The sequence below is a fragment of the Rattus norvegicus genome, chromosome 5, assembly GCF_021556685.1.
Source record: "Rattus norvegicus strain SHRSP/BbbUtx chromosome 5, alternate assembly SHRSP_T2T, whole genome shotgun sequence".
NCBI classification, from domain to species: domain Eukaryota; kingdom Metazoa; phylum Chordata; class Mammalia; order Rodentia; family Muridae; genus Rattus; species Rattus norvegicus.
This window is the reverse complement of record NC_141538.1, coordinates 11307250-11378533: the sequence shown is the minus strand read 5'-3', so window position 1 is coordinate 11378533 and position 71284 is coordinate 11307250. Positions and strand designations below refer to the sequence as shown.

Here is a 71284-nt window from a genome sequence, read left to right as displayed (position 1 = left end):
TTGCGCTTCCTAGGCAAGCGCTCTACCACTGAGCTAAATCCCCAACCCCACACTTGGTCTATTTTCTTAAGATTTATTCATTTATTATATATGAGTACACTGTAGCTGTCTTCAGACACACATCAGATCTCACTACAGATGGTTGTGAGCCACCATGTAGTTGTGGGATTTGAACTCAGGACCTCTGGAAGAGCAGTCAGTGCTCTTAACCACTGAATTCATCTCTCCAGCCCTTGTTCTATTTTTCTGATGGGGCTGGTTTTTTGTTTTTGTTTGAGACAGGGCCTCTCTGTCCTGGAAGTCAATATACAGACCAGGCTGGGTTCAAACTCACTGAGACGCATCTGCCCCAGCTTTCAAGGTATATGCTATCACATTCAGCCTTTCCTTTCATGTTTTTTTTAAAGATTTATTCATTTATTATATATAAGTCCACTGTAACTGTCTTCAGATACACACGAGGTACAGACGAGGGCATCAGATCTCTTTACAGATGGTTGTGAGCCACCATGTGGTTGCTGGGAATTGAACTCAGGACCTCTGGAAGAGCAGACGGTGCTCTTAACCACTGAGCCATCTCTCCAGCCCCCTTTCATGTTTTTTTGAGATAGGATCTCACTAGGAAGGCTCTTGGGGATTTCAGGGGCTGTGAGACTGAGACGGGAGCTCTGTTATCCTGGCTAGCCTGGAACTTGCTATGTAGACCATCATGACTTCCAGCTCAGAGATTCTCCTGCTTCTGCCTCCCAAGTGCTGGCATTAAACCACCACTGCGCCTGCAGGATTTGCCTCAGCCTGCAAAGGAAAGATGGGACGAAAGGACACAAAACTAGAGACAAAGCAAACAACTAGAGGTGACAGCCACGCTGTGAAACTGAGAGTAGAATAGGAAAAAAAATTGACATTGTGAGAGCTATTCAGAGAGACAGAAAAATTTATGAGGGACAGACAGACCTTGGAGATTGGCTTAGAAATGAGGTGGGTGACAAGTCACAGGATCCCAGACTGCACTTTACACAGTGAAGAGAGGATGGTGGTGCTCACTGATAGGGCTGGAAGATATGAGCATTAAGTAGAAGTTGGGCCTGGCGGTGCAGGCCTGTGAGCCCATCCATTCCTGGTGCCAGAGAAGTGAGGCTAACAAGTCAGAAGCAAGCCTAGGACGCAAAGCACAAAGCGAGTTCAAGACAGGCAGGAGCAACTTAAGGAGGCCCCAGCTCTGAGACCAGCTCTAGCTTTCAGTCAAGCCCCAGTAGGGCAATAACAATAAAAAGGGGGAAGGTGACTGAATGTTAACCCCTTCAGTAGCACGCAGTAGCTACATGGAATGTTTCCAAGGCTCAGGAAAGAGATTTGATTTGAGGTTATCAATGATAATCATTAATAAAGTGGATGCTGAGAACTGAACCTGTATCCTCTGGCCACTGTCTATCTGCTGAGCTTCCTGGTCACTGGTCTCCCCTTCCACAGGTCTTGGGTAGCACAGGCTTAGGCTCAGAGCAGCTGGTTAGTGGGGAGAGATTTGAACTCCTGATCCTCCTGTCTCCACCACCCAAGAACTGGCTTTAAGGGCGTGTGGTACTGCCCCTGGCTTACTATAGTTTTGCAAGACATTTTATTGTTTCTTTGGGCTAAGAACCTTTACACACTTTATCTACTTATATTTGGAGTTTTTACAGCTATCCTGGAATATTTAGTTACATTGACTAAATTCTTAAATTGACAGATAATTCTCATTCACATTTTAATAAGATTTTGTAACACCCCCTGCACCCACCCTAGGGTTTCTCTGTTTAGCTCTGGCTGTCCTAGAACTCAGTCTTTAGCCCCTGTTGTAACCAGGAATCCACCTCTCTCTGCCTCCCAAGTGCTTGGATTAAAGGCATGCGCCACCATGTCTCAAAATATTTGGTAAATTCTAGAGGTACTCAGGCAATCAAAGAGTTATTGGAACAGAAAAAAATAGGAATTCTAATGCTTTACTCCTTGCACCAGTTCACACAGATGCTGTGCTGGAAGAGAAGAGCAGAAGACCTAAAAGAAAGGGGAGAAGAAAGAGAAGAGGAGAGTAGAAAGAAAAGATTCCTACGCAGACGCGGACGTGGACGCAGATGCAGACGCGCGCGCGCGTACACACACACACCCTGGATTCTGCACTAGAATGCTCATAACAAGGATCTGTGTTTGCCTGGTTCCTAGAACCAATGGACTGTTTTTTAGGGTCCTTTGGGCAGCCCCCATCACAGCACACTGCTTTGCTGATTGATGGCCTGTGTCATTGTAAGATCAGAACCCTTTCAATGGCAGCGGCCCTAGTCCATCTCCCCGCCCCAGGTATCTAATTCACAGATAACACAATAACCTGCCTGTACTCCAGGCTTCTGCTCTTTTACTTTGTCCCCATCACAGTCCCGAGAAGTACCTTAAGAAGTAGTATGTGGGGACGGATACCACGTAGCTTGACAGATCGGAATAAATACCCATTGTTTGTAAAGTCTCGGGGTAGTGTGAGTCTGGAAGCAGGATACTGAGCGTTCACTGAATGACCAACTACTGAATTATTTATTGCACGCATGTCAAAATCGCTGTAACCCTTAACGACAGCTGCAGGTTATCCTAAGGAACTCATTTCTGCAGAGCCTGGCAAGGACTGTATTTGTTATCCTCAAGTACAGCTTCATTGACGTTTAGTCTAGGGCAAGTAAATGAGCCAGCGAAGTGATTTATAAATTCATTCGGCCGACTTCCCTGATAGGAAGCTGAGCGATGCTTTGTGGTCATTGGGGCTGATTTATACCAGAAAAGTGCAGGAAGGAAAATGGAGGTTCCCTATGCTGCTCGGACCTCTCCGGGGCTCCTGATACTATATAACAGGCATCCTTTTCTTTTAATTACTTCTTCATGGCCTGAGAGCTTTGATGACTTGATTAAGCCTTGCAGTGCAGTTCCAGTCCCTACCCATCTGATTAATTAGCCCAAACCTTATTAACTTCCTAATTCTGATCAATAAGGTACTGGTGCTAAACTGTGCAAGGACAAACTAAGGAGGCAATTTTATTTCAAGACAGAGTCCCTCTGGTGTTTGTCTTTTCTTTATCTTACTTCTAAACATTGGCATATTCGGTCTAGTGAGGCCAAGGTCATTTGGTGAGGGTAGCACACTCTATGACAGCTGCTTCTCCTGCCACAACTGCTCTACTTCCTAATACGAACTGGGGTAAATTTGCTCTTATCCAAACATAGATGCTGGTGAGAAAGAGGAGAAGGGCTGTCTATGCTAAGCAAAACCTATAACAGCAAGCATTTAAGGGCCAGCTGTGACCTTGCTTAAAGCAAATAAATAAATAAATTCTAAAAGTCACATTTGTGTTTTTCTTGAGACATCCATGTAGGATGAAGTTCTGTCTTTAAAATAAAACAAGGGGCTGGAGAGATGGCTCAGTGGTTAAGAGCACTGACTGCTCTTCTAGAGGACCTGAGTTCAAATCCCAGCAACCACATGGTGGCTCACAACCATCTGTAATGAGATCTGATGCCCTCTTCTGGTGTGTCTGAAGACAGCGACAGTGTACTCATTATATATAATAACTAAATCTTTTTTAAAAAGTAAATAAACTCTAAATTGTTTGTTTCTTGAGATAGGGTCTTGTGTAGGTCAGATTGGCTTTGAACCTTCATCTTGCGATTTTCCTGTCTCTACCTCCTACATTATGAGATTACAAATGAGTACCACCATGCTGACAAGTGTCACTTTCCTTTTAGTTCTAGTTATCTGTGTGAGTACTTGCTTTTGTGTCTGTATGTGCACTGTGTGTGCGCAGTGCCTATGGTGGCCAGAAGACAGTGTTGGACCCCCTGAAATTAGAATTGCAGTCAGTTGAGAGCCACCATACGGGTGCTGGGAACTGAAGCTGCGTGTCCTGTGACAGCAGTGTTTGCTCTGAACCATTGAGTCTGTCTCTCCAGTGCCTATAGTTACATTCTAACAGTTAGAGCTTGAGGGGCGAGGGATGGGTATAACTAAGCTGCAGAACTCTTGCATGGGCCTGGGTTGAGTCCACAATCCCGTGGTAGTGATGGTGATGATGGTGGTGGTGGTGGTGGTGATGGTGGTGGTGGTGGTGGTGGTGGTGGTGGTGGTGGTGGTGGTGATGGTGGTGGTGGTGGTGGTGGTGGTGGTGGTGGTGGTGGTGATGGTGGTGATGGTGGTGATAGTGGCAGCGGTGGTGGTGTGATGATTTCTTATTATTATTATCAAGAGAAATTAACTTGAACGGAATACTCTATATAATCATAACCGATCAAATTATTGTTATTGTAGTACACAACCTGAATTAAATTATTAATAAACATACGTCAGTGTGCTTCCTTTTCCCACACTAAACCTTTGAAATTGTGACTAGCCACATTCCGGGAACTTGATGGCTGCATCTGTTACTGACTAGCATACTAGCCAGACAGCTCCTGCCCAGGGCCTTGAACCATCTTGAGTTTCTATCTGATTCCCCGGGCCTAGTGCCCAGGGCCTCTCATACAAGCTAAGGTTATGAAGAGAACTGGCCTTTCTTCGTCTACAAACTGCCTCTGGGCTCTGCCTGGAGAGCCGAGCCTGCCCTGCAGTCCACCCACCCTCTCCAGCTCACAGCTTGAGCTAGTGTACGGCCTCCATCCGCTTAGGCTGAGAACCTGACCTTAGTTTTATCTCTGCCACTTTGAAGTGGTGTCAGCTCTGGTCATCTAACCTGCCCCCAGATTATTTTTTTCTGTGGCTTCATCAGATGAATAAAAACATACATGTGATGGTATATGAAAAACCTGGAATACTCTTCCTGGGGAGGGGTCGTTACGAAGTTTGGCTGGGAACAGAAATTAGCTTCATTTTCCAGTTCATCACAGTCGGTTTCTGTGTCCACAAATGGATTCCTGTGCCCAGAGACCAGTAAAGCCCTGTCTCCCCTGGGGAGTCTCGGCAGCATTTGTTTTAGGACATTAATGGATGTTCTAAGCAGCCCATGTTTTCTAAAGCAATGACGTTTCAAGGTCATTCTCCAAAGATGAGCCGGGTTCGATACGGTGACTGCAGAAAGCTGTACGTGCGGCACACAGACATCTCTGATTGCCTATCATTCAAATCACTTCTTCCCCAATACAAAATGTAATGGGAATTCTTATCCTAAGAGGCATTTTGAAGAGCAACCAATCAATTTCTGGTGAGAAGCCTTTTGTGGGAGTGAGCACAAGTATTCAGGCAGCACCCAGGGTTTGTTCAGAAAGCTGGGAAACTGTCTTTGTTTACTTTGTTAAAACAAAAGTTAGCTAGGCAGTGGTCGTGTACACCTTAACACCCAGCACTTGGGAGGCAAAGGCAGGCACATCTTTGTGAGTTCAAGGCCAGTCTGGTTTACAGAGTGAGTTCCTGGACAGCCAGAGCTACGTAGAGAAACTCTTTCTTGAAAAACAATTTAAAAAAAAAAAGGTTAAAGTGGTATGTCTTCTCAAAAATAAGGTTCCAAATCAAAATTTAAAAATTATCATGTGTTTCCTACCATCAAATGTGAAATCTGAGACATGGTGACCCACAACTTTAACCAAGCACTCTAGAAGTTGACAAGGATTCCAAAGTCGGAGGCCAGGCAGTCTGGGTTACACAGTAAGTTAGTTCTAGGCCAGCTGGGACTGTAAAGACTGAAATTCTGTCTCCAAGGAAGGAAAGAAGGGAGTGGGAGAGGGAGGAGAAGGGAGGGAGGAGGAGGGAGGGGGAGGGAGGGAGGAGAAGGGGAAAGTAGGGAAGGAGGGGAGGGGGAAGGGAGGAAGGGGGAGGAGGGGGAAGGAGAGGGAGGGAGGAGAAGGGGGAGGGGAGGGGAAGAAACAAAAGAAAGAAAAAAGAAAAAAAATCAACAAAGCAACCAAATTTCCAAACAAAATTTATTTTGTTTGTCGTTTACACAAATTATTTTTATGTTTGGCCTAGGGAAATGAATTGATCAATAAGGCTGAAGGATGCATGTATTTTACCATGGAGGTTGTGATTTTTTTTTCTAGAATAAAAGGGAAAATAAGTGAGAAAGATAAAATGTGGGATTTAAATATATAAAGCCAGGCATAGTGGAAGCACCATTTATCCCAACAATGGGGATTCAGAGGCAGGCAGGTCTCTTTTGAGTTTGAAGCCAGCCTGGCCTACTATATAGTCCCAGGACAGCCAGAGGCATGTAGAGAGACCCTGTCTGAAAACACCAAGTAACTAAACATGGACCGGAGTGCACAGTAAATCACAGACAGCATCTCCCAGATGCTATAGAAAGTCTCCAGCCCCATTGCACTGTAGGAGCACGACGAGACTGACAGAAATAAATGTAGAGCAGGGGTGGGGGGGTCGGGTGGGGGGTGTGTGTGTGACTCAGTTCCTGGGTTTGATCCCCTGGGTGTGGTAGCTTGTGCCTGTAATCCCAGCACTCACTCAGGGGGCAGAGGCTGCACTCCTCTCATAGAGAGAATTTGAGACCAGCCTGAGACACATGAGACCCTACACTCAAATAACAGCAATAATAAGATAGAAATAAATCTCATGCGACTTGGAAATGTGGAGCTGGCCTTATTCCTCTTTATAGCTTGAACTGATAAGTATGGACAGATTTGGGGGTGGTTTTTGTAACATTTATTTTTAATTTTGCTGTATGAGTGTCGACGTGCACACAAGCATGTGTACCACAGGCATGGCCAGTGCCCAAGGAGGTCTGGAGAGTCCACTGGGCCCCTGGAACTATAGCTACACAGCATTACGAGCTTACGTGGCTGCTGGAGCCAAATCCCAGTCCTGTGCAGGGAACACCTGAAAGCACACCAAGCCATCTCTCCAGCCTGAATTTTGGGTTACTTAAATTTTGAGGGTGAGTGGGGATCGATCACAGTGTTTCACACATGTGAGGCAACCCTTCTACCACTGAGTTATATTCCCAGAATAACAGTATCTTTTAAGCCTGATTTCAAATAAGCTGCTGGGAAGAAGGGAGAGAGACATGGCTCAGCTGTTAACACCAGCATGCTCAGGGTCCCGGTTTGATCACCAGTACCATACACACATGTGCACATACACACACATACACACACACATACACACACATACATACACACATACACACACACATACACACACATGCACACACACATACACACACATACACATACACACACATACACACACATACACACACACATACACACACATGCACACACACATACACACATACACACATACACACACATACACACACACATACACACACATACATACACACACATACACACACATGCACACACACATACACACATACACACACACATACACACACATACATACACACATACACACACATGCACATGCACGTAAGGCTCGGAATAGACTGCTCACGGGCGTAATTATAAATGTATGCATGTCACTCACTGTCAAGACACTGTCACTCTAAGCTATGTCTGCAGCCACTATGCCTGGCTTTGCGTGTCTTACAGCTAGGTAAACTTTTACCATTGGAGGAATGAGAACATGAGCACTTGATAAAATATTTTTGAAACTTTTTGATGTGTGTGTGTGTGTGTGTGTGTGTGTGTGTGTGTGTGTACACGCGCACACGAGCACGCCTGTGCAGGTGAGTACATGTGTCCTAAGAGGCAGTTCCCCTAGAACTGGGGTTATAGGTGGGTGTGATCTACTCATGGGTTCTGGGGACAAACTTTGGGTCCCGTGCAAGAACTGTGCGCACGAACTCTTTAATGGCTAAGCCACGTCTCCAAAACCATGTTGTATATTTTATATCTAAAACAATAGCCATGTGCACCACGGCAGGGACACAACATCAAGAGGTAGCTCCCAGTGTAAAGGATATCTACTAGGGGATTGGCTTAGGGAGGGTGGTAATAGTAACCGTCACCAAGCCGGGGTGGTGGCCCATGTCTATAACTTGGAGACTGAGGCAAGGGGGCTACAGCTAGTTGGCCGCCAGCCTGAGGTAGTGATACTACCTCACGAGGAAAAGGTAACGTGGAGAAGGAAAAGTAAAAGCCCATAGCGAAATGTTGCATTTGGTACATCAACGTACTCTAGTAACTCAGATGCGTGGGGTAATCCTGCCAAATTCGCTCCGGGAACTTCTGCCTGAAGTCTATCCTTGTTCCTGGGAAAAAACTCCACCCAGACATTCCAGTTCACGCTTAGAGACCGGCCCTCCAGAGCGGGCTCTACCTGCGCTCGCTCTTGGCACTTCCAGAGCCTAGATAGGGCTGGCCCGCCTTCCGGGGTGGCATGGTGGCTGTGTGGACTGTGTTTCCAAGCAAATCTGGGTGTTTCAGGACACGCGCTGTGTAGGGAGCCGCGCTGAACAGAGAGGGAAGGTGTCAGGGAGCTGCTGGTGTGGCAAGGTCTGCACAGCTAAACCAGAAGTGAAAAAAAGGGAGCTAGAGGGAGCTTTGGAAGAGAGCCACACGCCTTCACTGCAGGGGCACACCCTAGGCGCAGTGGTCTGGCCCTGGTTATCCCTGGGAACTGTGACTGTGCAACTCCGTGAATCCGGCCGACAGTTTTCTGCCTGCCTTGTCTCACCAGCTCTTAGGGCTAGCGTTCCCTACTGCAGAAAACTCTCAAAAGGCAGCTTGTTTTCAGGAATTAGTACCCGCTCGACTCAGGAGGCTGAGGGGAGTGAGAGAGAAGCCAGGTTGGTAAATCCGGAACAGCCACCTTGACTGCCCTTGAGCTGAGCGCTGTGCTTCGTCTACACACCGACCGGCTTCCGTCTTTTAACCTCACCTGCGCTGCGGGCATTTTTGATCTGGGACTGACTGTATTGGAATGAAAAGCCATCCGGGTGTAGGCAAATGTTCTCCTGGATGTTTAGAAGAGCTTTTTGTGATACTGAAAACTGGAGCTACCGAAGAACGAACAGGCAGGGGTTTTAATCGCTTTAATGCTTACGTGAAATGTATTTGACACATTCGAAGGGATTTTCTGGGGAGAATACTAAGAACCACCGACCTGTCATTGTCTCTAATCCTCTCTACTTGATAGGCTGAGGCGTGGGGAGGCGTTGAGTTTACAAGTTCCAGGCCAGTCTGGGCAACATGAGCAGCGGAGGGGGAAGAAACCAGAGGGAAAAGTCAAAGAAAATGGTCACAATGTATCAAACATAGAGGGCGTTTACAATTTTTTGTTTTTAAAGAATGTAAATAAAGGGCTGGAGAGATGGCTCAGTGGTTAAGAGCTCTGACTGCTCTTCCAGAGGTCCTGAGTTCAAGTCCCAGCAACCACATGATGGCTCACAACCATCTGTAATGGGATCTGTGTGTGTAATTGTATACAAAAAATAAATAAATCTTTAAAAAAAAGAATGTAAATAAAAATGTTTAAGTAAAATAAAAAGAATTAGAGCCGGATATGGAAGCACACACCTTTAATCCCAAAGCCCAGGAAACAGGTGATTGGGAAAAAATTCTAAGCCAGCCTGGACTACATACTTCCAGACCCACCTCAGAAACACAACGCTGCCTCTCAAAAGCAAAGGGGAAGGCGTGGCTCCCGTGGTAGAATCTTGTAGTAAGCGTGGTACAAAGCCCCACATGCCATCATGCCCTGTAATCTCAGCATGCTACCGAATAGGCTTCTGGAGGACTGTCCCAAAGCACCCAGGGAGGAGGGGAAAAAACAAGACAAAAAAAACCTCAAGTAGACTTTAAGAACCGGAAGGTCCTGTAAGATAAACCATCGGGTTCTGCAGCCTCCCAGCTCTCTGGCTAACTGGAGGTAGAACTCCGGAGCAGCGGGAAGAAAGCTGTTTCTCCCAAGGAGCGCAGCTGGCAGGTCCTGGTATATCCCTATCTCTATGCTGCCCTTCTCCAGGTTGCCCGAGGCTTCTCCAGGCTGTGCGTACTCTAAAGTGCGTTGAATTTGGGAATCGATCAGAAAGGCCAATTAAATGTCCTCAGACTTAGAGCTCTGGTGAGGCCTGAAAGGTTCCAAATGGTCCCTTCGTCCCTAGAGGGCTTCTCCATGGTGACCTTTCTTGTCCCCTATCCAGAACCGTCTATAGTTTGGGAGAGGGCAACACAGCTGCCTCTTACCTGGGGACCTGAGGCTTGTGGTGAGGGACATTTTGGAGCCCACACACTAGATGATTTCCAGTGGAAATCAGAAAACTAAAGAGAGGTGAGCCCACGGACTGCTGGCTCCCAGAACACGGCTCTGAGAGGGTGTTCTGACCAAATGCCCTCAGGGAGTCACGGTGTATTTACCTGCACCCCTGAACCCAGACACTCTAATTCTGACTCAACTGCTTGTTTGGAGACTGCTAAAGACTAGGAAGAAAATCAAACAGACAAAACCACCCACTGTTCTTGAGTTTCTCATTCAAATGCACCTCAGCTTCCTGCTGCTTTCTATGAAGCCAAAGGGCACTGCACTGCGGATACCTTTAATTACTCATTTACTTACTTGCTTTGGAGGAGGGGGACAGGGTCTCACCTGGACTCACTGTGTTGATCCTGCTAGCTTGGAACTCACAGAGATCTACCCACCTCTGCCTTTCGAGGGCTGCGATTAAAGGCATTCACCACTAAACCCATCTTTTAAAAGATTTGACTTTTATTTTTAATTAAATGTGTGTTTGTGTATTTGTACACCTGAAAAGGGTATCACATCTTCCCTCCCAACGGAACAGAATGGCAATTCAAGTTCAGAACTGGAATCTCAGAAAACCCAGCGGTACATCAACTCAGTTCTCCCAATCACCTTGGGAATTACTAGTCCCACAGGAATCCTAAATCTTCCCTGGCAAACCTAATCCTGCCAATCACCATGGTCCAATAGAGGGAGGATGAGGAGAATCGGGGAAATCTTTCCTGTAAGGAACCCACAGTTTGGTGAAGGATCTGCCTTCAGATTTAGCCAGGGCTGGAGAGATGGCTCAGCGGTTAAGAGCACTGACTGCTCTCCCAGAGGTCCTGAGTTCAATTCCCAGCAACCACATGGGAACCATCTGTAATGGGATCTGATGCCCTCTTCTGGTGTGTCTGAAGAGAGCTACAGTGTACTCACATACAGGGAATAAATAAATAAATAAATAAATAAATAAATAAATAAATAAATCTAAGAAAGGAAGAAAGAAAGAAAGAAAGAAAGAAAGAAAGAAAGAAAGGCAGAAAGGAAGGAAGAAATTTAGCCAGGCAGGGAATGGTAGCACATATCTTTAATCCCAGAACTCAGGAGGCTGAGGAAGGAGGATCACAATGAGCTTAAGTTCCAGGTCTGCCAGACCAGAGACCCTGTCTCAAAACAATAAAAGAGAAACTAGCCAGTTGTAGCAGAACACATTCACAGTCCCCAGCATTTGAGGGACTGGGACAGGAGGATCAGAGTGAGTTCTGGCGTGAGTCTTCTGAAGTGGGGGAGGGAAAGAGGGAATGAAAGAAATGATATGATGCTTATTTCCTAAGAAGCAGTTGGTAAATATAAAGTGCTTTACAGGGCACGGATGATTTGAATCTGTCAGGAATAAGAAAGAATTCAACTCACTCTGTATTATAGCAGGTAAGCCCATTTCTGTCCATCAGCTTTTTAGCCACTTATCAGACAATCATTAATTGAATTAGCACTAAACTCAGAGAATGCTGGTGACAGCATTAGGCACAAATTCACTAATATGTACAGTAGCCAAACTCAGACTTTCCTCGGGTGTTCTAAAGAGCGCAGCTTTTCAGTAAAGGAATCACTACAGAACACAGAGGCAGACTGGGCACAGCACTGGTGATGAGTCCTGAATCCAGTCTGTGGGTGAGAGACTGAAACCCATTTGCTTTGGCAAAGATTGTTATTGAATGAAACCTTTTATGGGGGTGTTTATGATCCCATGCCGTTAAAAGCCCAGAGCTACCTTAGAACAACCCCCTCACCCCCTACCCCCTACCCCCACCTGGGCTCTTAGGGAATCGATCACAGGTACGATGTCATCAGTGGTTATCAGCTCTCCAAGAAGAAAGGTGCAGCAGAAATGAAAACTGACAGCTAGCCACTTAGAGAGGGGCTAGGATAAACACTCTGAAATATGAGGCTCCTCTCCGGGCAGTGCCCAGTCGCCCAGCGTGTAGGGCAGTAGGAAAAGGAAGGCACTAGGAATTCCAGCTATGCACTCTCTTTAGGACCCCACAGCTCAGTGGCTTGGTCCACTTCTGCCATCTACTCGTCACGTTAAATAAATATTCAGAAATATTCTTAAGGTTCCTATTATGGCTAGACAGTTGTGCTTGCAGAGGACCAGAATTTTATTCCCAGCATCTACAGCAAACTGCCTGTAACTCCGTCTCCAGGGGACACAAGGCCCTCTTCTGAGTTCTTCTTTTTGTAAATGATTTATTTATGTATGTGAGTTCAATGCAGCTGTCTTCAGACACACCAAAAGAGGGCATCAGATCTCATTACAGATGGTTATGAGTCACCATGTGGTCTCTGGGAATTGAACTCAGGACCTCTAGAAGAGCAGTCAGAGCTCTTTTTTTTTCTTTTTTTTTTTCTTTTTTTCGGAGCTGGGGACTGAACCCAGGGCCTTGCGCTTGCTAGGCAAGCGCTCTACCACTGAGCTAAATCCCCAACCCCGCAGTCAGTGCTCTTAACCACTGAGCCATCTCTCCAGCTCCCTCTTCTGAGTTCTTGGGCACATCACCTGCATACACATACTCCTTCACACATACACATAAGTTAAAATGACGAAAGTAAACTTTACAAGCATCAGATAAGGAAGTAGAGGCCAGAGGTTAAGGAGTTCAAGGCTATCCTTAGCTCTGCAGTGATTTGATGACTGGCCACTTGACATCCCATCGCGATAAACTAAAATCAAAACAGAGGCCTGTGAGAGCTGCTCGGCAGGTAAAGATATTTGCTGTCACCTGAATCAACTCCTGGGGCACAATAGGTAGAGGGACAGGACTGACCCATGTGCTGTAGTCTGATTTCCACGCTGGGCTGTGGTACACATGTATCTGAACACATGCGTACCTAAGTAAATAAATAAAATTGTTAAAAGCTACCAAAGCCAAAACTTTTTAAAAATGGGCAGAGTGGCCGGGCGCGGTGGCGCACGCCTGTAGTCCCAGCTACTCGGGAGGCTGAGACAGGAGGATCGCTTGAGTCCAGGAGTTCTGGGCTGTAGTACGCTATGCCGATCGGGTGTCCGCACTAAGTTCGGCATCAATATGGTGACCTCCCGGGAGCGGGGGACCACCAGGTTGCCTAAGGAGCGGTGAACCGGCCCAGGTCGGAAACGGAGCAGGTCAAAAATGGGCAGAGTGGTGCAGGGCCATTTAGTGAGTCTCTCTCTCTCTCTCTCTTTCTCTCTCTCTCTCTCTCTCTCTCTCTCTCTCTCTCTCTCTCTCTCTCAGAAAGAGCGGGGGTGGGGGTGGGGACCTACTTCTACAGTCTAGAGTCGATGGTCCTGTGACTTGCCCTTTGTTCTTATTGTTGGGTTGTTTGCTTGATGTGCACGCGCACACGCGCGTGTGTCTTTGATCTTGAGAGAGTTTCAACATACTATTGGCTGGCCTGGAACTAAGCAGGTAGCCCAGTGCTTGGGCAACCACTCCCTTCCCTCAGGTCTCCTTGTTTGTTTTTGGAGACTGGGTCTTTACACAGTCTATCGGACTATCTGACTCCCTAGGTAGTCCAGGCCTCCTTGAAATCATAGAGACCCACCTGCTTCCACCTCCCAAGTGCTGGGATTAAAGGTGTGCAGCACCACACCCTGCCCTTCTACTATTTTTATTTAAGTGGTTTGGTTTCATTAAAGCCTTCCCTATAGCAGCTTTTATTTTTGCACCGATCTGACGGTAACGCCATCCCCCTCCCTTCTGCTACATTTACTGATTGGTCTCCAGTCTCATAGAAACAGTATAGCCAGAAACACAGAGATAGGCAAGCCTATGAAAATAAAGCTGTTGAGTCTTCCCTTGGAGAAGGGAAGGGAGGGTCGGGAGGGTCACAAGACAAGTCTAGCCCTTCACCACTCCCCGCCTCCAGCCCTTCACTCCCCCTGCTCCAGTCTGATGAAACTATCTTCTGGCCTATGAAGTGCCTACATATACATGGCATATATACACAGAGAACTTTTCTTGAGTAAAAAAAAAAAAAAAGCTGTAATTTTTTTTCAGTTTTGTAATCTCATTTTCTTTTTTTTTTTCTTTTTTTTTTTTTTTTTGGTTCTTTTTTTCGGAGCTGGGGACCGAACCCAGGGCCTTGCGCTTCCTAGGTAAGCGCTCTACCATTGAGCTAAATCCCCAGCCCCGTAATCTCATTTTCTTGACCCCAGGTTACTAACTCATCTTTACTAGATAACAGACCCACCAGAAAAATCTCCCTGGTTAAAAGTATTTATTTTAAGCTAGGTGACGGTGGCATGTACCTTTAATCCTAGTACTCAGGAGGCAGAGCCAGGTGAGTCTCTGTGAGTTCGAAGCCAGCCTGATCTACATAGTAAGTTCCAGAACAGCCAGGGCTGTTAAAAAGAGAAACCCTGTCTCAAAAAGGAACGACACTAACAATGGACATTACTTATCTTGGGTGCCATTCTTTTCTTGTTCTGAGATCGGCTTTCAAGGGTCCCAGGCTAGCCTCCAACTCATGCAGCCAAGGATGACTCTGAGCTCCTGATCCTCCTGCCTCTACCTCCTAAGTGCTGGGATTACAGGCCTGTATCTCCTAACCAAAGTCTGGGTCCTTTTATCTTATGATTCTCAAGTTTTCGCCGCCCACAGGGTTTGACGAGGTTTGGGGGCTTCCATGCTGAGATTGTAGAGCACCTCCAGGCCAGCTTCACAGGGCACCTTCACTACCAAGCCCCTTCCTTTGGGAATTTAAAACTTGACAAATGAGCAGCTGCTTTTATTTCTTTGTGGACACGGATTCCCAGGTTGCTACCTATTATTAGAAAGCCAGTGACGGCTCAGCACTGGCCGCCCTTACAGGACTCAGGTTCGATTCCCAGCACGCCTGTGGCAGCTCACATAGCTCCAGTCCCAGGGGACGCCCTTCTTACTACATCCAATGCCAAGAGACATTTTGGAGATAGGACTGCAATAGCTGACACTTTCCTATGCTCAAGGGTCCTGTTCTGGATTGGCCTTCAGGCTTGTGGGCAGCGAAGAAAGGGGTCAGATCTAAGTTGTCATTGGCATGCAGGCTGCCCAGGGACATTCAGTCCAGCAAGCAGGGAGAGTTGCTATTTTAAAGAATTAACTCCTCCTCCAGCACCACGTCTGCCCGCATGCTGCCAAGCTTCCTGCTATGGTGATAATGGACTGACACTGAAGTCAGCCCAAATTCAGCCCTAGCCTTGTAAGAGTTGCCTTAGTCATGGCGTCTCTTCCCAGCAGGGGAAACCTTCACAGTCCCCAGTCTCCCACAGCAAAGCAACTGTGTGGTCTGTAAGCAGACATACTCTAGTCTGATGCTTTCCTCCCATGAGTAGCTTTGGAAACAAAGCCACCTGGGTCCTGAACTTCACCCTCTGCTTTACTGTAAGACCTGGGCAGATTCAGAGCAATGGTTCTCAGACTTAACGCTGAGAGCTCTCTGGTTCGCAAGAACACACATTTCTATTTCTGTATTTAAAGACCGTGCATTTATACACGTTTCCAGGTGACCCTGATGATCTAGGTTTTTGAAAATCATTCATGCGTACCATCAGTAACACTCATATAATTGTTTTTATTTTGCTTTCAACATGCTTAAGGGAATATTTATCAAAGAGAATCCAGCATACATATGCTAATTCTTCTAATACTTGGTGACATAATTACTGTACCATATAGATGAAGACCTTAAACCCCAGACATCAAACTACTTGGCCCATGCTCCACACTCAGGAGTTGGTGAATGGATACGAGTTTGTTCATCTCTAACATCTATATTATTAAGCCACTGGGACTGTATCAGCTCACAGTTGGGATTCCAGTGCACTTTTTAAATTCTGTTTCCGATGAGCTGCCTTGGTGGTCTTTTCTTAGTCTTCTCATTGTTTTTTTTTTTTTCAAAGATTTATTTTTATTTATTTTACATATGTGAGTACACTGTCGCTGTCTTCAGACACACCAGAAGAGGGCATCAGATCCTGTTACAGATGGTTGCGAGCCACCATGTGGTTGCTGGGATTTGAACTCAGGACCTCTGGAAGAGCAGTCAGTGCTCTTAACCGCTGAGCCATCTCTCCAGCCCCTAGTCTTCTCATTGTTATCAGCAGATTCAGCTCACTATTGGAGCGAGAGAGTGAAGTCTAACTCCGGAAGAAGTAAACTAAGGATTTCAGCAATCAGCTCAAGAAACTATGTCCGTCAAACTGACATGTGTAGGCCAAAATTCCCCAAAGGAACCAAATGGAAAGAAACAGCTCTTAAAGTAGCCAGTTAGTGCGAGGTGCATTAGAATAGAATGTACTTGGCATGCATGCACAGTGACAATTAGAAACAACAATAAACTTCTTTCTGTTTTCTGCTATTCAAGATCAAATAACAAAACACCTCATTTGATTAATCCAGTGAATGGGAAAAAAAAAGAAGAAGAACAACATTGAGTTGTCTTACTGTTTGAACTTAAAATAACATTTAAATATTAAGAGAATGTTTTAGGCAATGTATTTGGAGCTAGGAGCCAAGGAAGGCTGCTTAATTACACGAGGCCAGGACCTTACCAAAAGACCATTGTTCTGAGTTAATTAACATGAATTAAAACTGTCCTAAAACAACAGGGCGCATTCCCATTAGGGTCAATTACTCAGCCCTAGTCAAGGCAGCAAGGAATTCCCCAGAGGAAAATCTGTCATGGCTGTTCACCTGTGAGACATATATTGCTCGCACAGGGGGCCGCACTATAGCTGGGAGCCCTCTGCAGACATCTGCTCCATATTGAATTTGCTGCCCTGATGGATATGCGTTATGGGTAGAGGTGAAGCGAGTGCCTAGGCCGTCAATAGATCCCTGAGCAGGGCTAGGACACATCCCTCCTGGTTAGGGTTGTCCAGGGAGCACTTCCACCTGGATTACGAATATTAATGTGAGTTTGTGGTTGCAATGAACAAATGGGTGGTTGATAGGGTAAGGTTCCTCTCAAAGCAGGTCCAGCAATGGTCTGGTGGTCTGTTAAAAGAGTCTGGCCTTTGAAGGAGCAGGCTTGGCTTTAACTCTGAGACAAGTGGCTTCCTACCATTTTCTTCAGGTCTCATCTGTAGTGGGCAGATGCAGTGATAGTGTTTGAAATGGCTAAGACTCAATCTGAGTGGTCTGTGATCACCGACATGGGACAGGTTCATCTACACAATAGCCATGTAGACCAGACACCCACAGCAGCCTTGAGACACCTTGCCCATTTTCTTTTCTTTCTTTCTTTTTAAAACAAAACAAACAAACAAAAAACAACCAGGCTGGAGAGATGGTTCAGTGGTTAAGAGCACTGACTGCTCTTCCAGAGGCCCTGAGTTCAATTCCCAGCAACCACATGGTGGCTCACAACCATCTGTAATGAGATACGATGCCCTCTTCTGGTGTGTCTGAAGACAGCTACAGTGTACTGATACATAATAAATAAATAAATAAATAAAATTTTAAAAAAAGAAAAACAAACCCGGTCTTACTCTGTAGTCCAGGATGGCCCTGTAGTCAAGGTGATTCTCCTGCCTCAGTTTCCTGAGTGCCAGAACTCCTGTGGGAGTTCCCACACCTGGCTGATACGTCCCAGCTGGTGGCTATTCTCCCTTTGTTCTTCCCAGGAGACCCAATTACAAAGAGTAGGGGGAAACATACGTTGTTTGTTGTATTTCATAAAAAAGAAAAGAGCCAAGATTATGTGGGTTGATGTCTATGTGCGGGTGAGGGCGGGCACAGGATAAGGCAAGGCCTGTGATTGGGCAGCAAAAAAGAAAGGCGGGCTAAGAATTTTGGAGATGGGACGAGAGAGAGGGAAGATGGAGGGAGAGGACAACCCAGATCTGTGTGGCTTCGAATAGCCACAGGTAGCTCTGAATATCTTATAAGGGATGGGTAATTACAGGACAATTTGTCTTATCTAGGTAGGAAGTTTATATCAACACCAATTGGTTTATCGTGTGGACATTTTGTGGGGCAAAAATTTACTGACATAAATCTGATCGGTAAATTACAAGCCTCAAGAGTTTTGATTTTACTGGGTTACTGGTAATTGTGACAGCAAACTGTGAGATGGGTGGTGGCCATTGCATGGGGTGGCGTGGCAGGGACACATCATGGGAACTTAGAGAGGTGGGCAGTCACTGCTGGGGCTAGCCATGGAGGCAGGGAGACTGCTGGTGCCAGAGGGTAGTGGGCCCTAGCATGGGATGGTGCTTCCTTTTTAAATTTTTCCTGCTACAAAGATATGTTTGGGAGAGCCAGGTATGGTGATGTGGAAGGGGGAGTCCATCCCCCTGAGGTACCAAGTGGGATAGTTTATTTAGGACATGGAGAGAAGAATTGAGGGGGTAGTAGAGACCGAGAAAGTCAGAGAGAGAGAGAGAGAGAGAGAGAGAGAGAGAGAGAGAGAGACAGAGAGAGAGAGAGAGAGACAGAGACAGAGACAGAGACAGAGAGACAGAGAGAGCAGGTCAGGGACAGATGATGGAGAGAGAGAGGGGAAGGGAGCAGCCCCTTTTACAGTGAGTCAGGCACACCTGGCTGTTGCACGGTAACTGTGGGGTGGAGCCTAGAAGAAATGATGCTAATACAGTTATTTAAAAAAAGAAGTAAAATATTTAAAAGGGAAGGGAAGAGCCAGGCCGCCGTGGAGCCAGGCAGCCATGGCTCACACCTTCAATCCCAGCAGAGGGACAGGAGAGTGGATCTCTTGTGAGTTCTCTGCCAGCCTGGTCTATAGTTTCAGGACAGCCAGGGCTACCCAGAGAAGCCATGTCTTGAAAAACCAAAATAAATAAGTAAATAGAAAAGATTAAAAAGGAAAGAAAAAAGGAATTGGCTTTTAAACCAGAGTATCGTGAATGTTTATTTTCAGCCTTTCTTCGTTTGGATATAATTTTTCTTTCCCAATTGGTGAAAGTTTGTGCCCTGGAAATGATTTTGTCTGGTACTACATGTATTAGCAGGCATTTTCATTGCTCAGTGAGGAGAGAGATGAGCCCAAATCAAGAAGGGCATTACTACACAGAAGACTTAGCTACAACATTCCAAATCTCTAGGTAGGGGGAATTACTTGGGTGTGGCAACTTAATCCTATAATTCAAGGTAAGGTCAGCACCAGCTATTTGACAAATTTAAAACCAGCTTAAGGGGACGGGGAGGGAAAGGCCAAAACAATACCACCAAAACCAAAACCAAAAAAAAAAAAAAAAAAAAAAAAAAGTAGGAGCTGCGAGATGGTTCAGCTGTTAGTCTTGGTTGCACTTGCAGAGGACCTGGGTCTAATTCCCAGTACCCACATGGCAGCTCACAGCCATCCACAAATACAGTTCCAGAGGACCTGATGTCTGCCTTTGGCCTCCCATATGCACCAGGCATGCAGCACATAGACACGGGGCAAAACACTCATGCACATAAAATAAAATTAGATCTGTAAATGAAGTCGCTGCTCTGAAAAGAACAGTCACTGGATACAGACATTGTATGACTGGGTGTTCAAGGCAGACAGGAGAGGAGGAACCTTTCTTCATTATCACAGGATCCAGAACTTTATTCCCAGCCCTGGTCTGAGTGGATGCTGTGAGTTTTGGTGTTTCTGATCAATGACTCCATTCTCCACATTCTTACTGAACGCTTCAACTGTGTCCACATGACAGAGACAGACCAGGAATTAGAGTCAGAGTTCCTGGTTTTGAACTGGCTTTGCTCTCAAAGAGCTAGCAGGTTTTGTGAAGCTTCACATGGGCATAGAAAGCCTCTTGATCCAGGAAGCCTTTCCCACAAATATTGCAGGAGCTCCGGCCATCCTCCTTGTGTGAGCGCCGGACGTGGCTGTCATGGGCAGCGTGGGATGCGAAAGCTTTACCACAGTGTTTGCACTTGAAGGGCTTCTCCCCAGAGTGCTGTCTAATGTGTGTCCGGAGTATGCTGGAGGCGGTGAACTTCTGCAGAGGACAGAGAGCAGAAAAAGTCACTTCCATGGGCTGCGCAACTCAACAAAGGGGTTAATTTTCATTGTGATGGACACACCGGCTTTTATTGTTTTGATTGAGAAACAGAGAGAGAGAGAGAGAGAGAGAGAGAGAGAGAGAGAGAGAGAGAGAGAGAGAGAGATTTCGATTTAAGTCTATACAGAACATTTGTGGTCAACAGCAGTGATCTTAATAGAAAGGGCAGGTTTAATGGCTCAGCAGGTGGTAAAGGAGCCCAGTGACTTAAATGACTTATGTTCCTTCAGTTTGATCCCTGAGACACACATGTTGGAAGGGAGGAGCTAGATCCTGAAAGCTGTGCTCTGATCTCCCATGTGTCATGTATCATGGAACCTGCCTCTCCTCTCCTCCACCATATATCCAACAGTAAATTTAAAATATATTTTATTAAAATATAACATGAATATATTTATATTTATAACATATTATAAATTTATACAGTAGTATCTATTCATAATAGATACTATTATATAAATATATTAAAAATATATTAAACACACACACACAGTGGTATAACCTTAGACAGTGTGACCCAAAAGAATACAATGTGTGATCTGAAGAAAGCAACACAGAAACAATCAATTCTCTTTTTGGAGGCTGATAAGGGCAAAACATGTAGCCCAGGTTGGCCAGAGCTCACGGGCAACCCTCTGTCTCCCTAGTGCTGGGACTACAGGCTCGAGCAGCTATGCCACACTCTAGACAGGAAGCTGTGAGTGATCGCTGGACAAACGCATTGCTGAGGAAGAGGCTGATGTTACTTAGTATCCCTGCACATGTCTGTTTCTAATTGGCTTCCTTCCCTTTGTTTTGCTTTCAGTCTGTTTGCTGGTCTCAGAGGCAAGCCTTGTACACCCGAACCTCTTACCTCTACCTCTTGCGTGCCAGGGTTACCGGCATGTGCCTGACTAGGCAGGATGCTTTTTGTCTTCTCTCTCGGGGAAATTTTGAAGTCTCTCTAAGATCCGCTCTTCTCTCTCTCTCTCTCTCTTTTTTTTTTTTTTTTTTTTTTTGGGTTCTTTTTTTCGGAGCTGGGGACCGAACCCAGGGCCTTGCGCTTCCTAGGCAAGCGCTCTACCACTGAGCTAAATCCCCAACCCCCGCTCTTCTCTCTTTATGGCATTATTTTAGGAAGTGAAGATGCCAAGGGAGAGAAATGAGCCTAGAGAACCATTCATTCTCCGATGGGACTGTGTGGTACACACGCTCTGTGCCTGTGCTGCCCACCTTGTACCTGTGGTTTAGGGCACATCAAGTTTGACTAGTGAAACCAGGAAACATATTTTCTATTTACCCCTTTGGGGGTGGTGGGATAGGGTGGGGTCATGCTGTATAGCCTAGGCTGGCCTTGAACTCATAATTTTCCCACCTCCACCTGAGATTGCAGCTAGGCTCCACTGTGCCTGGGTCTTTTCACTCCTGTGCTCTCAAACAGCCAATATGAAGTGACTACAAACTGGGTAGCATTGCAGGTCACCAAACTAAAATGAGAGATGCCTTAGAGTATTCCTCAAACATGGTCGGATGATTGCCTTCTTCAGCAAAGCCTTAATTTCTCTCTACTGCTATTGATGTTCTACAGTGCTTGAGTCAGAGGCTACCCTCACAAATGGTCCTTTAGAATGATTCTTAGCAGCGGGAGGAGCTAACACTCCAGTGGTTACAATTGTCAGACACCGTGTGGAAGGAAGTCTTATAAAGACTGTCTGATAGAACCCAACAACCACAACTTCCCCACATTTTACCAAAAGCTAATGACTTGTTCAAGGTCACACAGTCAGCTTAGCATCAAAGCTGGGACTGAATGAATTCTCCTTTTAAAAAAGTAGTTTCTTGGGCTGGAGAGATGGTTAAGAGCACTGACTGCCCTTCCAGAGGTCCTGAGTTTGAATCCCAGCAACCACATGGTGGCTCACAACCATCTGTAATGAGATCTGACACCCTCTTCTGGTGTGTCTGAAGACAGCTGCAGTGTACTCGCATGCAATAAATCTCTTAAAAAAAAGAAAAAGTCGTTTCTTTCTTTCTTTCCTTTTCTTTTTTTAAAGTGCATTGGCTGGTTGGTAATTAACAAGTTACCCAAGATGAATTAGTTACCCAAGCATGAAGTCAGGCTCCATGCTTCTAGTTAGAGATGGCTGGCACTGAAGGAGGCCTCACTTACCTTCGTGCAGTACACACACTGGTACGGCCTGTCTCCAGAGTGGACTCTCATGTGCTTGTTCAGGCTGGAAGACTGTGAGAAGCTTTTCCCACACGTTGAACACTAAGGAGGTAAAAAGCAGAGTTGAGAGGTTGGGGTTGGGGATTTAGCTCAGTGGTTAGAGCGCTTGCCTAGGAAGTGCAAGGCCCTGGGTTCGGTCCCCAACTCCGAAAAAAAGAACCAAAAAAAAAAAAAAAAAAAAAAGCAGAGTTGAAATTTCATCTTCCCACAAAACTCTGTCTCAATGTCATATGTATTTTCCTGTGGGTGAGAAAAGTTTTTGAAAACATCCATAATTTGTTTGCCTGTTTAGAGAAAGGATCTATGTAGCCCTGGCTGTCCTGGAACTCTCTTAATGTAGACCAGGTATACACGTCTCAAACTCACAGATATCTGCCTGCCTCTCACTCCCATGTCCACATCTGGCTAAAATTTTATCATTATTATGAGTGTGTGTTTAGGCATGTGAACCTGGCTCAGGTGTGAAGATCATCAGAGAAACACTTAGGAATCTGTTGACAACTCAGGTTGTCAACCTTTCTGGGCAAGGATTTTAACCTAAGAGCCATACTGACTCTTCATTCTGGGCCTATCTGTCGATCAACAAGCCACTGGCTGAGTGTGCCAAGGCTTGCCTGAGACTGCATAGCAAAGCCAGCCTAGAAGCTGCCTCTGGCCTTCCTAAGCAGAGAGATGACAGAGCTCCCACACTCAGCAGGATGGCGTTGTCAAATGTGTACCCAACATCCTTTGGTGTTAGTCCACCACTGTCGCTCAGTGGCTGGCACTTGTTCCACATCCGTTCACACTGTGTTCAACCACTAGCAACCAAACTGAAACCAGCCCCAGACACCCAAAGTTCTGTATGTCTGTTTCTCTTGAGTTTTCTTCTTGTGAAATATTGACTTTAAAAACAAAAAACCTCATGAACTCAGACATATGAGATTCGCTCATTTATTTTATGTATATGAATTCTGTAGCTGTCTTCAGACACACCAGAAAACAGCATCAGATCCCATTACAGATGGTTGTGAGCCACCATGTGGTTGCTGGGAATGGAACTCAGGACCTCTGGGAGAGCAGTCAGTGCTCTTAACCACTGAGCCATCTCTCCAACCCCTTGGGTAGAGATTTAAAACCCAGAGTTAAGCAGTGCTTTTGTTACTATGAAGGACAAAATAAATGACTATGTGAACTAAAGAGAAGGGACCCAAGCACCTTTCTACAGCTGGGTAGGTGGTAAAATAGATGAGAACGCACGAGGACATGTATTCAAATCTCTACCAGCCTTCTACAAAGCCAAGCATGGCCAACCACGACTCTGGCTCCAGGGCTCCGAGAGGGAGAGACAAGAGGATTGCTGGGGTTTGCGAACTGCCAGCCTCAGTGAAAGACTTTTTCTGAAACTGTGGCAGAAAGTGATAAAGACGACTCCAAACAGGTACACACAGACATGCACAACAACAAAACCAAACCACACACACACACACACACACACACACACACTCAACCACCACATAAATTAAGAAACAACAAACAAACAAATAAGCAACAAGCAACCAAGAATTCAGGGCCTGGAGAGCTGACTGGAGACGAGCTGGTCCAGCTGAGGACCTCGGTTTGGTTCCAGCAACCAGGCAGTGGCTCACAACTGTCATTTGCAAATCAAGTTCCAGGGGACCCGATGTCTTCTCCTGGTCTCTGTAAGCAGCTGAATGTACAAGATGTACATTCATGCAAGCAAAACACACCAAAATAAAAATAAATATATCCTTTACCAAAAAAACCCAAAAACAACAACAACAACAAAAAAAACCCACCAGATTTTAAAAACATTAAAAAAAACAAAAGAGAAAAAAGTATGGCCCAGTTGCGGAACACAGTCCAATTTAGAAATACTAAAATGTGAACTATAAATCTTAGCATTAGCATAAGATGCTGTACACTCTATCAGTATAAGATACACTACATAATGTAATACATAATACATAATAAGATACTGTTACAAGGGGCTGGTATTATACTATTAGGAGTCAACCTCATAGAGGCAAAAACATGGAACCCCATCCTGTCTTCAAAGGACAAACTTGGTTTTGCCCTTTGGACAAAGCTCAGCAGGGCAATGGGTATCTGGGCTGGCAGAGATGGCTCCCTGGAATCAATGCTGTCTCTTATCCTTAGAAAGTCTGTGAGGGGGGGTTAGGGATTTAGCTCAGTGGTAGAGCGCTTGCCTAGCAAGCGCAAGGCCCTGAGTTCGGTCCCCAGCTCCGAAAAAAAGAAAAAAAAAAAAAAAAAAAAAAGAAAGTCTGTGAGGAAGTCTTCCATTCTTTGGACCATTTCAATGCTTCCTCTGCACCTGACTGGGTGTGGAACGAAGTACAGTTACCTAATCCCTCTCCAGCTGCCAGTAAAACCCTCTGCTGTGTTCTAGTCTTCACCCTTCCTAGCTCAGGAGCCCACCCCTCTGTTCCCCCTGTGTCCCCCGTCTTCCTGGGGGCAGATCTTGGCATACGCTCACGTCCACACACGTGCCTCTTCCACTACCACAGCAAGGCAAGCATCAATCCTCCAGTCAGTCCCACGAGCCCCTCTCAGTGTTCAGGACAGGGGAATGTGAAAACAGAGTAGAAAGAAGGACTTCAAACCACCAACTGCTCACCAGGTAGGGCCGGTGCCTCTCGTGTACGTGAAGGATGTGGATCCGGAGTCGGTCACGCTTTTCAAAGGATCTTTGGCAGAGAGAGCATGGAAACTTCCTATCCCCCTTGTCCACACAGGGAGTGTACTTGAGGTGCTTATCTCTGTAGTATCTGTAGGTGAACACCTTCCCACAGCGTTCGCATCTGTAGCCTTCCGCAGACTCTGTCAAACGCAGGGGTGTAAGCACTGGAGGGTGTGCTGACCCCTGGGCTTCCTCCCCACCGCCTCACACAGAATTCGAATTAGCCATAAGCAGACACACACCTTAGCTGGGTGTGGTGGAACATACCTGGGAACCTGGGCAGAAAAATCAGGAGTGCAAGGCCATCTTTGGCTCCACAGGGGTTTGAGGTCAGCCTGGACTACGCACACAATCGGACACTGAACGTATCGTGCCTTCCTTAATTCAAGGACATTGATTCTAACACTGAGTCTTAATCATAGGTTGTCAGAAGGCAAGCGCAGAAGTGCAAGTCTGTCCCCCCCCCACCCTCCCACCCATGGACAAGGGAGGAAGGGGAGAGAAATTGGAGACAAAGAGGCATCAGCTCCAGGTGTCTGTGCTGAGTGATCCTCTACTGAAAAGGCAGAGGCAGGACGATCGGGTTTTCAGGTCAGATGAGGTATAGCAAAACTATGGTTCAAAAAGAAACTCAGACCCCAAGTCCACAAGACGTGCGACTGTATTGAGGACAGGTGAGAGGATGTCCCCCAAAGCTCCACTTGAGATGTCCCTGGATACTAGCACCAGAGACCACATTGTGTGCCCTCAGAGGAGAGGAACCAGGAGTGAGCCGAAGGAAGAATCTGCAGAAAAGGCTGGGCAGTGGTGCCATAGCACAGACCCCTCGTCTACTTGACGAATGTCATTGTTACACTGTAACCTTTCCTTTTCTGCTTATCACCATGATCTCATGTAAATGTCACAATACAGAACTATAACTTTAATAAAAGTCCGGTTTCAGGGTGGTGGTGGCACACGCTTTTAATCCTAGCACTCAGGAGACAGAGGCAGTCGAATCTCTGAGTTCAAGGTCAGCCTGGTCTACAGAGCAAGTTCCAGGATAGCCAGGGCTTCAAAAAGAAAGAAACCCTGTCTCAAAAAGCAAAAAACAAACCAAAAATCAAAATACCTTCAGAAACCCCTGAAGCTAAGCAGACCCACTAGGCCCTCCCTGCTAGAGCAAGCAACTGAAGCTCGAGTCCTTCTCAGAGGGTGGCAGGCAGCAAAGAGCACCGAGGGCAGCCCTGGAAGAGGCAGGAAGCAGGTGAGCTGCCTGGAAGAGTTTTAGAACAACCGAGGCACCTGGAAAGGGCCCTCTCCAACCTGCTGAGCTGCCTGCAGTCTGTGCAGTGAGCTCCAGGTTTCCAGGTTTCCATGAGCATCACCCATGCAGGGGTCTTAGTGATGCAGCTGTCTGAGTCATTTCTGTTTCAGGCACACCTTGTCCGTTCAAATAACACAACACCCCCGCCCCCAAGTGGTGAGGTTTTTGTCTTGTTTTGTTTGAGGCAGTCTCACTCACAGTGTAACTCTGACTACACTGTAACTTGATACTCTGTAGCCCAGGCAGGCCTCAAACTCAGAGGTCTGCCCACCTCTGCCTCCCAAGGGCTGGGATTAACAGTGTGTACAAACCCGCCCAGTTTAGAGGCTGGAAGCCTGTGTAGCTCAGTGGTAGAGTACTTGAATAGGAAGCAGGAAGCCTAAGCCTGAGAAAAACAGCTTTAACCGGATGCCGTGCTCCACATACTGTTTATGCATACTGTTCCTAAGACAGAAGCTGAGCAACGCTGTTTCTTAAGTGATTCTCATCAATATTTTCTATTCTAATTTCTTTTTTTTTCTTTAATGCTGGCTTCAATCACTAAATTGATTTTCCACTCCACTAAGTTCTGCAGCCCACCATTTGAGAAAGCTGCCCTGAACAGGAGTGACTCAAACTGGCTTGCCCACAGGCTAGTGGCCTGCGTTCTGTGCTTCACTTTTACACTTTTATTCCCAAGAACGGGGGTGGGGTGGGGGGAGATAGATGACTTAGAAAAAGATGCTGCAGGAAAGATGGCAATGACCTGCCTCTCACACTCCTGGGAATGTCAGGTAGGAGCCTTTAGGGAGCCAAGTTAGTGTTCTAGTAGGTTCTCACTGGGCAGGCGGGCAGGGGAGACACTCACCCTCACAGGGCTCAGATAGCTGTTTGCCTTCTTGCTCAGTGACCTGGAGGCTCATGGGAATGTCCAGAAACTTCTCGTAGCAATTTCCATACCACACAAGCAGCTCCTGGTTCTGGTGGATGTCTTTACAGCTCTCGTAAAATATCTGGTCCTGGTGCTGCACTGCGGCCAGGTTCTGCTCCTCGGGGAATCGAGCACAGTTGACATAGGACATCCAATTCCCGGAACCTTTGCCATCGATAAAATGGCTCAGGTGACCATCTTCAAAAATCTAAATAAAATGAGACAGGAAGTTTGTGTGTGTGTGTGTGTGTGTGTGTGTGTGTGTGTGTGTGTGCTTATTTTGTTTTGGACAGGATCTTGCCATGTATAGAGGCTGATCTCAAACTTGTGCCTCTGCCTCAGCTTCCTGAGTTCAAGAACTATCGAGAACACTGCCACCCCCTGACTCCTCCAATAGGCACGAGCTCTTGATTTATATTTATTTCTTTTTGCCTGATCTATAAAATTTAAAATCTATGCCCAAATTCCTACTATAGAACACATTTCTATAAATCAAACTTCCATATCAGAAGTAGCATATCAACTTTTGATGGCCTTGAACTTTGAATCTACCTGCTGCCACATGCACGGCCACCTCAGTGGTGCAATGTGTGCCACCATACAGGGTTATGTAGTGCTGGGATCGAATCCAGCATTTCAGCCATGCCAGGCAAGCATTTTCTCTGGTTTCTCCATAGATTATGTAACACCATACTTTAAAAATGAATTTATGCCCCTGTCACCGTCCTGATGACGCTGGAAGCTGCTGTCCAACTCACAAGTACAGCAGCTTCAGTCTCTCAGGTAGCATAAACTGTTTACTTCAGGGCTCCCTCATTGCCAAGATTACACATTATCTTCCTAACCTATATTCCTAGAAGGTCAGGGTTAGGGCGTTTAGATTTTCAGTTCTCGGGTATTCCTGACAAATGGCTCCTGAGAAGGATGCTTCTCTCAGTAGACTGCCTCAGACAGTCACTAACTCGGAGAGCTTTATTTGTTTTGTTAATGCTTGGTTAATTTTACAAGAGAGTAATATGAAAGTCTAAACTTTATCTCTCTTTCCTGTAGCATGCTTTTAGCACTTTACCATATGTAAAAACACGTGGTTTTGTCTGTAAATATAACATGGGGTGGTAATTCTTTCCATGTTTGTTCTGTACAGATTAAAGTTACTTTACCCACTACAAAGTGAATTTTATGGAGAGTGAGGTCCTGCTGGAGTGAACATCCCTTGTCTTCTCAATAAAGCCCTTCAAGGGTTGCCTCCCCCAACCTCAGGTCATCCTCCCAAATTTCAGCACCTCCCCCCACCAGAAACACACTTACTTCCCACATCCGAGAATTGTCCCTGTGTGTCTTCACTTCGCTGGCATTGACCACTTTACCTTGAAAGGGTCCAAATCTCACTCCTTTGGCAATGAAGTTACTACAGAACACACCAAAGTGTGGGGCATCACCAAAAGCTGTCTGCATGAGGCAGAGACCTAGGTGAACCCGAGGCGGGAGAGGAAAGGAGAATGAGCCCAGGCAGGGATTCAAAAGTAGTTCTGGGAAATAAACCCACGCAAGAAGTGCAGCCTACCTTCCGGAAGCTGAAGGGAGTCTTTGTCCAGAGTTTTGCGAAGATGACTTGACCCTAGAAAAAGACAGCCTTAAATTATTCTAATTAAAAACAAATAGGAGGACTACGACAACAACAAGGATGACAGCTGCCTTCCTGAGGGGGTTGCCTCAGTTCCTAGCAAGGGCTTTAGATTTGACCGGTATAGTCTATCCTTTACTGTTTGGATCGCTCCTTGACACAGCCTTTTGGTACACTGTTGCTCATTTGAGACTCAGAACTCCCTTTGGACAAGGTTTGTTGAGAAATGAACTCCATTTTGCAAACTTGAGAATCAGACAATGCTTTTCTGAGGTAAAGAGCTGCCAGGTGTGAATTTCTGGAGACCATCATGTACATCCCCAAAGCCACTGGGTGAACCCACTATGCTCTTAGTCCTCGGAACTCACCAAAAGCAGTCTCAGGAATTACACAGTTTAGGCAAGGAGGACCCTGAGAAGCCAACCAAGAGCAGGTTTAGATGGATATTCACCACAACATACATCCACGTTTTAATTTCACGTGGCCCGGACCTGTTCCACCCAACCCATACCCAGGATGTAGATTTCCTTACCAGAACTCTCTGTGGGGACCAGGATGCCTGAAATTGCGTGCTGTAGGCCAGATGGGTGCTCCGGACTAGCGATGGCTCCATACAGAACGAAGCGCAGTTCCTCCTCTGTGAAGCTGAAGCCGCGAAAAGACAGCTTCCCGTCTTGGTTCAAGGTTTGGGGGACAGATATTGAGTGGGAAGTCTTAATTCCATCAGGTAGTAGAGCAAGTACCGGGGACGGCAGAAGTAAATTTTCAGCTCCCCACAACTGGCCTCTGTTGATTTGGCCGCCGACTGGGACCGAATTTTCGCTGCTGGAACCGCCGTTCTCATGCTTAGTGCTGTCTAGAAATTGTGGTACCTCAGGAGTGAATTGAGGAATCGAATACCATGGTGACAACTTGTACCAGGGCAGATTGTAGAGCGGCTCGCTCTGCACAGCCAGACTCGGGTTCAACAAGGGAGGAGTCATCCGAAAAGCATTAAGCTGGGCCATTGCCTGGGACTCAAACACTGCAGCCGTCAGTTTCCAAGGCTGAAAATCCTCCTCGGTGGTGGCGAGGTTCCCGAAGTGGCTGTAGCCTGGGACAGGCGCATAGTAGGTAGTCAGGTGCTGGGGGCTACTCTGGGGCAGGTAGTTCACCCTGTCCTGGGACTGGGTCTCGCGAGAAGGCGATAAGGCCATCTCAAGATGAATTTTACCGATCTGTGGGAAACCGAGGTCGCTGAGTGAGGGGTCTTAGGTGGTCTTAACTACTCCCCTTCCCCCCAATCAAAGTCAACGAACAAACTTCCCAATTCGATCCCGCAAATTATCTAACTCGAAAAAAAAAAATAACACAAAACGTACAAATCCCCACACCAAACCAAATCAAAATAAAACAAAAAGTCAAACATCTCAAACCTCTAACGAAAATCTGTCTCGGTGTCGCCCGACTGGAAGGTGCTGGCTCAGGTCGCCTTCTCTTTTGCTCCCCAAACCACCTTGACTAAGAAGGCCGGTTTCCAATACCTGCTGTTCACACCAACCCCAGCCCCACCCCAACCCCTCAACCCGGCTCCCGCAAACGTGGAACAGTTCCGCCTCCCTTTTAATACCAGTCCTACAAACTTCCCCCGCCCGCGCCCGGGTCTCTAAGAGCGTCTTCAGCCAAGCTACTAGGGCACGACCGACCGTGCACCGGTTCGGCGCAGGCAGCGGCTCCGGTTCTTGGGTCCTCAGCAGGGATAGATGTGTGCGCTCTGGGTGCGACAGTGCAGAAGGGGTTCTGAGCTGACTCGGTACCCCAAGGAGTTTAGCGAAACGCTAGCAGGTCCGGCGGTCCCGACAGCACCGAGGGCAGCGGTACGCATCGTCCCTCTAGATACCCACGTCCAGTGCCCCTTCCCACCACATCTCCAGTCTCTCGGCACCCTAGCCACCTCAATCTAGGCCTCCTCTGGAGACCCAGCGATGACAAGTCCTAGGCCAGGCAGCAGAGACATGGGCTTGGTCGCCGAGCCTCCTTCAGCCACGGTGGCCCAGAAATGCTTCTTCCTCAGTAGCCATACAGCAAGTTCACCAAGGCTGAGGAGTGAAGACCCAAAGGGACTGAGAATCTTACGGTTTCGGATCAATGTGTCCAATAAGGAAACCAACTAGGGTCGTGACTCAGAAGTTAAAGAACATAGGGTCAGTAGGAGAGGTCAGCTACCACACAGACCTCTTCTCCCCCTGAACCCTGAACAGGGCAGGCTAAAACTCCTAGGATATGCGACTCCGGAGGTGGAAAGCCAAAATTCAATTACGAAGTTAAAAAAAACAACAACTAAAAAACAAAGAAAAAAAAAAACAATCAAACAACTGCAAAACGAACTTTGAAAGCCAGTGCAGAGCACGGTCCCCGCCTGCTGGAAGCCTGCAGCCCTCGGAGTAGGTCTCTCCAGCAGGCCAAAGACCTACCTCCCGCCACGGTTAGGGCGGCACCCGCTGGGTCTCAGGACCCTAGACTTCCGAAAACCCCCGAGGGCTTTGCCGACTTTTAAGAGGGAGTGAGCAGACCCGGCCTCAGGGTACTTGGAGAGGGAGGCAGTAGAAGAGATCGGGCGGGTGAAGGTCCCCTGATAGTCTTCTCCCCGCCCACCACAGCCATTGGTGAGTGCTTAATTCCTCCCTAGGTCCCCAGAGATCACCTAGTTAACCCAACAGTTCCTAGACCGTTCCGGAATCCTGTGACTTGTGACTGCCCCATCTTGCACAGGCAGGGGTTGTTGCTGTTTTCGACGTCAGGACGCCACAAGTGTGGCAAATGTTGCCCAGTGTCCAACATTCTGTGTGCAAACGCACACATGCACATACCACACAAGCACACAAACCCAGAAGCGTCCGTGTGAGAACTGGACAAGTGTTACCTAAAGGGATGGGTGTAGGGATGGACCAGTAAGGATATCTATCTCACAGACCCTGGAGACACACACACACACACACACACACACACACACACACACACACACACACACCCCACCACCACCACCACCACCACCACCACCACCACCACCACCACACCACACACACACTGCCGTCTAGGAGGCCAAGCCTGTTCTTAGTCTTGGTCAATTTGCCAGAGAACCAGGGAGGCTTGTCACCTGCTGAGAAGTTGGGCGTTATCCTAAAGGCCACCGGGAAGCGACGCCGTGTGAGTCCAGAGTAGGGGGAACTGAACTGAGGCTTCTGAGGTCCCAGGGGTCCTTTTGCCCTTTCTGCTGTTTTTGTTTCTTGTGGCTGAGAGCCACCCTCCTCACACCACACCTCCAGGGCTAAATCTGTCGAAGGAGGCTTGCAACCTTGACCCGAGGCTCAGAGAACCTAGGTCCGCTGACTTGAACCTTGTGCTCAGTGACTGCATTTTTATCCCTTCTGGCAAGCATTGAATAGAGAGAAAGGGGCGTTTAAACCCATTCACATTCGCAGATCAAAGCACCTAGGGTGGAGAAAACCGCAGCAAAGCTGGTGTCCTTGGCCAGGTTCCTCATCACTTCAGTTCCTCTTTGAGGAACAGGGCTTGAGATGGGCTGTGGTGCTGAGGGGAGAGACTCTCTCACCTTGGGACTGATAGTGGTTTGGTTACTATTCGTAGAGCGAGGTTAAATGGGAAGCCGCCCGGAGTTCCTAAAGCTGGCTGAGAACGGAGGTCTCCCACCCCCTTGGTCCCTTTAGTGCCCAGGTGGACTGATTCTGCCTGTGTCCCTGGTGAGTCAGCCTGAGACAAACAGGAAGATGTGCGACCCTAGGGCTCTCAGGACTTCAGAGAGCACTGCGTTCTGCTCTCCCTGGCACTGAGCGTTGAAGTAGGATCAAATGCGGTGGCCGTGGCCTACAGGGTTAACATCCACAGTTATTTCGTAGTTGCTGGATAGATCCAAAGGGTGAGGCAGCGTTTTATTTTCCGAAATGAAGTGGAAATGACTACGATGCAGGGTTCTGCCCTTACCATAAGATAACCATTGTGGCATTTATACCCACCCATAATGAACACCAGACCAGCTAAAGAGACATGGAGACCTCGTTCGGTTACCCAGTAGTCTCTTCTCCCCGACCTCTTCTCCCTGCTCTTTTCAGCTGCTCTCATTACGTAACCCAGAATTATGGCCAATTCAATCCTCCTGCCTCCATCTTCCAGTTGCTATGATTAGAGTGTAGATATACAGAATTTATGATAAAAACAGAATTATACTTTAATTTTTAAGACTTTAAAAATTATCTTATATGCATGGAGGGTTTGTCCGTGGCGAAGCAGTTGGGTACCTGATGCCTGGGGAGCACAGAAGAGGTGTTGAATCCCACCCGGTCCCCTGGGATTGGAGTTACAAAAGGTTGTGCGCCCTTTCTGCACGCTCTGGGAATTGCCCCTGGCCGTCTGGAAGAGCAGCTAGTACTCGCAATCAAGAAGCCAGCCCCGATAGCTGTTACCTATGCTTTGTTGCAGTTCTTTTAACACACAGTTGCTTCCACTTCTGGTGTTTATAAAAAGGTAGAGAGGGGATGTGTTCTATGGAGGTGTGGTGAGGTATGGGGGAAAGGGGTGCCTCAGCCGACTCACACTGAGCCATCCCTTCCCTCTGAGGGACCAGCCACACAATGGTAGAGTATAGAACAGAGTTTATTCAGGGCATGGGGAGAGGAGTTAAGAGGGCAGTAGAAGCAGAGAAAGGCCAAGAGATAAAGCGAGGGAGGGAGAGGTGGAGGTAGGGAGAGGGAAAGAGAGAGAGGAAGAGTAGAGGCCTGCTATGAGTGCGTGGAGAGCAAGGGGGAGGGGAATGGGGAGTGAAGGGACAAAAGGGGAAGGGGGAAGAGAGCCAGAGGGGGGGCAAGCAGCCCCTTTCACAGTGAGTCAGGCACACCTGGCTGTTGCCAGGTAACTGTGGGGTGGAACTTAGAATGCTAACACTTCTCATAGGTAAATTAGGATCAACTTTATTCCAACTGTGTGGTATTTAAACTGTTGTCGTTTTTTACAATGTTTGAAGCAACTTCTGGAAATACACGATGATCAACACGTGCTTCCAATCAGCCTCGAAGCAATTCCTAGATATGAAACTGCTGGTTCACTCAGTTTCTACACCACTTACATTGTTTTGATGATGTTATAATTTTATTAGTTCTTTGGATCGTTAGTCACTCCATCTCATCTCCCTGCTCACCCAGACTCCCCCTTCCTTCCCCATCCACCCACAGTTTCATCTTAAACAAAAACCAAGCGGGCTTGGCGGTGCTCATCTTTAACTCCAGTGCTTGGGAGGCAGAAGCAGGCAGAGCTCTGAGTTCAGGGCTAGCCTGGTCTACAGAGAGTTCCTCATGTAGTGACTCCCAACCATAAAACCATTTTTCTTGCCACTTTATAACTATAATTTTGTTACTGTTACACGTTACCATGTAAATACCCGTGTTTTCCAATTGTCTTAGACAACCTCTGAGAACAGGTCCTTCCGCCCCCAAAGAGGCTCCTTATTCGGTAGGCGTGACAGACATCCTTAGCAGTCAGTCTAACACTGTGTTCACTAGTAACAGACTCTTCTCCCCTAGGGCCTATGCCTGTCTATCTAGGTTCTTGGTCAGATATGAAACTTCTGCATTGTTTGCTTTTCTGAGAGTCGCTCTCACACATAGTCTTGGCTATCCTCCAGCTTGTTACATAGACCAGGCCTGCCTCAAGCTCACTAAGATCTTCCTTCCAAATGATTAAAGGCGTTGTGTACCACGCCCAGCCGCATAGATCCTTTTAAGGGTCATCACAAATTCATCTTATACAGCTCTATAGAACATATGTTTAACTAAGTTATTACTTATGGAAAGATTTGTTGTTGGTTGTCTATTGGCTTTCACACAAGATCTGTGTAGCCAAGGCAGCCTTGAGCTGGGTATATAGTTCAGGATGACTTTGAACCTCTGACCCTCTCTTTCTTGCTTGAGTGCCTGGATGGCAGGCGTGTGGTGCCACGCCTTGCTCATGTGGCCGGCTCTGTTCAGGCAAGGGCTCTACCCACTGAGCAACATCTGCAGTCGTGTGTGTGTGTGTGTGTGTGTGTGTGTGTGTAAATGTATTATGAAGATGGGTGTGCTTGCACATGAATGTGTGTACTCACGTAAAGAGTCCAGGTTGAAGCTGGGAATCACCTCTCGTTATTCTATCTTATCATTTGAGGCAAGGTCTCTCAATCAAACTCAGAGCTTGCTGCTATGGCTAGTCACTTTGCACTGGGGATCCCCTGTCCCTGCCACACACACCAGATAGTTTTGCAGGTTTCCAGGGATCCACACTCCAGTCCTCATGATGTGGCAAACAGGTGAGCCATTTCCTCAGTCAAGATTGTGTGTTCAACAGAAACATTTGCCTATCGTGAAATACATACATCCTAACTGTACCGTGAACTCAAAACGGCACAAAAACCAGAACCACTGCACTGCGTCTGAAAATACAGAATATAAGATGGCTGTGGCTGCCCACGCCCTGGAACCCAGCACTCAGGAGGCTGAGGCAGAAGGATGGCTGTGAATGTGAGGACAGCCTGGGGGAAAAAAAATAGTCAACTGGAAAATCCTTCGGTTCCTTCCCAAGTAATCCTTGCTTCCACTCCCATGACAGCTGCTGTGTCTCTTCTCCATTGACCGTCGTCATTACTCATCCCCATTCTCCCTCATAGAAACAGAACCGTTCTCTTCGTCTCTCCTCCCTCCCTCCCCCTCCCTCTCTTTCTCCCTTCTTTTCTTCTTCCTTTTTTTTTTCCAAGACAAGAATTCTCTGTGTAGCCCTGGCTTTCCTGGATCTCGCTGTGTAGACCAGGGTGGCCTTTAACTCAGAGATCTGCCTGCTTCTGCCTCCTAAGTGCTGGCTGGGAATGAAGGAGGGAGGTACCTAAGACATAAATATGCTTTGGGGAACTGCCAAGACCTTATTAGCTCTTTGATAGGAACAAGTTTTTTTTTTCTTTTTTTCCGGAGCTGGGGACCGAACCCAGGGCCTTGCGCTTCCTAGGTAAGCGCTCTACCACTGAGCTAAATCCCCAACCCAGGAACAAGTTTTTATGGAAGAAAGCAAACAGAAATCAGGGCACACTCTACCCCACAGCAGGGGCCTGAGCTCACTGACAGCCTCTGCACAGTATCACATATGAAGCCCAGAGTTCGATCTCCAGGAAGAATGAACCTCCCTGGGAGTGATGGAGCAGCAGTGAGACATTCTCAGCCAGACTCAGCATTTGGAGTGGCAGCCTTGTGGCGCCAAGCAGGATACCTGCTAGGTCTCTAAGGCTTCCCCACAGGGAAGGCTCTTTCCTGCAAGGAACTGTAGCATCCCCAAGGGCACCTTCAGTTTGCAACCAGATTGTTCTCATACGTTGTTGTTGACAGTCGTGGTCTGTGTAAGTCTTCCATGATGGCTGCTTTGGACTTGTTCAAGTTCATTGGGTTTGGGGCTGTGTTGGTGCCCAGAGCTTCTGCAGTGGAGTCCTGCTTCTGCTAAATGATTGGACAGGACACTTCCCTTAACATCTAGACTGAATGAAAAATAAATAATAAAAAGGGAAGGAAAGGAATATGATTAGTTTTGGCTTTGGCACCAGATGAATGAAATAAAAAGGAAGGCCTTGGCTGCCCCTAGTTGTGGTGGAGAGAAAGTTTAGTATAGATCTGTGGGAGAGCAGAGCCAGAGGCAGGGACATCTGTGAGAGTCAGAGTGGACATGATCAGAATGGACTGTGCTGTGCCATATAGGGAGACGAGAGAGAGGGGAATCGGGTGCAGCAGCCAAGAGGCCCAAAAGTACAAAAGAGGGAAGGTAACCAAAATGGTTGGACTATATAGGGAAGAGCAGGCCAGGCCTCTGGGCTGGAGAGTTCACGGTAGAAGGCTGGGTGTGCAAGCCAGGAGGGCCCTGTAATAGGTGGGGACTGAGGGATGCAGGGAGAACCTGGCAGCAGGTCCTCTTGTTATGCTGAATATCCTCAGGCCCCCCCCCTCCCGGAACTGGGGACCGAACCCAGGGCCTTGCGCTTCCTGGGCAAGCGCTCTACCACTGAGCTAAATCCCCAACCCCCTTCCCTTTTCTTTAATAAAATAAAATTTTTATTAAGCATGCATATAGCAGAAATGGCCATTAGACATACTGGTTTAGTTTTTGTCTCTTTTAGAAAAGGAGTATCGTACCACTTAAGTACCGAAATGGATGGATGGAGAGGTTCAGGATCTAACCTAACTCAACTACAGGTAAGCTCTGGTTTATTAAGTGGCTGGGACTGGGTCCAAAAAGGTTCTAAAGCTACAGTTAAGAGCTACAGCCTCAGGGCTGGGGATTTAGCTCAGTGGTAGAGCGCTTACCTAGGAAGCGCAAGGCCCTGGGTTCGGTCCCCAGCTCCGAAAAAAAAAAAAAAAGAACCAAAAAAAAAAAAAAAAAAGAAGAAGAAGAAAGAGCTACAGCCTCTGGCAAGGTAAATAAACCCTTTGTTCCTGGAGAGGGGTGGGAGGGGTCATCACAATAAACTATGGGGGAGGGAGGGCTTCAAGCAGCTAAGTGGAAACACCTAAGACCGGGTTAGCTCATTAACAAGTGTTAACAGTTTAGCTTGAGTTACCCCCAGGACAGGGAGGTGTCGGAGATCCTGTAAGAGGTCTGCTTCTGCTTATCTTCCCAGAAGGCGCTGTTGCCAAGGTCATGAGTCTGGTCCCCAAGTAAGTAGCTTTAAGGAAGGTGGAAAGCTGTGGTCTAGAACCCCTGTAAATCCAGCAGTTTTTTCAGTAGCTTGTTTCTCTCAGTGAAAAAGAGGCTTGACTGAGCCAAAGAAAATGAGCCTTTGAAAGAATTATTGAGGTTTCATGGGACACTACAGTCTTTTGCACTAAAGTATTCAGGATAAATAGAATTTCTTTTTAGTGAATTTCTAAATTTTGTTTTTTCAGTGTTGGGACTTGAACAAGGGGCCCTGTGCACACGAATACTACTTTGTCATTGAGTGTGTTGGCTAGTGTTTGTCCCCTTGACACAGCCTGGAGTTGTTTTGGAAGAGGAAATCTCAAGTGACCAAATTTCTCCGACGGTCGAGTGCATTTTCTTAGTGATTGGTGTTGGAAAAGCCAGCCTAATGTGTGTCAGGGTCTCTCCTGGGCTGGTGGGCTGGGCACTGTAAGAAAGTCTGCTGGGCAAACCACAGGGCAAGACAGCGAATAGCACTCCTCTGCTGCCTCCAGTTTCTGCTTCCAGGATCCGGTCTTGTATGAGCTCCTCTGACTTCCCCACCGATGGAGAGCGCACCCAAGAGTCATAAAGGGCAACAAACCCTTCCCTCCCTCTGCTTTGCTCATGGTGTTCTCACAGCTATAGAAACCTTGGCACTGGACTATTCTCCTGCAAGCTTCATTGTACACATGAACGTTTCTGACGGCCTCTGGCTGCAGGCAAGCGGCCCAGCAAAGGGTGAGCCTCTGCCTCGGACACAGGAGCAGAGGGTGCACTGGGCTTGCTTTTGCTTGTTTGCTTTTTAATCTGCATCTCCACAACAGTCAATCAGGCCCGCTGGGCACAGCTGACACCCTACAAATTCAGTCTTCAGCCCATAGAAAATGTTAGAACTGCTGCAGGAGCCTGCTGAGAAGCAAGCCTTCAGAGACTACAGAGTCTGGGCTCTGGCCAAGCATTCTCTTCAGGAAAAACTGAAGACATCAGAATGCAGCTCTCAGCCAGCTCACTTAGCAGAGGAAAGACTGCTGCCAAGATCTGCCCAGGCTTGGAGGCTTCCTACACGTGAGGCTTCTGCCCTAGGCAGGGGACTTGCCTAAGCCAATCTTCCAGGTTCCTTTAGGGGCTTCAGGAAATAGTAACTTCTTCAAAGATTTCACACGTCAGCGGCCATGAGTACACACATACCTGGCTAGGATCAGAAACAGAAGATCCTCAGGGCATAGTCCCACATGACTTTGATCCCAGTAGTAGGGAGGCAGAGGCAGGCAGAGCTGACTGCAAGGCCAGTTTGGTCTACATAGTGAGTTCTAAGACATCCAGGGCTATGTAGAAAGATCTTGTGCCCAACACACCCCCCCCCCCCCAAATAAAATAAACACACAAAAACACCCAATCCAAAACAACAGCAAAATAAGAGCCTCAGTCACTGATACACATACACACACACACACACACACACACGCACGCACATTTCTAGTTACTGGATATCAGTCAGCACAGGTATACATAGGGCCTCTGATTTACTGAGCCTGGCTATAGGCCAGTGACTTTTGTTTGTTTGTATTGAGTTGTGGTTTCACATAGCCTAGGCTGCCCTCTCAAGCTTGCTGTGTAACCAGTGCTGGCCTTAAACCCCCAATCTACTTGCTTCTCTGCTTTCTGAGTGCCGGGATTGCAAACTCGCATCACCCTGGCCTGTGCACTGCTGCTTTGGGACAACCTCAGCTACAGGTAGCAAACCCCAGGGGTTGTTTTGGCTTCGCTGCCCTTACATAGTTGCCTCTGGAAAGTCAAGGGAACAAGGTGTTGCTGTGTACTGGACTCAGAGGACTCCAATTGGACAACTTCCTCTTCCTCCTCCTCCTTCCTGCCATCCTGGGCTGGGGATCCTGAATTGTACAAAGAAGGCAGCCAAGGAGCCAGGAAGAGCAAGCCTTTCTCTGCGGTCTCTGCTCCAGTTCTCGCCCTGACCTTTCCTCAGTGATGAGATGTAAGATAAATCATCCCCTTTGGCCAATGTTTTCTCACAGCAACAGAGAAGCAAAGTAGACCAACAGCCAGCTTGGGAGGGAGGCAGTGGGGGAGAAAGAACTGTTCCTGCTCAGGGTGGTTAGAATTCTCCTCTGGGGGAAGGCCCTGTACCCTGAAGAGTAAAGCAGACATCTGGGGCCATGTTGTAAAAATATAAAAATAAAAAAGTACAGCTGTCTTTTACCCCACTAGGTTCAGCACCGCGGTGCCCCAAGATAATCTGCTAGATACCTTGGCGGAAACACATCCCAACTCTGCAGTGGCCCAGACCAGCCACCCCCTACGCCATTACACTTAAATCTACACATGAAAGAACACACAACACAATAATCTTTGACCCAATTCGTAAGATATAATTGCCCACTTAAACATACAAAGCCCAGTACCGTCCATCCCTTAAGAACATTGATAACAACCTGTAAATACACAGAACGAGATCTTTACATCATCCTCCATGTCCTGCCCCGGCTTCTCCACTTCTCTCCCTCCAGTCTCCCTTCCTTTTCGTTTCAGTCTCCTCCTCTTCCTTCAAACTTCTCTCCCGCCCATCCTTCCTTCTCCTCCAATGACAGGCCTCCTTCTATCCTGTACCTGCCCCTCACCTGTACTTTACAAATTCAATAGGGAGAAGGTTCTGGTGAAGTCACCTGAGTCCTGAGTATGTGACTAGGCAGCAGTCCTTGGGCAGTGGAATTAGCATCAAAATACAGATAACTCCAGGGCAAAGCACAACAGGCCCAGGCTAGGGAAACCGTAGTGTTTGAAGGAAAAGACCAGGGACCAGAAACCGCCCAGTAAGTCTTCAGCTCTACGCTCTGGGGATGCCAGCCTCGTTGCGGTGCTCCCTCTTCTGGTCACCGGCTGAGGCTCATTTAGCTTAGTGTTTGGGGCCCCCCAGTGGGCAAGCGTTCTGATGTCGCGCTGGGTTCGCTGCCCTCGGAATGTGTATTCTAAGCTTAAAGGTCAGAGCAACCCTGATCTGTCTGTAGTGAAACACCTCATCGCTGGACACATCGAGAGGCTCTGTCTTGGCCACGGGGGCCACTTGATTCCTGTGGCAGCTATGTCTGTAGGGGCTGATGAAGAAGTCTTCCTGTGTCTCCCTCGCTCTGTGGTGCTGTCCTGGTTTCGGATGTTTGTGAGTGGCATGAATGTGCCCACAGGCACCTGTGCAGACCAGAGGATGGGCTGGTTGGCTTTATGTCAACTTGACACAAACTAGAGTCAGAGAGGAGTCTGTAGGGTATTTTCTTAGTGACTAAGGGAGGAGGCCCAGCCCAATGTAGGAGGGGGTCAACCCTTGAGCTAGTGGTCCTGGGTTCTACAAGAAAGCAGGCTGAGCAAGCCGGGGAAGCAGGAAGCAGCACCCTGTGTGGCCTCCGCATCAGCTTGTCCTGCAGGTTCCTGCCCCGCTGACGTCCTTTGCTGATGCACTGTGATGTGGAAGCATGAGCTGAATAAATCATTTCCTCCCCACGTTTGTCATGGTGTCATCACAGCAGCGAGGTCTGAGTAACCCTAACTAGGACAGAGGACAACTTGCAGGAGCCACTCAACCTCCTACCATGTTGTTCGGGGTTGGTGGCAAGTGTCCTGCTGGATCAGGGACAATCATGGAAGACCATTTCTACTTTGTGATGTTGCTGGGCACGCTAACTAGGCAGGAGTAGTTTGGCCACCAGTTTTTTCCTCTGTCGAGCGTTGTCCTTCCTCATTCCCTGTCACCGGTCTCTGGATACGATTTGTGGGTATCTGATATTTGTGGTTGCAGAATGAGCTAGCAGTGTTTCTCAGAGAGCAACAGCAGATTGACGCAGTACACCTGCAATCTTAGCACCTAGGAGACAGACGCAAGGGAGGTCAAGGCCAAGCTTTGCTACTCAGTGAGTTTCAGATGGGGCTGAAGGAGGAAGCCAGAAGAGATGAAAATCAGTACCTTTTGTAAGCAACCGTGCAGTGGGGTGTGGCAGCTTCTGTAAAGTATTAGAGAAAATGTTTCTGCTTGACCAATATCCGAAAAAAGGCAAAGTGGACGGTCTGCCCGGGGCTGGAGAGCGGCTCTGCAGGGGTCTGCGCAGCTGCTCACTTCTGGTACTTCAAAGGCACTACTCCCTGCTGCCAGCCCTTTCTGGGCCACCATCTGCAATGGTCAGTGTTCTCCTCCATCCCAGAGAAGGAAAAAACAAACTGGGTCCCTAGTATTGCATGCAATTTAGGACCTTGGTTGGAGACGCCGTAGTTAACACTATTCACCTCTTGGTACCAAACCAACCCCAGTAAACCAGAACACAGAACGTGCCATCTTCATGAACAGGCTGTGGGCTAGGGAAGGGAGGATGGCTCAGCTGCTAAAGGTGCTTACTTGCCAGGCCCGGTGACCTTGGGTCCCATCTCCAGGACCCATATAGTGGAGGGAGAGAGTGGACTCCTGAAAGTTGACCTCTGGCCACCACAGGTGTGCACATACACTAAGTGTGAAGTTTGTGACTTGGGACTGTAACGGTATTCGGAGTAGGGAACACACAGGCCTCATCTGCCATACAGTGTTAAGTAATGTCAACTAGGACATACTTCCTTGGCTTCTCTGGGAGATGTTAGAGTGCTGTAACCGCCCCTTCCATTTGTAAAATGTACTTTTAATCATGTGGATGAGTGTTCCTCTGTGCAGACATGTGCACCTGAGTGCAGTGTCTTTGGAGGCCACAGGAGGGCACTGGAACCCCAGAAAATAGTTACAGGCGGTTGCCAGCCATCTCTCCAGTTGCAAGAAATTCCTTTTTTCTTGTTTTTTTTTCCCCAACAACCCTGGCTGTCCTAGAACTTGCTCTATAGGTGGATCCACCAGCCTCTGCCTCTCGAGTGCTGGGATTAAAGGTACCACCATGACCAGCCCAGGGAGTCCTTGAAAGACAAGGTCATTACTTTTCTAAAGTGTTCTGTGTCTACGGGTGCTGTCTGCATGGAAACGGCATCACGAGTGGTCTGAGCCACAAGAAGGGGTCACGTCTCCTGCAACTGGTGTCAGATGATTCTGGGATGATTTTTGGATGTGGAGGCTGGGAATTGAACCTGGGCCTTTTGACCGAGCAGCTGGCAGCTCTCAGATACTTTTAAGTTTAAACTACAAAAGAAGATACCATGTCACCACATTAAAATCTCTAAGCCATGTAAAACCCGAAGAAGGCATTGAAATTTATTAAACGATGCAGTAACAACGGATTCTTTATTTACAATAGCATTATTTAACATCAAAGAAGCAAAGAGCATCAGCGAAGCAATAGTAACTTGCATAAATGTATTTAAAATCTCTGAATATATCCACCTTTGCATAAACTGCTCACACTAGAAATACAAACATCGATGTAGATGAACAAAGTGATGTTCAGAGCCAACTCTGTTTTGAAAATAAATCACAACCTGAAACACTGTGAGCTTTCTCCTGAAGAACCATAGTTAATATATTGCTTAATTTTACCCTTGTATAATCTTTTCATATACACATATCTCAGATGCAACTTCATGAGGAACTGTACAAATAAAACCCACAAATGACAAAGGAAGAGAGACAGGTAAATGTTTGAAGAGATGGGTCCTCATCACTGCTCAATAACATATGGGTTGGCGGTGACGTACTTATTCAAAAATTGTACACAATTCACTATACAAATATAATACATTGGACAGCTATGTAGGAATATACAAGACTTAAAAACAGATCTAAGGCATTATGCTAGGTTTTAGCATTTTGAGGTTCTTGCACATAGCTTTTACCTGTAGTAAGAAACTTAAAAGATTTTGTTTTAGTCTATAAAGAAACACCAGGGAGAAAGTTCTAATTAAAATCGAAGCCACTACAGTATTTTCTTTTGTGCAGAGAATGCTTTGCTCTTCGGCAGCAAGACTACCATACAAACACTAGAAAATTTTAAATTCACACCAACAGTTAATGGCTTAAGTTGCATTTCAAAATTGATTGTGTGTCTTTGGGTTCTGCAAGCGGATCTGCGCCTCCAGTTCATGTGTCAGACCCAGATGAACTCCGTTTTAAACACAGATTCAAAATGGCGTCCTAAACTGCAAAAAACCATTGCTTTCAATCATTACACTGTAAGAGATACACATGTGTGCGTGTGTGTGTGTGTGTGTGTGTGTGCGCGCGTGTGTGTGTGTGTGTGTGTGTGTGTGCGCGCGCGTGTTGGGTGTTTTCATCTTTGAACAAATCGGTTGCAGTAACACAGCTCACTTTGCTTTTAAAACTCATCATGTTCCATGAACACGTAAATGGATGTTACAACCAAGATGAGGTGTGTGCACTTTTCACATTATGCTCTTCACATTGAGTGATCTAAGAAAACACTGATTCTATGCTCTGTCAAACAAAGCCAAGTGCACATGTACAGTGCAGAGCGAGCAATACTGATGGAAGAGGCTGGGTTGGCATTAGCTTCTGAGGACATGATCAGAGGACTCCTTCCTGACTTGATCCTCCTGACTGGATGGAACCCAGTGTGGCTGCTCTGACCTGTGAGAGGATTTCCCCTCTTCCTGTCATGATCATGGGCTACTCTGACTGCTGGGTCGGAACCCTTGTCTGGTTTGGGGTCAACATTAGAAAACAGTGGTAGAGTGAATGACCGCTGAAAGGTAAGATAGTGTGGCTGGTGTTAGAGTGAGATGGGATTTAATACAAACCAAACCAAACCAAACCAAACCAAACCAAACCAAACCAAACCAAACCAAACCTGCTTTAAATTCCATTTTCTCTTGTGCTGTGTGAAGCTAAAAGTTATCGCCTACCTCACATTTTGCTCAGTAGTGTACCCCCCGGGGCGGGGCCTGGAGTTCTGGGCCACGTCTGCCACTCTGCAGCACAGATGTGCAACCCAATGGTTCAGTGGAGAAAAAGTGGAGTCTCGAGCAGACACGTGAACTGGCGGCCAACTGGGAAGTGTTGTTCCTCTCTGCACTGAGATTTCTCTCAATGTGGAAAAAGGTATCGAAATGCAAATTTCCAGAAAGTTCCTTAGCACGGAGCAACACTTTTAGATGGTTTACTATTTTCTTTGGGTCATATCTCTGTCTATATTTCTACAGCCTGTAGAAATATAGGGAGATATACATATAAATAGGGTAGTTTATGTTTTTCACCCTGCCAGGAATAAACAAACAAATTTCAAGGAAAAACTTCTCTGTCCCTAGAAAGCTTGGATAATGAGACATTATAAAATGCTTTGTTTTTAGACATCAAAAAGATATCACTTTGAAATTCAGGTAAGAAAGTGTGTGTGTGTCAGGGTTGGGGAGGATTGAGAAGGTCTCATTTCTGGGTACTGCAGCTGTCTCAAACGACACCAACTGATAAAGGTTATCCCCAACGCTGGGCAAGAAAAGCAACCTTCAAAGTGGGCTGCTTAGTAATGTAGTCTTTCTAAGGTTTATTAAGAAAGAATATAAACATATAAAATCAAGACTTGGTTCCTACAGCGGCTGCATATTATATAGATTAGATACATGATTCATGAGCAGAATCTCAAGGTTTAGAAAATAAAAGGTCTTAAGTCTACAAATCAGGTCTAATCAAGGCATTGGCTGCCTTTACAAAACACCTTTAGGAGACAATGCTATGAAGATATCTAATTTAATACTGAAGTACCTCATTGTTTGAGTCAATCCCACAATATGTATACCTCACAAAATTATACAGTTAAAACACTTAAGTTCAGAACTTAAATTATTGCTCGTTGACATATAAACTGGATTTTTATGTACCTTACAAAACTTCGGCTTAGTCAGCACTGCTAGAAAACAAAATTAAAAACAAAAAAACCCCACATGGCAGAGGTTAGATCTGTCGTGACGCCTGCTGCCGATTTCATCAGTATGTTCTCTCGTTTTGGAGGCCTGAGCTGATGGGGCAGCCCAGGCTTCCTAAGCAGGTGTCACAGCCTGACTGGCATTCCATGTCTACTTTGTTCCTCTCCCTGACAGGAAATGCACGGTCACTGGGGAGCTGCTGCAAGTGGCTGGCACAACACTGAGAGAAGCAAAGGGCTTCCCTGGTCTCTATGGTGGATGCTGTTGTTGATGTTTTTGTTTTAAAGGAATGAAAGAGGGAGGGACGAGAGAAGGCGGAGAGGGGAAGGGAGGAGAGGCCAATCAAACTATCTGATGGATCTAAAAACAATTTAGAAATAAATATTTCCGGGTTGGGGATTTAGCTCAGTGGTAGAGCGCTTGCCTAGCAAGCGCAAGGCCCTGGGTTCGGTCCCCAGCTCTGAAAAAAAAAAAAAAAGAAAAAGAAACAAATATTTCCTTTTGATTCATGATTTCGGGGAAACTAGTTTGTTTTTAACAAAGAAAAATGGGAACAGATACTTGTTAATGTGAGCGGCTTCTCTCAGTCTTGGCTGCTGGAGATGGAACTCTGCCTGTGTCAGCTGTCCCTGACTAGGTGTGTCAGCACACAGTGCTGTCCACAGTGTCCCCTGCCTCCATCCCGACCAAATGCAGACTGTAAGCCTAGAACACCTTGTGCTGGACTGTGGTACAAAATTCCTTTCTTTCTCTAGGTAAGATCACAATCTTTTACACTGCACTGAATAGCCACGGAAAACAAAGCAAGAAACCAGTGTCTGGAGCTGAACAGGAACAGAACAAGAGCGTGGTTCTCCAAATACACACATTTAAATACATTCAATCTGAATGGGGATGGAGTCGGCCTGTGGACGTTTACTGCAGGAGATCTAAGTTGCACTACGGTGAATGCAGTGAACAGACTGCGGGTTGGTCTGGAGGTGAGCTGCAGGCTGCCAGTCAGGAGAGGCAGCTCTTCCGGTGGCGCCAAGCCAGCAGGCTCTATGCTGCTGCGAGCCAGGGCCCAACTGTCTGCTGATGTGTCCTGGAGAACTGGTGGTGGGTCAGGTGGGTCAACACAAGGACGCAGTTCTCCAGACTGCTAAAGGTTTTGTAAGCCCAGAAGAAAGACGCAGACAGCTTCCCCAGGGTCAGCAGTATTTCTGAAGGGAAACAGACGAAAGGCAGGGTGAGGACATGGGTCTTTCTGCTGCCAGCCGGGCCTATCACACTCTCCACTCCCTCGCACTACCACACTGCAATATCAAGAGTGTTTTAAAAAATGGAAGCAACACAGTGATCATCACAGACCGAAACACCAGCTTATTCTAGGCGACAGGGGTCCCAAAGGTCCACATTCAATGAGTAGATGTGCTTCTGACACGGGAAGGCAGATGGTGCTGTTCCTAACTGAAGGAGGCTCAACACACCAGTGTGACACTTCCTGCAGGCTGCGTCAGTCAGGAGGACCATCGGCCTCTATAGAATGACTTCTGCCTCTCTTACCAAGGACGTCCTCCAGCCAGGCGTGGTGGCATATGTCCATGGCGCCGGCACTCAGGAGGTGCAGGCGCAACCGTAAGTTCACCCATACTTACATACTTAGCTTGCTCGTGTGCAGGCGTGCGCAGGCGTGTGCAGGCACGTGCTATGGAGAAAGGCTGACACCTGCCATCTTTCTCCATCACCCTCTACCTCGGTCTTGGAGGCACGGTATCACTGGACCTAAAGCCCCTTGAATCAGCTAGGCTGCTAGCCTGCTTCTCCTCTCCTCCCTTAGTTGGGAACTGGGGATTTTAACTGAGATCCTTATGTTTGTGTAGCAAGCACTTTACCCACTGAGTACCTCCCCAGCTCAAGAATATTACTCTGACATCTTAAAAAATGTGTTTGCTTTTGCGATAGGTTCTAAGGAGTCCTGGTTATCTCGGGACTCATCATGCAGATCAGGCTGGTCTCGGTTTCACAAAGATCCTCCTCCTTTGTCTCCCAAGTGCTGGGATTAACGGCGTGTACCACCACTGTGCCTTGCTTCTTTTGACTTAAAAAAAAAAAAGATTATTTGATGTTTCATTTTTAATTTGTATGTGTCCAGAAAAGGGTGTCAGAACCCGTGGAAGTAGTTACAGGTAGCTGCGAGTCACTGACCTGCTGTAGAGAACTCAGCTTTGGTCCTCTGGAAGAACAGCAGATGCACTGAACCATCTCCCCAGGCCCCCTCCCCACTTTTTAAGACAGGGAATTCTTTATGTAGAACAGGGTGGCCTCTAATTCATAGAGTCCACCTCTCTCTGCTTCCTGAGTACTAGAAATAAAGGCCTGTGTCGGCGCCCCTCCTAGGTTGCTCTTTGTGTCCTAGGTGGGCATGGTCCCCTTGACTTCATTAAGATAAACCCTACTGTCCACTCAGAACCTGGACGACTATGTGCAAGGTTGTACTGAGCTGCAGGTGCTTGAGGACCACTAGAGTATCTGTCTGAGGAGAGGAAGCCAGCCTAGACCGCACACGTGACATGACGGGCATGGACGACATGCTCTGCTGTATGGGATCGAAGCTCCTCCTTCTGGAGGCGAGAAAGCAGAAGACAAAGCAGGGAGATTGCTGGTGCTGCTTGGGGAAAATGGAAGCCTGGGCTCTCTGCTTCAGAGGGCTTGGCTGGCTCAGGCCAGCAGTCGCATGCTGGGTTTAGAGAGGCTGAGCTGTACTCTGCCAGTCTCACAGAGGGATGAGAACCTGCCCTCACAACTCTGGCTGGGCTCCCCTGGCACTTTAAAGTGGGCTGTCCTCTCTGAGTGCCTGATTGTCACCTGCTGTCACTGTGCCTCAGGTAAGCAGAGCCCAGGGTTTAGACTTCTGCTTTTGCTTCTAAGTCACCCTTGAGCTCTTTGTACTCACTTCTTGTGAAAACTATGGCTACAGAGGAGGCATCAGCCCTTGGGAAGTGATAAAGGAACACAAGGTTAGTACAGAATTCCTCCCAGTGTCTGACACTCTTACGGGGTCTGTACATACACAGTAAGATGTGGTAGGCTTAGTGTACCGATCCATCACCTCATAAGGATATGTGTGAGAACAGCTAGACCCTAATCACTGTCAGTATCCATCTCTGAAGCCCATGTCAGGATTAAAAAAAACCAGAAAAGCCACAGTGGAAAAACAAACACACTATTTGCTATTACTGAGAAATGGGCTGGGGTTACTCTAAGCCTGAATACTATTAGTAACGACAACAGGAGTAAGGAAACTCAATATTCATTTATACGACATTTTCTCCATGGGGACCAAGTTATTGTTAGTTCTGAGGTGGACCTGAAAGGTATTTATTTAAGAATGCTATTGTTTTGTGTTATGTGCAGGCACCCATGTGACGGTCAGTGGACAATGGTAAGAGTCGGCTTTCTCTCAACTCTCACTTTTGGGGATTTAATTCAGGTTTCTTCCTGGCCCTTGATTCATTTTTTGAGACTGGATCTCACATAACCTGCGCAGGCTTCAAACTTGCTAATGGTACTGATTTCCTCATTCTCCTGCCTCTGACCGGATAAACCATTTTTTGAGGGCTCGGCACTGAAGTGTCAATCAGTGCGCTAGAAAGAGCTGGGAGCACTTTATAATTCCATTGGTATGGAACGCTTTCTGTGTAAATAGTTATTTGTCTTTCAAGGTGGGGGTCTTTTTGTTGTTGTTCTAAGACAGGGTAACGAGCAGCGCGGGCTGGTCTTAAGCTGTCTGTATAGCTGACCTTGAGCTTGACTCTCCCAACTCTCCTCTCCAGAGCCATCATGCACCGCCCACCATACCTGCTGTTTCTGAAGTACACGATACCCCCTGACCCCAGCATTTCCTAGGCCGAGGCAGGCAGAGGCACAGTGGCCTTCACAACCTTCCAGCCACCCTACGGCGCACTCTGGGCTGCCGCTGCTTACCCGAGACCCATCTCCCTCCTGCTTGATCATGTCCATTCCAGGCAGTTGGTTTGTGGTGAAAAGGCTGCTTCCCCTCAGAGCAGGGTCATTGACCTGGGGACAACACATGACACAGTTTAGGTTTTAGGTCCCTAGGGAAGAGGGACTGCATCCCAGTGGCTCCACAGCCTAACTGCCCTCCATGTGCACACTTTTGGGGTGCAGGAGGCTGAAATCACTCCTTGCCTTCAGAAGCAAATTTTATTTGCACGTTTTCATTTATGTCCTGTTTTTTTATTTTTTCGCTGGTTCAAATCAGGCTGGTGACTCAATGCTGTGAGTGTGAAGCATCTGAGTCGTCTCTGCTACTCAGGCAAGCTGTGAGTTAGCAGGAGCGCCTCGAGAACGCCCGCACAGCCCGGGCTTCCGTAAGCGGACTGCACAAACAGCTACTCATCAGCGCCTGCGCATCTCTTACATGTATGTGTGTGGTGGGTGCGTGTGTGTCTATGTGGCGGGAGTGTGAAGGCAGAGCTCAGATCTGTCTCACGGGGTCCCGGGGACCACACTCGGGGTGGCAGGTGCTTTTATTCATGGACCAGCCCACGAGTGCTGAGAATGATTTTCCAGGAGACACGCTGCAGTTGTCTGTCATCCTGGGTGGCCTGGCCAATGACTGTGCTCTGTTCCATGTCTCTGTGCCTCACTTGGGATGCAGGCCTGAGAGAGCAGAGGCTGCTCCTGCCCACTGTGTGGGTCTTCACAGCAAGCTCCCATCTTCTTCTTCCTTCCTCTCTCACGGTCTCGTGGAGTCCAGGCTGGCCTAGAACTAACTAAAGTCACCACACCTGCCACGTAAAGGCAGACTTTAAAGACTATCCAGAAAAACCCCACGGCACCGGGAGCGGACACGGAGGGAACAAAAGTGTCAGCACAGTGGCACTGTGAGTGACTGGCTGGCAGGCAGTGTGGCCCATGTTTAACCTACGCTGAAAAAAGCTGGTTTTGTTTTGTTTTATTTTGTTTTTTTGAGATAGGACCTCTCTGTGTAGCTCTGCCTGTCCTGGAATGTACTGTATAGACCAGGATGGCCTCAAACTCACAGAGATCCACCTGCCTCTGCCTCCCCACTGCCGGGACTAAAGGTGTGCACCACCATGCCCAGCAACAACTTCCTAACACCTACCACTTCATTTCTAAATCCCACAAATTATAAACAAGGTTAATGATGTGAAAGTTAAGAAATAAAAAACAAGGGGTTGGGGATTTAGCTCAGTGGTAGAGCGCTTGCCTAGCAAGTGCAAGGCCCTGGGTTCGGTCCCCAGCTCCAAAAAAAGAAAAAAGAAAAAAAAAAAAAGAAATAAAAAACAAAACAAAGCAAGAAAAGAGCCCCAACCCATTAGCAGTCAGGGTCCTTCCCAATAGCTCCTACGTCATTAACAAGTCTTTCTGTTAAATCTCACTGGCACAGGCAAAAATAAGGTGAAAAAACACTTTTCAAAATAGATATGGACTTGGGCATAAACAGATAAGAAGCCAAGAGTAGAAAGCTATGAGCTGCTTCTCTGAGTTCTTACCTGCTCAGGACCCATGGAGGACAGCCCTGATGTAGGCACGGAGGTCACTGAGGTCATGCTCATCTGGCCTGTCATCTGGTTCATGTTGCTCAAGCCAGCCGTGTTGGTTGCCATGGACACGTTGATGTTCATGTTGTTATTGTACATGCTGGTGTTCGCTTGTTGCCCAAAGTGTGGTGGGGACTGTTGTGAGAACATGCTGGAACACGGGAGAAGGGGTTAGTCTGACGTAAAGCCCTGAGGCGGTCTTGGGCACTTGCTCTAGAATGAATGTTGGAACCCAGGGCAGACCAGCCTGGGCCTGGTGAGAAGCCTTAGGCTTGCTTCTTCCCTTGAACACACTGCTGAGAAGCTCACGCCCTCCCAGCTGCCGGGGGCCTGCTGTTCGCTTCTTATCATGTGCACTGAGAAAGCCTGGTTGTGTGCTACCGCCGTGCGCAGGAGCTCTACAGTCAGGAGGGGTATCTGCCTAGAGGTATTGCTTTTGCTCCAAACAAGAGGTGCTGTGCTAGGCTTCTGTGACCCTGTTGACTTCTGCTAAAGAGTAAGCTGGCCTTTTGGCAGTTAATTTGCTATTGCTTGCTCAAGCAAATACAGTTTTAAAAACATGGATGGAAGGGATGGTTATTCTGCAGAGCACTCCCAAGAGGGACCGTTTGTGTCAGACTCAGTAATATGCTGTACCTGTTTCCGCCCATGCTTCCCTGTGCCCATCCGTTCATGTCTGAGGCGGGCTGGTAGGCTGGGTTGGCCTGAGACTGCTGCATCATGGGACTCTGCGTATGTGCCATCCGGGGAGACATTAGAGGACTCTGGGGAGTTGTAGCTCCAGTAAAGCCAGGATCAGGTTGCTGACTTATTCCTTAAAAATAAAAAGAAGTCCAGAGGAGATTGTTAGCTATGTCAGAGAGAACGTTCTAAATTCCCAAACGTACATAGAAAAGCTACTTTCAAATATCTGATTATGTGCAAATCATTATAGACATTTGAAAAAAGCTGAGACAGAAGTTCATGGAAAAAAAAAACCTCTCCACACTTGAGTGTACAACAATCACTGTGTCACAGGATGCACATTACCATCAGGGCTAGAATCAGAGAAGTGACATTCGCTCCTTAACCCCTCTCCAAACCACGGATGGGTCCGCTGAGCAGGCTGCTGGTTTTATCTGAGCCGCTCGCTCAGTCGCCATAATTGTATTGTTTAGTTTGAATTCATTAAATGCAGCTATATACTGACAGCCAACATATGAATAACATTAAACTAAATTAGCTTTCATCACCTCGTGTTCAGGTGATGTGTTTTGGAAAATACATAAATGCATGCCCACAGTGGCTTATTTTGTTTTTGAAAAAGGCTTGTGGCACTTGAGTGCTGTCTAGATTATCAATTTCTTGTTTAGTTTAAGGGTAAAAGAATTCACAGCAAAAGGAAAGGCATCTCGGCAGACTTTCCTCAGCCATCAAGTGGAAACCCAGCAGAAGCACCAGGAAAGGAAGGCAGTAAGGAGGGCACTGCAGGGGTGGGGGTAGTAAGAACACATTTGCTTAATCCCTGAGCAGCACTTAATAGTTAAAAAGTAGCCACAAAAGGGAAGTTTAAAGAGGGAAAGAGCGACACACTAGCTTTGTATTCAGGCCACACAAAGGTTTCCGTTCCCTGGTTCCTATGTGATATAGGCAGCACACAGGCACTAAGAACCCCACCTTAGCTTAGCTGTGATGACACAACACAATGTTAATTTCTATGACATTATCCTTGGCATCTCGTCTGTCAGACTGGCATTAAAGAACAAATGACATAAAGGAAAGCAAGGTCTCCATGTGGCTCTGAGAATTACCTATTCAGGGAAGACTTGGTATAATCTTGAAAGTTTTATTTTCATTTTGTTAAGTGTTGTCAATAGCAAATGAAGTCGTTATTTTTCAAAAGCTGTGGACTATCTGTAATATCTAAATTGACTTCTGTCTTCGGATATTTTTATCCAGCTACTGACTTCTTTGTGTGTCACTTGGAGACAATCGAATATAAGTAGCAGTGTGTATTACATTCTGACACTGACCTGAGCATGAATGACACACTCGTGCTCACACATCCAGAGTCACATACGCACTTAACTTTGGTCATTCTTAAAGACAGGGAGACCTGAGCTAACAGTAGGCCCTGTGTGTTACGTGGAGACTCTTGCCACTGTCCTCCCAGTTTTCCTATCGTTCCCTGGTTAACCAGGCCCAGAGCTGTGAGAAGGGAGCTGTGACCAGGAGGGACTAAAGGGCAGTGGGAGAAAGGAGAAGGAACAGATAGGTTAGCCAGGTGCAGCGGTGGAGGGGATTGAAGTCCAGTACCGTAGTTCGGAGGAAATGGAAACTGCTGGGCATTGGCTTGCGGGATCCGGGGGTTGCTCATGGCTGCTGGTAGACCAGTGGGAGCCACCATGCTTGGGGTCATATTCAACCCTTGTCCTCTCATCATCAAAGTTCGCTGCTGCACCTGCTGCTGCTGATGCATCTGTCTCTGCCGGAGATGCTGGTTAAGGATTTCCCTCTGCCTCTGGGCCAGCATCTGTGCATTAATAGGAGCCTGAAACGGGGGGAAGGGCGATCATGAAGGAAAACCAAGCAAGACAGGTTAGAGAGGATGCCAATGGCATGCTGTGTGCAAACCCACTTGGAAAACAAAGCTTAGTGAAAGGAGGCACTCAGGGCGGGATGCATGGTGAGCACGTACGCGTGCTGTAAGTTCAACCTGTGTGTGTGATGACTCTGCAATCCTGCTGATACTAACCAACTCCTTTCTTGAGGGGACAGTCAACAGAAGGACTGCAAAGAGCGCAGGCCTTTCTACTGGAAGACTATTTTTACAATTTTTTATGTGTGCAGTGTTCATGGAGGGTAGAAGAGGGTGTCTAATCACCAGGAAATGGAGTTACAGGTGCCCATCAGCTGCTTTGTGGGTGCTGGGAATTGCTCCTGGGTCCTCTAAAGGAGGTGCCATCTATGTAGTTCAAATTACCTGTCAACTCTTTATTCTCTTGGCTTAGCCTCCGGAGTGCAGGGAGTGCACTGGGAGTAAAGCATGTGCTACCTTGCCCGGCAAAAGACTTTTTATATAATTTGAGGACAGCATTTAGAATCTCTTCTAAGGAACATTCCAACCTAGCAAGAAACCAAATCATTGCCAAAGGTGACTTGGTGACTTGGGGAGAGATGAAGGTGGGGGTGTTCTGACAGTGACTGTTAGTTCCACTAGTCCCCAGGCTGATCTGGCTGGCTGCACAGATGTCCCCTGTGCCCCTTAGTCACCCTGGTCTATGGCCAGATGCACCTGCTCTCAGAATAGTCTTCACTCAGGATGTTTGCACGAGAGGCCAGGAAAGGTGACACGGATGTGAGAGGCGAGCATGGGTGTGCTGCACACTGGTGCTGGGATGGGACACCTTAGCCACCATGAGGTCACCCACACTAACATTTATCTGAAATCCCAACATCAGTATGCACAGCACTGCTAAGCCACTCATGACAGTAAGAACAGCAGTGAAGGATTTCACATGATTATTGTGCACACTTCCCACCAGGGGAGGGGAGGATGCACATGTGGCCTTCTGATACGGCCCCGTGGAACCTACAGGCTTTGTGCTGGTGCAAGCACTGTCCAGTGTTCTGAAGTGGAAGGCATGGGCGTGTGCGGCATGGGTGTGTGCGAGAAAGCACAAGTGTCAGGCGAGGCCGGCTCGGTCTGAGGTAAGTCTGCTGATTGAGTTAATTAGTGAATTACATACACGTGAAACATCTTCTCAGTAACCCCACAGAAACCAGTTATGCACTGACATGCTGAGAGCAATGTCGTGCCAGAGAACTGAAGGCAAGGCAGAGCCCGTGCTCTCACAGGAGCTTTGGCCAGCACTTGAATCTAGGATTGTTGGTACTTTCTGTAATATAACTCTTGTGTGTTACAAGAATCAGCTGACCCTGGCAACGAAGGTGGCACTGAGAACTAAAACAGGGGGTCAGAGGGACTAGGGGAAGACAGGTCACAGAGGCTTGGGAGTGCAGAAGCAGGTGTGGGACTGGGTGGCTGCTCAGTGGAGGGAAAGTGAACAGGAGCGGCTTCTCACCTGAGTTGGCACGCCAGGCCTCAGAGTCAAGTTCACATTGGAAACGCCGCTGATCTGGTTCATTAGCGGCTGGCGGTTCTAAATACAAACACAGGCATCGGCACTTGGTTGGGAAGGAGGTAACTTGAGATGGGGTCTTCCTATGAAACCCAAGCTGACCTAGAAGACATCTGTATTTTTTTGAGACAGGGTTTCCTCTGTGTAGTCCTGGCTGTCCTGTAATTCCCTCTGTAGACCAGGTTGGCCTAGAACTCACAGAGATCCACCTGCCTCTGCCTCCTGAGTACAGGGGTTAAAGGGTAATGTAGCTATTCTTAGTACACAATGTACTTTACACCTCTTTCCCAATTACCAGCCCTCTCCAATTCCACACTAACCTTGAGTCCCCAGCCAACCAAGGCCTCCAGCATGAGGAGGGTCCATGAAAGACTGACCTGCTGTGCTTGGAGGCGATGTTGGAGCTGAAGTCTCAGTTGGTTTGGCTGGTTCTGCACAATGCCTGTGGGCCTGAGGCCCGGCCGGGGCTGCATTCGGAGTGTGGTATAATTTGGCCGCTGTCCCATGGTGTGGAAGTTTGGATCTTGCATGGGATTATAGCTCCCCTGGGCCATTTGTGTCTGAGATGCGTACTGCTGTGGGAAAACAGGGGGCTTCTGCTCCAGCATCATGCTGGACTCCTGACTCGAGAACTGCTCCGGATCCACAGCTTGGCTCTGAAAAGAAGCCCCGAGTAAGAACGTAAATAAAGCTAATAACACTGTGCTGAAAAGAGGCTCTCCCTCCTCAAATTGATGCTTTAAAAATGCTGTAGCAATTTTACCAATGTAGTTTTGTAGCTTGCCTCTACTTTCCTTCTGCACAATGCCTCTTCCCAAGGGAGAAAGCAGGGGTCAGGCTGCCTCCCCGCAGCGCTTCCCCCAGAGAAGGCTGGGACTATGCCGTGCTCCTCTCTTCAGGGAGAACTGCGCAGGGGCTTTAATGAGCAGACTCCACAGGCGTTCCTCTTTTGACTCGGCTCACAACACTGTATTGCCTTCTACCTCAGCGACTGCCTTAGTCACCATCAGCAGTGTTGGGGAAGCGACGACCACTGTCCTCACTCAAGATAAGGCTGGGAGAGGGCTGTCTTTCTAGCTAAGATGTGGTAGGCTGCGGTGCCATTATGGTGTGGGACTTGAGCTCATGTGTGGGCAATACACCTACTGCCTGTTATGTCTTGGGTGAGAACAGTTTGATGTCGGGTCTTACACAGCCCATGTTGGTCTCTAACTTGCTATGTAGCCAACTTGGGTTTCAACCATGAGCCTCTGGCCTCCAACCTCCCAAGAGCTGGGATTACCGGTCAGTGCCACAACACTGGGCTTACACTGTGTATTGTTCATTTAGCTGTTCTCTATGGTTGCCAGAATGTTTTACATACCCACAATTTGCTACCATTCACTTACTACATGCTAGACATGTTCAATGTGCTTGCCATTTGATTTTTAAACAGTCACTTCCCTACCACAGCCCTCTAGAGGGAAAGGAGTGGAAGGCACAGGATGCTGTGCCGTTACTAGTGTCTGACAGAGCATTTGCAACACTGGTTAGTATGTATTTGGTAATTTGTCTGAAAGATGCATTGTTTTTTTTTTTTAAATTTTTTAAATTTATTTATTATATATAAGTACACTGTAGCTGTCTTCAGACACACCAGAAGAGGGCATCAGATCTCATTACAGACGGCTGTGAGCCACCATGTGGTTGCTGGGAGTTGAACTCAGGACCTCTGGAAGAGCAGTCAGTGCTCTTAACCACTGAGCCACCTCTCCAGCCCGCATTGTTTTTTTAACCCCCAAGAGACAGTCTCTTGTAGCCACACTGTCCTGGAACTCACTATGTTGGCCTCAAACTCAGGAATCTGTCTGTCTCAATGAGTACTGGGATTAAAGGCATGTGATCCCATGAGCAGCTGAGATGTATCTTATAGGGAGAGCTGAATGAACTCCAGTTGCAGCTTGCATTAGCTATATAGCTATATAGTGAGTGTGCGAGTGGGTGTGAGAATAGTGAGTGCATGAGTGTGTGAGGCCTGGAGGACTTCTGAGGACACAGTTCTCTTTCAGTTTCTAAGACAAGCTGTCTGTCATTTCTGCGACTGAGCTGGATATGGAAGCTTCTGGCTGACCTTCTGTTTCTACACATAGGGAATCTAGAGCTTTCTCTGGGAGAACGTCTTAAATCTCTGCGCTTCTGAGTGCTAATGTAGAGATAATATACCAGGCCAATGCTTGCCCTCTAGAAGCCACGGCTACACATCCTGGAGCGATGCTGCTGCCTGTGGTCTGAGACAGAAGGACAGCTTCAGTACGCTGCCCTCTCCTCTTGACAATGTAAAAAGCGTGCATGCAGTACCACCAGCAGGGAGACTATTTTGGAACTTTCTATTTGCCCATATTTAATAGAGAATCTATTTCATATTTCATTTCTATATTGATCTACCTCGTTTTTGTTTTGTTTGCAACAGGCCTTGCTTGTGTGCAGAACTCACTGATTGCCCTTGACTGGCTGGTGTTCTGGGATCTTCCTGTTTCCACTCACCATTGCTGGGGTAGTGTGGACCATGGAGCCTGCTGGTTTTTCCTGGGCTCTGGGGATGTTTGTGAGACAAGCATTTTAACTGTGCATGCACTCTGGCTAATTTACAGTATACATGCCCACCACACTTCCTCCGATGCTCCTAAGAATGCTGTCTGTAGTTCCGCTTAAATGACAGGTGGCTGATCCGAGGAGATGGTACAGAGCATTCAAAATGATGAGACACTGGTTTTAATTTTCAAAAAGTATTTCAATATTTCAGAGGCCAAGACAGGTCAAATGCCGTAAGCCTAAGCTGGGCTGGGGAGAATCTCTTAAAAATAAAAATCTCCTCCAAAGTCCCCCAAAGTATTACAAGTCACCGAGGAACTCCAAGGACACTTCGGAATGTCACTTGAATACACTCAAGGATAAACACAGAGAAGCTGGGTTCTAGCTGACACTAAAGGCAAGGCCGCCCAGTTCCACAGGAAATAGGCAGCCATTTCCTTTCTGGCTTTACTGCGGGGTGCACCATGCAACCCTCATCAGTTCTTTCCGTTCTGTTGTTTTCAGTGTGAATCAGTCTGAACCCCACCTGTGTCTGCTGAAGTCTGGGAATTAGGACCAGGCTGACTTAAGGTGCCAGAGTCTTCAATGACTCTGTGTCACTGTCCTCACAGTGACATGCCGCAGGTGCAGGCAGCCTGGCCCTGATAGGTGCTAGAGAGAGAGAGAGAGAGAGAGAGAGAGAGAGAGAGAATGTGTATGTGTGTGTGTGTGTGCGTGTGTGTGTAGATCCCTCTTTCTACTGCAAACCGGAAGCTGTTTCACACCTCCAGCTTCAGACACTGCTGAGGACACAGGGCGATTAGCCTAGCCTCACAGGTACTCTCAAATCAAAGGAATACAACTAACTGGGAAGCGGGGGGGGGGGGGGGGGGGGCGCTGAGAAAGAGAGAGAGCGCGCTAGATTCACCAGGGTATGGGTGACACCCACACAAAGGTCCAAGTGTCTGGCGAGCTGCAGTCACACTTAAGGTGCTCCTGCTCCCTGTGTGTGAAGCAGCCCTTTCTGAGTAGCAGCTGCCTGTCTCAGTGCACAGGCATGGCAGGACTGAGGCCCCTGGGAAGCAGTGACCTGTGGTTTCTCTAACTTTTTCCCTAATCTGCCCTATCAGCAAGGGTGGACAAGAGGCTTTGGGCTTTAGCTTCTGTTGTAGCTCATCTGATGGAATGGTCCTTCCAAGGTGTGTGCTTCTTGGACAACAGTTTGTGTGAAAGTAGGAGAGGAAAGAGGAGGGGTGGGAGGGCACCTATCGGGAGGTGAGAAGCATCCCACAGAGCGGCCTGCGGGAACAGACCTTTGCCTATGGGTGCCTGCCCACTGCAATGCTCTGGCCTACCTGGCTGACCAGTTCTGGTATCCCCAGAGCTCTATCAATCTCTTCAAGGCCATCGAAGTTCCGCAAGGCCAGATAGAGCTGGTCTAGAAGAGCGCCCTCGTCGCTTGGGGACTCGGCTGCAGGATGTGGACAGAGCAGGTCGTCGGGGGAGCTGCCAAAGGGATGCCTATAAAGAGACAAACTTCACCGTGGGCTGGTAGAAGTGCCAGTTGAATCCTAGGGTCTCTTCAACAAGCTCTTCTTCCAGCCAAGCACTGAACAGAACGAAGACTTTTGAAAATATACACCTGAAAAATCACTTTATTTAGTGTTAATAAAGGCTAGCTAAACCAGTTATGTTTCTATATCCTCACATAAAGTAGGGGGTTGTTTAGCCAGGTACCCACATCTGTGCAAAGTTCGAAAGGCAGTGCCATAAATCTATTTGATGTGTGTGTGTTTGGAGCTCACCTACAGGACTTCACAGACCCGCCCTGGTCTGTAAGTGTGTATCTGCTGTGCACTGACAGGATGGAATATTCTGGAGCACTCAGCAGAATGCGGTGACTCATGCACGGTCCTTTTCTATGAGGCCATGATGAGCACACAGGAGAGAACAGCAGACTTACCCCCTTGAATACAATCTGGGCTTGTGTGAACTTGGCTGAGCGACTGGGACACTTTCTATTATGCAGGAACCAGAGTTTGTAACATTTACTAAGCCTGAAGAGTACATCTGATAGCCCTCACGAGTTAGGTGCCAAGGGAAGGGAAGCACAAACCTTCTGATTGCAATTGCTATAAGGCCATATGTGATGTGGACACTAACGTGCCATTCTAACATGGTGTCTAACATTATAATTAAGTTACCAAACAAATCAGAGGAGCTTCTGGTCACTGCAAACCTGAGAGCAAGTAATACTAGTACTTTACCGAAGCCCGTTCTTATTGTAGACCCCCTACATAGCACCATGGACAACACACGGGTTCCCAGACAAGCTTCTTACTGTGTGTGGTGCTGGGGTGCAGCCAGGGCATTATGTGCCAGGCGAGATATGCTCACATCCTAAACAAGGGGACAGACAGCTGTCTGCTTTCTTACTCTGACTGAGAACTGTAATATGGTGTCCTGCTGAGCACCCAAACCAACAATCCATGTCACAGGGCGACAGTAGAATGAATCGACATGGTCTGTATTCCCACCTGGTACTACGTTTAGGAGAAAATCACCCAGTGAGTGTCCCTTGATGCCTCATCTCATTTGCTGACCTTTTACAGGTCACAGCCCTACTGCTTCTGAGCCACAGTAAGCCAGCTGGAAGGCCACTGTCCGCAAGACTCCACAGGCTGCCTGTGGAGTATGTGACCCTGTGCTCGCCTTCTCTTGTAAGAAAGGTGCGAGGCCTGTGGAAGGACAGACTGACCGCCCGCCCCCCGCCCGCCCGCACTGTGTCGACATGTTCAACAGGTGCCATCTACCTCTCTCTTCTTCACAGTCCACACTCCCTAATCTTCAAAACGCAAATATGCCCAGATCTCTCCTGTCCTGCTATAGTTTGGGAGCTGAAAGGGCGGTTGCAGAGAAACGGTAACGTCAGGAAGAAAAGCAGACAACCACATGTCACAGTGGGGTGAGGGGATACCCCACAACATGAGTGCCCAAACAACCCGACAGACTGGGGCTCAGGAAGTCCTGCTGGTCAGGGGTCAGCGTCAGCTGTTGCTCGTGTCCCTCAGTTCTGTGCCAGCGTGACAGTCATCAGGAGGGAACGGTAACTGAGCAGACACCCCCAGACACCCCGGGAACAGCTAGCTGCTGGCGAGCCTGTGGAGCAGTGGCTGATGCTCCCGGGCTCTGTATGAAAGCGGGCTGGGCAAACCACCAGAGAGCAAGCTGGTAAGAGCCCCTCCATGGCCTCTAGGTTCCTGTCCTGCTCCCTTACTCCCCACGCAGCACCTGTACTGTGCCCTGCTGACTCTTAGCAGCACAGACACATCATTTTCCCAACTGCTGCTCTAAAGGCATGTCCAGGCCATGCTGATTTCTGCACCTCCTTCCACTTTGTGCCCAGTGGATGACTTGGTCTGAAGAAATGGTAACCGGGCAAGTACCATCCTTTCCAAAGGAATTCACCCTGCAGACACTTGAAACAACCGAACCATGCAGGACTTACCTGTTCTGGCTGCCGAAAGATGCCTGGTCTATAGGCAGGATGCTCTCGGGCCAGGGGGCAGTTTGGTTTGGAGGGGCCTGCTGTTGATTATACTGAGGGCCTCCCATGTTCATCTCCAACTCAGAAGGCCCTAAAAGAGGGAGGAAAAAAAGAAAAATCTAAATTTTTGTATCTTATAATTTGGAAAGCAGCCATGTTTACTGTGTAAAATCAAATAAAACTGTTGGTTGCTGGGAAATGCAGTGGCAGACGCGGCTACAGGTGAGAACAACGATGCAACTCCGGTGTGAATTCAAATGCACGCAACAAACACGAAGACCAACGTCGCCCACCTTAGGGCACATCCAGGCTCTGACTTAAAGCTTTTGTCAAAAATTCTAATCATTTTTAAAAAAAATCATAAAAATGGATGTGTGGATTAGCCGCTCCTGCAGCTCCCTTCCTCCCGGCATGCCCAGTGAGCACTTCTGCCACTACTGGGTGCCTGCAGGAGGTTGGGATGGAGAGGACCGTGCGTCTGCATCTGCAGCTCGGTGCAAATGTGTGAGGCTGCACAGACGCCGCAGGGCCAGGGAGCAGACGTGTGCGCGGCTCAGCTCTCCTGCACCAGAACTGTCACCAGTCTGTGTTCGTTCCCACGGCAGGACACACGCAGCCCACTTCTCTCTCTAAGGTTCTTTCTGTGGCTCTAAAGCACACGGGCTTTCTAATTCTCTTATTTTATTATCCTCTGGCCTGACGCCCACCACAACAGGCAATTTTCTGTCGGGTGCATTCTCAGCTTTGTTGCGCGCACTTACCACTAGGGAAATGCAGCTCTGTGCTAAATCTTCCAGACCTGTATCGGAGTTCTGAAGTGAGACGCCGTCAGCACGACAGGGAATAAATTAAGTATCTATATAAAGCCTCTTACTGTGACTTTTATAAGCATCTTACTAATGCCTCAGCTTAATTTCCCATAAAAAATCTCTTTTGAGTTTGATTTTTTTTAAGCTTTTTTTTTAAGCATTTTTAATTTTTGGTATTTTCAAATGACACAAATGTAAGTTTGGGAGCTACCTACTACCATGAGTATATATGTAGAAATGTAATTATAAATGCCACTACCTATCAAAAACATTGAATCAAAATACGCATAGCACTTCAATACCTATGGAAGAAACCTAATGTCAGAGTTCTGGCAAAGGCCTGCTCTTTTGTCAAAAGAATCTCGCATTTTCCTGTGAATGAATGAGCACTTTCTGTGTACTATCTAACAGGAAAGTTTACAAACAGACTTTTTAGAACTGAGCTAATGCTATGTCTGTGATTACAAAAATATGACTACGTAGGAGTTGTATAGACCACTAATCTTTTTTCCCTTGAGACAGGGACTTGCCTTGCTCAAGCAAGCCTCAGATTTGCTGTGTAGCTGAGGAGGATGAACTCCTGTCCTCTTGCCTCCACCTCCGAAAGACTGGGACTGCAAGTGTGCACATAATGTCCTAACAGCAAGTTTCCGGAGACTCACCCATCATACAGTCTGTGAATTTCAAGTGCTGCATGTGATAGGTGCCAGTATGTCAGGTGTCGCAGCAAAGCCACATCACTGTAGACACTCTCTCACCTACTGGAAAGTCTGCATCGTCCTAGGAGACGATTCCTGCTTCCTCCAGGCCTGCAGCCTTAGGCAACTATGAGGAAGGTTTTGTGGAGCGCACGGAGATCCATTCCAGTAACATGTGAAGAGTCTCCACATAGAGTCCTAGAGACCCGTGGCTGCATGCTGTTCTATGAGCGGCTGTACTATCAGTGAGGCCGGGAAGAAGCCGACTTCACAGCCTGGCTAGTGGGCCTTGGCTGTGCAGCATGACCACAGAGTTCAACGTTGCGGCTATAGCACCAAGTTATTTCTTTGCCTTTAAACTACCATAGACATGCTTATATATATGTGTGTGTGTATAGCATTTATAATGTAACATTTTAATGTATTTTGCCTCCAAATTAAAATTAGATAATTAGTCTATGATGCTACAGGGTTTGGCAAAATGCCATTTAGGACAGCTTCACAGCAGAGGACTGCCCATGGGCCAAGCCAGAAGCAGGTCCTGGAAGGACAGAGGAGCTGACGGTCCATCTGATGTAAGGAGGAAAGAACAGTGGGTAAAGAGCCTTACCTATGTTCATGACCTGAGGCTGCAGCATCTGTCTTTGGCCAGGCTGGCTGTTGGCTCGCATGGGGATGCTTGCTGTTGGGTTCCGAATCATGCCCCCTTGGATTGGCCGGTTCATGGCACCAGTGGTGGCAGCACAAGTGACTCTCACAGCTGGACTCTGTGGTGCCCATTCCCCAGAAGGCATGCTGGACCGGGAAGTGCTACTGCCAATCATTCCTGCATGCAAGGCAGAGGAAACTGAGAGACGCAGACATTGAAAACAGCGCATGCATAAACACCAGACCTACCAAAAGGCTGAGAGCATGACTGTAAAGTGCCCAACAGCAAACACTCTCCTGGGGGCAGATGTGAGCCCTTGGCTAAGAACGAGAGTTGGGGATTACACAGTTTTCGCAGCACGCATCTGCTACTCTAGGGTGCAGAAGACTGTTACAACTGTTCCTGTACGTACTTAGAACAGGTGCTGCGGCAAGTGGACAACCCCGACTTCCTTCCTCAGGAAGTGAACCACATTAGCTGACATGCATGTCAGAGCTTGACTTTCCAAAAGAGAGGCAAGGCGAGTAGGACCAGGGTAAGAACTGATAATCAATCCATAATTACAGACCCCAGTCAGAGAATGGCATGCAAAGCCTTTGCAAGAGCTGAGCGTCCTTCCTTCCCTTCAGTGGACCAGCGCCCGCTAAGCTGCTAGAGCATGCAGGTGTGTTCACTAGACGTCCATCGAGCGCAGCTGTCCCATACGGGCAGACTTCTGCACAGACAGGGTACTTCAGCAACAGCTTCCATCAAGAAATGAATTTGGTAAATTTCAAAATTTACCAAGGGCAGCCTCTAAGTCCTAGGGAGACTAAAGACCTTCCTGCTACAGTCCTGGCAGCTAGAGGGTTCCTCCTCCTGGGCACTGCATCCCTGCCTACGCAGATGCAGAATGGGTAGGGGTGAGCGAGATGATGGGGATTCAGGGTCTGCTCTATCAGTGTCTGGACCCTGGACAGACACTGCCTAAGACATACGGAAGGGGAGGCCTCAGAAACATCTCTTTATTTTGAAATGCGATACAGGGGATCTAAAGATTTTGCTTTCAAATACATGGCTTGCGTTCATTTCCTTTACTTTGGCTAAGCAGCTCTGGTATAATGAAGATGTTGATAGAACACAGGCGTTTCCTCATGGGTGAATGAGGGATGTGCTGAGATGTTAAGAGGTGAAGGGGGATTAGTCAGTTAAAAATTGCAACACTATTAAGACATTGTAAGCCATTTATATATTTTATCTATTATGGGAGAAAAGGCATTTTAGTTTTCAAAACAATCTACTATATAATAGCATTACAAGATGAGAGTCAGTAGGAGGGTGAAATTACCCACAACTCAACAATATCAGTTCAATGAAAATGGACACTGTTCCTTTTGGTATCTGTCTTTATACCATGTGACCATGACAGCCTGGGCACCCGGTTTATCGCCCATGGTCCTAGGATCCCATATAAGACTTCAACAGTGTAGACCTTCCTGCATTCAGGGTTAGGAAGCTACTCCTAGTCATTCATCAGTTACTTTTCTTTAAAGAGTTTTACATCACCAATATTTATACAAGCCATTATTTTATTTCAGAGTGATGAAGCGAATGAATACGGCAGTGTTTTCATGGATCTGTGATTTAATGAGGGAATGTCTTTTGAAGGAATAAACTGATATAGTATAGTCATGCTTCCCATGAATTCCCTCAGTGATTGAATTCCCATCATTTCCCCCTAAATAGCATTCTGATCTTCAGTTAACTAAGGGGAACTGTGCAGGGATTATAGACCGAGCTAAATATAAAGTCTCAAGAATTAAAACACCACCAAGGGTGAGCTCTGTTTATCATATCTATGTACTTCTATGCCTGAGTCTCTTATCGCCAGTGTCCTCCTAGACTCATGACAAATGCCATTCCAAGGCTTAGCGGTGTGAGTTCATTCTGAATTCTATGGACGCTGTGACAGAAGCATGGATCACTTAGGAGATGTGCTTGGGCAACATGGAGGACACCAAAACTATAGCAGGTTAGGATCCAGCTAGTCACAGGCAACTTCCTGAATCTGCACGAAGCCGTCCTGATTTGGGGCACACCCTACTTAAAGCTTTGAAATGGTCTGATTTGAAACCAGGGTGTTAATTTACTCTGCCCTGACCTGAAGCCACTAAAATGCACCAACGTAAAGAAAACCAGAAGACAAAAGTCAATAAAACAAAACAATACAATCTGTGGCTCAAGGGTCCTCCAGCAGCAGCCTGTAGAGAGCCCTGCACAGCTCAGACTGTGAGGGAGACGTGGAAGGAAAGCCGGGCGGAAAGCTCCTCACTTTCACTCCATTCTTCTCCCCCTGAATGGAAAAAGGACCTAGAATTGTGGAAGAATGGTGGGAATTTAAACTTGCATTCCCAAACCATCTTTGGAGGTCTACTGCGCACAGTTAAGGAACAGAGGACTGTATATATTCTCCATGTATTCTTCTGAGTCCAGACCAGGAGCTGGAACAGACGTGAAGTAAGTCTGATGCGAGAAACCTCCTCGAAACAGCAGTTGAAGAATGGCCAGCTTCACGGAGTGGCTTCCAGGGCTGAGCAGCTCTCACAGGGAACCCATGGGGTTTCCATGTTTCACATAAGCTTCTGACAAGTTCTACCATTGCGATGTGATGGACACATGGTTAAATATACAACCCACCAGACAGCAGCAGTACCACTGGCTTGGCCCTTACCTGTGCTATTGTTCCCTAAGTTTCCTTGGCTTCCTAGCATCCCTTGGTTACCCATCATTCCTGGCTGAGGTATCACTGAGTAGGGACTACTGTTTCTGATTGGTGGGAAAGGTCCAGCACCAGTTGGGCTTTGCAATGTGATGTCAAGTGGTAAATTCTGGTTTGGCAATAACCTGCCCAGTTGCCCTGGTCGTGGGTTATTAAAAGCTAAGGAGAGAACAAATGAAAAGTTGAAGGTTAATGAAGGACAATGAAAAAGAATATTAACAGTAAGTAGTGTTTAGGGAAGTGTCTCCTGCAACACAACAAAGACGCTTATCAGCAGTCAACTATCTCCACAAACACAAGTCACATACAGAAACCATATGCAGCACCCGCCTGGTATGTTCTAGCTCTCAGTGGGCTTGCAAAAAGGGGATGCAAACCAAGAACCATGCTTTCTTTCCAGGAATTTTAGCATTGAAAAGGTTTTCCTAACCATTAATACCATAATGTTTATGTTAATTAATTAATTAACAGATAAGGCCTTCCTGTAGATTTGGGATGCTCTTGCCTGTGTCAGGAGTTCTGATTGTCACAGTAATGAACTTAGAAACATCTCTTGCATGCAGCGGCAGCAGACCTACATGCATGTAGTTCGGATGTTAGAATATTGTTTCCGAATTGGCTCGAGGTTTAGACGAAGTTACAAGTGGATACCTCCACTAGAAGTTAAGACTGCTGAGTGTACACTGTGCCACCTGAAATAACACTCCACCGCAGGCTATGACTGGCATTATGGCTTTAACTCTGGGCACAAATTTAGATTTGAGATGATTTTTATGGTTAGTTCACAAGAATTGACTCTGTACTGAGCAGTAATCTAGTGTCAAGTAGACGACCTGTAATTTATAACAGTGATATTAAAACTCAAATACTGTGCACTAATTTACAGAGCTAACTAATTAGGTGAAATCAAGACTTTACTTTCTTACCTAACCTGCCCTGCCCTGCCTTCCTGTGGTCAGTTCACTATCCCGAGTCCCACAGGGAGCAGAGGAGCTGGCAGTTCCCACCGTGTTCTCTGCGAGATCTCTGGGTTAAAGAGCAGTATCTCATGTTTCTTACCTTATTTTCTTAATTCTTTAGCTTTGCGATTGCCTGGCTCAAACAAAACTTCATCTTACTTTCCTTTACTCCTTTCGAGAATGGTCAGGAACCATCCGAGAAAGGACTTAGTTTCTAAAGGCGGCCATCTCTGGCTTGGCTGAGCTTTGTTTTTTCAGATGTGAGAACACTGCTAGGTAGTGAGTTCTACTGAGGTGGGAACAGTGTTTCTTTCTGTTTAGCAGCACTGAAGAGTTGTCCTTCTGTAAACTATGGCTGTGCTGTAGAAAAACTGCTCTTTCACACACAACTGAAAATCTGACGTATTCCATCAGAGTGAATAGCATTTTTTATTTAGCTCAAAGAGACTTAAAGTAAGACTCCTAAATGACACAGCAAGGCGCTTGGCTGTGAGCAGCCTTTTCCTGAACACCTGAACTTTTCTGAGACAGGGTCTCACTATGTACTCACCATCCTCCTGCCTCAGCCTCATGTCTGGGATTACAGACATGCTACCACGCTTGGCTTGAATTTCCCTCCCCAATGGGAACTATGGTAGTAAGCTGCCTCAACACTTGGCCAGACCAGGACAGTAGATGGTGCTGTTTGATCACAGAAAACCTCCAAGTAACTAAACTGGCAGACTTGAATAATTTGCTTTTGATGGGGATTAAATGGGAGACTTCTTAGGGTAACAGTGCATACTCACTGCTCTGTGACATTCGCAGTGCTGCTTTCTGGGCTCCGACAGGTGTGACAGGACTGCTGTCAGCCGTGAGTTGCATGAGGTCATTGATGATGGCTTGCTTGTCAACTGACCCAGTAGGAGCTCCTGGCCTTGTGTCTGGGAAAAGCTGTGGTAACTGACTATTCTGCAAATCATCCAAAATCTCTTCCAAGTTGTCCAGCTCGCTGCCAGGCTGCAGTCAACAAGCAGAAGTGAACACCCAGGTCCATGGTACAAGAGGGACCCCAACCCCAGCCACTGCAACCACAGACCCAACCTCCACAGAGCATCCCAGCCAAGTTAACAAAACTACAGGTATGTGCAAATGTCACCATGAGCCAACTGTCCCTCAACTCAATCCAGTGGGGACAGCCATCTAATCTCTGGACCAACTCCCTCACATAGAAACCAGGACTGGCTGATTTACAAAGAAAGCTGTTTCCCACCGTGTGACTCACTAGCAGTTTATGCATCCCCTGCATTTTATGGGAACCACCTCGTTACTTATGAAAAATTATATCCAATGACTTATAATTGGAACATGACTTTGTTTGGATATAGGTTTGGTGGTCAGGACTTCCTAAGAAACAACAGCGATCAAGTTGGTGTGAGTTGGTGGCACAAGGGACCATGGCTCTCCCCTGTGTAGGGCTGGCTATGAAATAAGTCTGAATACCCACCAAGTAGCCAAGTCTTGCTTTTTCAATCCTGAATGTGCTTCTTGTTTGTTTTTATTGTAGGCTTTATTAACCAGCTTAGGTGACTAGCTATATGGATGACCAGAGTAGCTGCCCCACTCCCTTTGTTTTTGGAGACAGGATTCTGTACTGGAACTTGCTCTGTACACCATGCTGGAGTTTCAGCTGCCTTTGTTTCCCAAGTGCTGGGACTAAAGCGTGTGCCACCACTGTCTGATACCAAATGTAGCACATATTAACTTGATTGCACAGAAGCCAGTTTCATTTCGTGACTTCAATTCCCATTACTTGATACTAATTAATAATTGTAAGTATGGCCACTATTTTATACTGACTGCTACTTTGTCTAAGAACTAGAATGAATGACTTCACTAACATTCTTTTGGGTAGAACCTATCAGGGTGCTAGCATTTAAGATCATAGATTGCAACTACAGAGGAAAGTGGTCAAACAAGTATGATCATGCCTGAATCCCAGCACTTGAGGCTAAAGCCAGCCTGGGCTACACAGTGGCTAGCCTGGGCTAGAGGTAGACAGTTTCAAAAACTCAACAAAAGGATCTGAGTCCACAGGAAACCAGCAACCACCTCTAGTGGAGCAGCTTTTATATGGATCCTGTTTTCTACAGGGAAGGTAGAATTGCTGACACTTGTCACTGGAAATACAGTGTCTACACACAACACCTCTGTTGGAGACAAGCTCTCCTTCATGCAGTCTGGGACTTCCTGTCTCCCCTCCCCCAGCACTGACATAGTAGGAGTGCTTCTGCAGAGTCTACAGTGTCTTAAAAAAAAAAAAGATTTATTTATTTATTTATTTATTTATTTATTTATTTATTTATTTATTTATTTATTATATATAAGTACACTGTAGCTGTTCAGACACACCAGATGAGGGCATCAGATCTCATTACAGATGGTTGTGAGCCACCATGTGGTTGCTGGGAATTGAACTCAGGACCTCTGGAAGAGCAGTCAGTGCTCTTAACCACTGAGCCATCTCTCCAGCCAATACAGCGACTTTCTAATAAGAAAAGACCACTCATTTACTTGTGTGTGTGAACGTCAGAAGACCACCCATGGGAGCTGATTCTCTTTCCCACATGGGTCTAGAGAACAGGCCTCAGGTCATCAGGCATGTCGACAAATGCCTTTGTTAGCTGATCCCGGGACATCTCTTGTCAAATAGTTCTCTGTTGAAGTGACATTTTACTTGATTCCTTTCACAGACAGCAACTTAAGCAATGAATTTAGCATTCCTTTCCAGGGACTTTATGTACTCTTAAAACAAGGAGAATAGCATTTTTGTGTCATCCATTTCCAGCAAAGGACAATGTTCTATGGGAGAGGTACAGACAAGGGACGTGCTCCTGAAAGTCCCTGAGGAATGGGAGCCTTGCACACTCTGGATCAGAGTGGCAGGATTACTGTCACTGTGACTGACAAGTCCTTTAACAGTGAGGCTTGTAGGGTAGGGGGGCAGTCAACAAGATGAATTCCTTTCATCATTAAAACTACAACAGAAATTCCTACAGCTTCCTGACTCCTCAGAAAAGTGTTTTCTATGCCTCTGTGATAACCTTCTGGTTAGTTCTGTCTCAACAGATGAGAACAGGGCTCCAATGAGCTACCTCTGATCTTTGAAGTAGTGTCCTGTAACAATGCCTTATCCTGAGGACTTTTAAAGCTCAGTGTGCAGGGGAGGAAGAAAGGAGAAATAAATGGTAATTTGCCTCTGGCAAAGCCTGGCAGATTGCCCCATGAGAATTATAGAAAATAGGCTCATGCGAACCAAGCCAGAAGTGTGTGTGTGTGTGTGTGTGTTCATTTCTTAATAGATGCACTTGAGTTTGCTATGACGAGATGTTTTTCCTGTTATAGGCTACGCAAACAAAATTATAATCTACCTTAAACACAATAAAAATTTTTGTTAAAAGAAATTTTGGAGACAGATGTAGCCCAGGATGGCCTTGAATGTGAGGTGCTGTACTCTGCCTGCCTCCTGGGAGCTGGAATTCTAGGTTCACTGCACCGTGCCTGGCCTTTCCTTCTTTCCTCCCTTCCTAGAGACTCAGTGGTTCTCAGCCATCCTAATGCTGTGCCCTTTAAAACAATTCCTCGTGATGTGGTGACCCCCAGGCATAGAATTATGTTATAACTGTTTATGAATTATAATGTAAATGTTTCCGAATGGTCCTAGGTGATCCCCAAAGGGGTCTTAACCCACAGGTTGAGAACCAGTGCCCTATGTAGTCCTTGCTGTCCTGAAACTCTACACAGACCAGACTGCCTACTTCTGCCTCCTGAATGCTGGTATTAAATGTGTGCACCACCACATCTGGCCATGGTAATTCTGTGTAACATGCTAATTTAAGTATATATAAATGTAAATCCTCAACACTTGACATATATTTTAACATTACAGGCACAAATAATGTTTAATATATACATATGTATGTGTATTAAACTAAAATCAATATGAATAACTAAAATCAATTTATATGAGAAAAATTATGAGACGAGGTCCCAGGCTGGTCTCCAAGTTCCTATGGAGCGGATCCTAGCTTTACCTTCTGCTCTCCCCACCTCTGGTTTACAGTGCTGGGACTACAGGGGTGTGGTCTATGGGA

The 71284-nt window shown here is 47.1% G+C and overlaps 2 protein-coding genes, 1 long non-coding RNA gene and 1 other non-coding gene across 13 annotated transcripts in view; 1 reads left to right on the top strand and 3 right to left on the bottom strand.

Moving 5' to 3' along the window:
• Positions 1 to 13098: 13098 nt before the first annotated feature.
• LOC148005623 (signal recognition particle RNA) lies at positions 13099 to 13390 on the top strand. The gene has a single exon (XR_015621526.1).
• Positions 13391 to 19007: 5617 nt separating this feature from the next.
• Prdm14 (PR/SET domain 14) lies at positions 19008 to 31513 on the bottom strand. The gene is given in 8 exon segments (NM_001427157.2): positions 19008 to 20111; positions 22324 to 22425; positions 25022 to 25224; positions 27238 to 27508; positions 28609 to 28766; positions 28865 to 28918; positions 29457 to 30141; positions 31378 to 31513. Coding segments are annotated over 7 exon segments (1680 nt in total). The 5' UTR covers positions 30121 to 30141; positions 31378 to 31513; the 3' UTR covers positions 19008 to 19883.
• A 2355-nt stretch (positions 31514 to 33868) lies between these two features.
• On the bottom strand, positions 33869 to 40176 carry LOC148005622 (uncharacterized). The gene is made up of 3 exons (XR_015620612.1): positions 40093 to 40176; positions 37542 to 38834; positions 33869 to 36467 (listed from the first exon to the last, which is right to left on the bottom strand). It is a non-coding gene; the product is annotated as an uncharacterized LOC148005622 (long non-coding RNA).
• A 2668-nt stretch (positions 40177 to 42844) lies between these two features.
• Ncoa2 (nuclear receptor coactivator 2) overlaps positions 42845 to 71284 on the bottom strand; it is a 236340-nt gene continuing 207900 nt past the window's right edge. For 7 of the 10 annotated variants that reach the window (NM_031822.3, XM_087551360.1, XM_087551359.1 and 4 more), the window contains 12 exon segments: positions 42845 to 46692; positions 49457 to 49549; positions 51013 to 51211; positions 51697 to 51874; positions 53356 to 53590; positions 55125 to 55202; positions 55559 to 55837; positions 59087 to 59252; positions 61240 to 61369; positions 63396 to 63611; positions 66145 to 66351; positions 67940 to 68150. In NM_031822.3, coding sequence (NP_114010.2) covers positions 46681 to 46692; positions 49457 to 49549; positions 51013 to 51211; positions 51697 to 51874; positions 53356 to 53590; positions 55125 to 55202; positions 55559 to 55837; positions 59087 to 59252; positions 61240 to 61369; positions 63396 to 63611; positions 66145 to 66351; positions 67940 to 68150 — 2004 coding nt within the window. In that variant the 3' untranslated portion in view covers positions 42845 to 46680. 10 annotated transcript variants of the gene reach the window in all.